The 72,089-nt window shown below is 48.6% G+C and overlaps 1 protein-coding gene and 1 long non-coding RNA gene across 2 annotated transcripts; both read left to right on the top strand.

Moving 5' to 3' along the window:
- The first annotated feature begins 22,068 nt into the window (after positions 1-22,068).
- On the top strand, positions 22,069-49,649 carry LOC119960608 (gastrula zinc finger protein XlCGF26.1-like). Its single transcript, XM_038788253.1, has 3 exons — positions 22,069-24,143; positions 47,677-48,379; positions 49,490-49,649. Exons 1-3 carry the CDS (start codon positions 23,134-23,136, stop codon positions 49,502-49,504), a joined length of 1,728 nt encoding a protein of 575 aa, XP_038644181.1. The 5' UTR covers positions 22,069-23,133; the 3' UTR covers positions 49,505-49,649.
- LOC119960609 lies at positions 35,034-36,979 on the top strand. The gene is made up of 2 exons (XR_005459462.1): positions 35,034-35,102; positions 36,744-36,979. It is a non-coding gene; the product is annotated as an uncharacterized LOC119960609 (long non-coding RNA).
- Positions 49,650-72,089: the final 22,440 nt, after the last annotated feature.

Consider the following 72,089-nt stretch of genomic DNA (forward strand, 5'->3'; position numbering starts at 1 on the left):
CAGAGAATCCTAGGATAAATCCCATCCGGCCCCGGGGACTTATCTATTTTCACCTTGTCCAGAATTGCCAACACTTCTTCCCTACGCACCTCAATGCCATCTATTCTAATAGCCTGGGTCTCAGCATTCTCCTCCACAATATTATCTTTTTCTTGAGTGAATACTGACGAAAAGTATTCATTTAGTATCTCGCTTATCTCCTCAGCCTCCACACACCAACTTCCCACCACTGTCCTTGACTGGCCCTACTCTTACCCTAGTCATTCTTTTATTCCTGACATACCTATAGAAAGCTTTTGGGTTTCCTTGATCCTACCTGCCAAAGACTTCTCATGTCCCCTCCTTGCTCGTCTCAGCTCTCTTTAGATCCTTCCTCGCTTCCTTGTAACTATCAAGCGCCCCAAACTGAAACTTCACGCCTCTCTTCACATAGGCCTCCTTCTTCCTCTTAACAAGAGATTCCACTTCTTGGTAAACTACGGTTCCCTCGCTCGACCCCTTCCTCCCTGCCTGACTGGTACGTACTTATCAAGAACATGCAATAGCTGTTCCTTGAACAAGCTCCACATATCCAGTGTTCCCAACCCTTGCAGCCTACTTCTCCACCAACACATCCTAAGTCATGTCTAATGGCATCATAATTGCCCTTCCCTCAGCTATAACTCTTGCCCTGCGGGGTATACTTTATCCCTTTCCATCACTAACGTAAAGTCACCGAATTGTGGTCACTGTTTCCAAAGTGCTCACCTACCTCCAGATCTACACCTGGCCTGGTTCATTACCCAAAACCAAATCCAATGTGGCCTCGCCTCTTGTTGGCCTGTCAACATATTGTGTCAGGAAAACCCTCCTGCACACATTGTACAAAGAATGACCCATCTAATGTAACTCGAAACTATATCTTTTCCAGTCAATATTTGGAAAGTTAAAGTCTCCCATAACACTACCCCTGTTACTTTCGCTCTTTTCCAGAATCATCTTCGCCATCCTTTCCTCTACATCCCTAGACTCAGCCTCTCCTCATAGCTCCAGTTATTTATCCATGGATTCATTCTTGTGAAGCTTCTTTGGACTCTGTACTCCATTGCCTTCACATCCTTCCTCAAGTTTTAATATAATTATCTCCTGGGATGTGGTGTCGCTGGCTGGGTATTTACTGCCCATCATTAATTGCCCTTGAACTGAGTGGTTTGCTCTGTCGTTTCAGAGGGCATTTTCAGAGTGAACCACTTTGCTGTGGGTCTGGTGTCACATGTGGGCCACACCAGGTAAGGGCAGGAGATTTCCTTGCCTAAAGGACATGAGGGAGCCAGATGGGTTTTTATGACAAACAACAATGGTTTCGTGGGCCATCATTAGACTTTTAAATCCAGATTTTAAAAAATTGAATTCACATTCCACCATTCCATATACTACTAAGTAAATTTCTGGACTAAAGAATTGTGAGTTCTTTGAAGATGTAACAAGCAAAGTGGATAATGGGGATCCTGGAGATGTAGTATATCTGGACCTCCGGAAGACATTTGATAAGTTGCCGCACAGAAGGTTAATTGACAAGGTGAAATCACATGGGATTAGGGGTAATTTATTAGTTAGATAGAAGACTGGCTGACAGACAGGGGACAGAGAGTCAGGATAATGGTTATTTTTCTGGATGGCAAGATGTAAACTAGTGGGCTGCCACAGAGTTCGGTCCTTGGGCCCCAGCTATTTACAATCTATATTAATGACTTTGATACAGGTATAGAAGGTTTCTATAACCAAATTCGCAGATTACACAAAAATAGGTGGGACAGGAAGCTGCAATGAGAAAATAAGAACCTTACAAATGGATATAGATAGGTTAGGAAAGAAAATGGAATGTTAGCAAAAGGAATTGAGTAATAAAGAGTTGTTGCAACTATACACGGCATTGGGAAGACCGCACCTGGATTATTGTGCACAGTTTTGACCCCTTTTTGAGGAAAGTTGTAGTGGAATTGGAGGCAGTTCAGAGGAGGTTCACTAGATTGATTCCAGAGATGAGGGGTTTGTCGTATGAGGAGAGATTGAACAGTTCAGGCCTATACTCTCTGGAGTTTAGAAGAATGAGGGGAGATCTAATTGAGGTAAAGAAGATGTTAAAAGGTATAGATAGTGGGTGGGCAAGGATAGCACAGTGGTTAGCATTGTTGCTTCACAGCCCAGGGTCCCAGGTTCTATTCCCGGCTTAGGTTACTGTCTGTGCGGAGTCCGCACATTCTCCCTGTGTCGGCGTGGCTTTTCTCTGGGCGTTTCGGTTTCCTCCCACAAGTCCCAAAAGCCATGCTGTTGGTTATTTGGGCATCCTGAATTATTCCCTCTGTGTACCTGAAAAGGTGTTGGAATGTGGCGACTTGGGGATTTCCACAGTAACTTCATTAGAGTGTAAGCCTACTTGTGACAATAATGAAGATCATAAAGTAGACGTGGAGCTGATGCTTCCTCTTGTGGGGCATTTTAAACGAGAGGTCATAATCTTAGAATAAGAGGTAGCAAATTTAAAACAGATTTGAAGAGAAACTACTTCTTCCAAAGGGTTGTGAATCTGTGGAATTCGCTACCCCAGAGGTGCGGTGGATGAAGGGACAGTGAATAAATTCAAGAGGAGTTAGACAGATTTTAATTGTAATGGATTGAAGGCTAATACAGAGTTGAGCTCAGGATGGGATCAGCCATGATCACATTGAACGTGTTTAGGCTTGGGAGGCTAAATTGCCTACTCCTGCTCCTCGGTCATGTGTTCTCGGGAGGAGATGCTCTGGCTGATTTTGCAATCCAGCTCTTGGTCTTTAGCATTGTGGGTAACAGATGAGGAACATATCAGCTATGATAGAATGGCGGAGTAAACACGTTGGGCCAAATGGCCTAATTCTGCTCCTGTATCTTATGAACTTATGACTACAGTCAGAAGTCTTACAACAACAGGTTCAATTCCCAACAGGTTGTTTCAAATGACTAGCTTTACGGAGCACTGCTCCTTCCTCTGAAAGCCTAAGTTATTTGAAACAAACCTGTTGGACTTTAACCTAGTGTTGGAAGACTTCTTACTGTGCTCACCCCAGTCCAACGCCGGCATCTCCACATCAGAACCTCTGACTGTACACAGAACAATACTTTTCACTTGTACCTCAGTACATGTGACAATGAAACAGATACAATACAAACAAGTCTTGTTTACCCATCCCTATGTGCTCACTTTCCTTTTAAGAGTACCAAAAGTTGAAATTTCCCATTCTTTGTTTCTTATAGTTGTGATCATCCTGATCACTATCATCTCCTCCACACCCCTTCAAGATCTCTGCACTAATTTAATTCCAGCCACTATGGCACTCCTAATTTATTCGGTCCACCATTACTGGCCTTTTCTCAGCTTTGACAAAGAGTCATCGGACTCGAAACGGTAGCTCTTTTCTCTTTCCTACAGATACTGCCAGACTTGCTGAGATTTTCCAGCATTTTCCCTTTCGTTGCTGGCCTTTTATCATTTGACTGGGCCACAAGCTCTGGAATTTCCTCCTTAAAACTCTGCGACTCTCTAACTCACTTTCCTCTGTCATAATATACATCTATGTATATAATGGAGTGCAGACAGGCAGTGATTGACACTTAAATCTGGTTAGGCTAGTATCAGGTCTCCAGTCAAGTCAGTATCGTGCCAATCCACAGTTGAACATGGAAAATAGTTTAGATGTAAAATAAAATCGTGTTGCATCTCATCAAGTGTTGGAAGTCTGTCTCTCGCTACACTGCATCAAGTGCAGTCCACATCGACCCAGTCTGCCAACACATCATCCTCTGTTAAGATTATCCTTAAAATCTAATATCTCCTCATGTTGCTCACTGTCAATTGTTATTTTATAACATTTCTCTGAGATGTGTTAAAAAGCTTGATTCTGTCAAGGCACAATAACTACGAATTGTTGTCACTACCCTGGACAGATATAATTGTTCGGTCTCATACATACGAATTTGTAACTCGGAGTTAAACACTCTGTCATGAAAAAACATTTGAAAAATATTGCCCTCAACAATGATGGCGACTGAGCCTGCTGCTGCCCCCAATAAAGATGGTGGATGCGCGTGCGCTTCGCTACTACCGCCCACAGCACAGGTGGTAGGTGCGCGCGCGCGCAGGCAGCGAGTGCCCCAATACAGTTGGCGAGTGCGCATGCGCAGCTACGGCTGGTGCGTGGAGAGATGGTGGACTCGCTGTCCTGTCTGTGAGAAAGCTCAGGGCCCCCGGTACCGGTAGGTTATTCTTCCGGGTTTTCGGTTTACATAACATGTTTAAGAAGTGTGTCCAACTGACGCGCCTAATCGAGCTCTCCCTCGCTTCCGCCATTCCCAACTTTCCGGATTTGGATCCCAGAAAGAACTTTCGTTGCGCCGCCATTAATCGCACTGCGCATGCTTCACTTGCCCCAGTCCCTCCCCCTCATTCACTCCGATTGGCTGGAGGACCAGCCACTCCCGACCAGTCATCTGAATCCGCCCCCTGAACCCTATTGGTCAGCAGCTGCCGTCAATCATTGCCCGTGCATTGTGAGGTGTCAGGTAAGAGGTCAGTGTCGGGGGGCGGGGTTTACTGACACCAGTGGGGCCCCAGAGCCGAATGTGAAACATTGAACAGTCTCCACTCTCTCAGTCCGTCACTTCCGGCTTCTCTCCACAAACAACCTCAGAGAGACCAGGGGGGCGTCACTGACCCAGTGACAATGTCACTGCATTAGTGGGCAAGTCTAATGTAACCCCTCCTGTTCAAAAAGGCAGAAAATAGGAAACTAGTTAGTTTAAAACCTCTTGTTGGGAGACTTGGAATCCATTATTGAGGAAGTAGTAACTGGACATTTGGAAAGTCAAACCGCAATCCATCAGTCAGCGTGGTTTTGTGAAGGGTAGATTGTGTTTGACTCATTTGTTTGGAGTTGTTTGAAGTAATAAGCCAGATATTTGGACTTTCAGAATACATTTGAGAAGATGGAAATTAACATGCATAAGTCTGAGGTTATCCATTTTGGTCAGAGGAATAAAAAGGCAACTTATTATTTAAATGGAGAGAAACTTCAGAGGACATTGGTTGGGTGATGAACAAATATTTCACATCTGTCTCCAGCCAAGAGAATGAGGAGGTAGATATGGAACTCGGGGAGAGAGATCGAGAGTTTCTTGAGCGAATTGACAGAAGGAGTGCCAAGGCATTGGAAGTGTTGGCAGGCTTAAAAGTGGACAAATCTCCAGGTCTGGACGAATTGTGTTGCAGGATGCTGTGGGAGGCGAGATTGCAGGGGCCCTGACCCAAATTTCTAATTCCTCTTTGGCTATGAGGTTGGTGCTAGAGGACTGGAGATCAGCTAATATGATCCCACTATTTAAGGAAGATTGTCGAGATAAGCCAGGGAACTGCAAAGCAGTGAGTCTCACGTCAGTGGTAGTGGAAACTATCGGAGAAAATTCTGAAGGAGAGAATCTATCTCCACTTGGAGAGGCAAGGTTTGATCAGAAATAGTCAGCATGGCTCAGCGGGAGGTCATGCCTCACAAATTTTGATTGATTGATTGACACAAGGTGTGTTGATGGTGGTAATGACGTAGTTTACACAGATTTCAGCCTTTGACAAGATCCCACATGGGAGACTTTATAAAGAAGACAAATACACATGTGACACAGAGTAACATGATAAGGTGGATTCAAAATTGGCTTAGCTGTAGGAGAGGGTGATGACAGATGGCTGCTTTAGTGTCTGGAAGCCAGTGTCCAGTAGGGTACCACAGGGATCTGCGCTGGGTCCCCTGTTGTTTGTCATTTAGATGACTTTGTGTGGGGTAGAATCATTACCTTTGTGGATGACACACAGCTTGGCCTGGTGATTAACAGTGAGGTTGAGTATCTTGGGTTACAGGAAGATATAGACAGGATGATCAAATGGGCAGAAACGGGGCAGATGGAATTTAACCCTGAAAAGTGTGAGGTGACACACTTTGGAAGGAGTAATTTGAAAAGGAAGCATTCAGTGAACGGCCTGACACTGTGAAGTCTGAGGAACAAAGGGACCTTGGCCTGTTTGTCCATAGATCTCTAAAGGTGGAAGGGCAGGTTAATAGGATGGTGAAAGAGGCATATGGGGCACTTGTCCTTTAGCAATTGAGGCATAGATGGGGTCACAGTGACGTCTCAGGAACAGTGACGTCAGCCCTCAGACCATCTTCATGTTGTATTTGGCGTCATCCCCGCTGCTGCCTCCGCCGCCCCCGCCAGCGTGCGGCACAAAGTCGACATGAATGTTGTGTTTGATGGGCCCGCTGACCCGGCTCCAGATGAAAGTAAAGTGAAGCAGAGCGACACCACGGTGAAGAAGGAGGTGAAGCCCATGGTGGTGGCCACCAGCAGCGTGTGGGTGTCGAAGGGGTATCCGGGCCGCAGGCCGGCCTTGGCCCGGGAGTCGGAGCGCCCGGCCAGTCCCAGCTCCTGCAGCGAGAGCGGCCGCACCTGTAGTGAGGCCGTGGCGTTGCCGCCGGCGTTGCGGGCCACACAGCGGTAGATGCCGGAGTCCATGCGGCGGACCGAGGTGATCTGCAGGCTGCCGTCCGGCAGGAGGCGGCTGCGGCCCACGGCGGGGCCAGAGAGGAGCGGGGGCGCGGGGGGCAGGCTGGGGTCCGGACGCCCGGGGAGGAGGCCGCGGTCCTCGGGTTTCAGGCCCTGGTCCTCGGCTATTAGGCAGGCAGCAGGCGGAGACGGGACAGGCCCTGGAAGGGGCGGCCGGGCAGGGCGGTGGCCTTGGGAAAGGCCAGCAGGCGGAGGGCGGTCAGGTTGAGGAGGGGGGAGAGGACAGGCCCAGGCGGCCAGGCCAGCGCGGCGCCGCGGACGGTGAGTTGGTTGAGGCCGCTGAGGCCGGCCCAGGCCCGCGGGCCGGCCCAGGCCAGCTCGGGGGAGCCCAGGCTGAGGGTGCGCAGGGCGGCCAGGCCGCGGAAGGTGTGATCGCTGAGCAGCAGCAGCGGGTTGCCGACCAGCTCCAGGCTGCGGAGGGCGGCCAGGCCGCGGAGGGCTCCGGGCTGCAGGTAGCGCAGGAGGTTGTGGCCTAGGCCCAGGCGCCATAGCCGCTCCAGGCCGCCCAGGGCGCCGGCTTCCAGCTCCCGCAGCCGGTTGTGGCCCAATTCCAGCTCCGACGGCTCAGGCCTCGCGCCGGGCCCCAGTCCAGCCGCTCCAGCCGGTTGCCGCTCAGGTCCAGCGCCCGTGTGCCAGCCGGGATCCCCCGTGGCAGCGCCTCCAGCCCCCGGGACGAGCAGCTCACCGTCCGGTTGGGGCTCCAGCAGAGGCAGTCGGAGGGGCAGCTGAGCCCCGGGCCCAGGAGGAGGAACAGGGGGAGGAGAGGAGGCCACACCACCGGCAAAAGCGTCCTGTCCCCCGGCCTGCAAAACAAACACAGCAGGGGGTCAGTGAGGGGAGCTGGACCCCCAGACACACACCCACACACACACCCACACACAGGGCACCTCTCCCACACACAGGGACACCACCCCCCCGACACACACCCCACACACAGGGCACCCTCTCCCACACACAGGACACCAGCCCCAGACACACAACCCACACACAGGACACCGCCCCCAGACACACAGGACACCGCCCCCAGACACACACCCACACACAGGCACCTCTTCCACACACAGGACACCACCCCCAGACACACACACACCCACACACAGGACACCGTCCCCTGACACACACAGGACACCGCCCCCAGACACACACCCACACACAGGACACCGTCCCCTGACACACACCCACACACAGGACACCGTCCCCTGACACACACCCACACACAGGACACCGTCCCCTGACACATACCCACACACAGGACACCGTCCCCTGACACACATCCACACACAGGACACGGCCCCCTGACACACACCCACATACAGGACACCGCCCCCGGACACACACCCACACACAGGCCACCGTCCCCTGACACACATCCACACACAGGACACTGCCCCCTGACACACACCCACATACAGGACACCGCCCCCTGACACACATCCACACACAGGACACCACACCCAGACACACACCACCTCCCCCAGACACGCACCCACTCACAGGACACCACCCCCAGACACACACCCACACACAGGCCACCTCCCCCACACATAGGACACCTCCCCGCAGACACACACAGAACACCACAGCCTATACACAGGACACCCACCCCCCACACACAGGACAGCACAGGATCCCACCTCCCCCCCCCAAACACAAACGCCCACGCGCACAGGAACCCCTTTCCCCAGACACCCACAGGAGCCCCCTCACACACAGGATCCCCGATGTCCCGAACACCACCAGCCCCTCTCCTTTGGACCACGTATTTGTCCCGGGTTTACGGGGCGGGGACAGGGGAGTGGGTCTAGATTCAGGTGCTCTTTCACAGGGTCGGCGCAGAACCGATAGGCTGAATGGTCTCCCTCTGCACTGTAGGGATTCTGCGGTTCGACTCTTTTCCCCCAGACCCCATCACTGGGGGGGGGGGGGGGGGGGGGGAATCTCCCCCAATCTTCAGTAACTTCCCCGGGGCCTCTAGGACCACCCGCCCCCCCTCCTCTGGACTGGATCCTCTCCAGAATCCCCACCCTGTCCCCATGACACAGCCTTGTCCACCTTCCCTCTCGGACCCTCTCCACTGCCCTCCACAACATCCCCCCCCCCACCCCCCACATCGTCATCCCCTCTTGTGGCTTCACCTCGCTCCCACAAACACCTTTGTGTCCTTCCCAAATTTCTGTGTAAGGGCGGGCTTCGGGGTACAGAGAGAGATGGGAGGGGTTGAATATATTTGACTGAAAATCGTGATTACCTCGTAAGCTTCATATTTATGGCGAAGAGTTTGAGGGTCTTCTTCGGTCCTGTATCTGCTGACGGTCCGGGAGCAGCTTTCGCTGTACAAGGAGCTACTGCCGCTTGTCAGCTTGTTTTAATCCTGCTGGGATCTGGTTACAGGTTACACACCAGCTGGAGCCTGTGGCTGAGGCTCCGGACGAGGGGCTTGATTGGGTTTCAACATAAACATTGTTCCTCCTGAATATTTAAACATTTGACATGGATAAACACGGGCAGAAAGAGAAAACACCGGCTCAAAGTGTGAAAAGCTGGAGTGTGACCCACATTCATCTACACAGAGCAACGTGCTAGACAGGGAGTAAAGCTCCCTCTACACTGTCCCCATCAAACACTCCCAGGACAGGTACAGCACGGGGTTAGATACAGAGTAAAGCTCCCTCTACACTGTCCCCATCAATCACTCCCAGGACAGGTATAGCACAGGGTTAGATGCAGAGTAAAGCTCCCTCTACACTGTCCCCATCAAACATTCCCAGGACAGGTACAGCACGGGGTTAGATGCAGAGTAAAACTCCCTCTACACTATTCCCATCAATCACTCCCAGGACAGGTACAGCACGAGGTTGGATACAGAGTAAAGCTCCCTCTACATTACATAAGGAGGCTTATGTAAAGATGAGACGTGAAGGTTCAATTAGGGCCCTCGAGAGTTACAAGTTAGTTAGGAAGGACCTAAAGAGAGAGTTAAGAAGAGCCAGGGGGGGACATGAGACGTCTTTGGCAGGTAGGATCAAGGATAACCCTAAAGCTTTCTATAGATATCATAGAATTTGCAGTGCAGAAGGAGGCCATTCGGCCCATCGAGTCTGCACCGGCTCTTGGAAAGAGCACCCTACCCAAGGTCAACACCTCCACCTTATCCCCATAACCCAGTAACCCCACCCAACACGAAGGGCAATTTTGGACACGAAGGGCAATTTAGCATGGCCAATCCACCTAACCTGCACATCTTTGGACTGTGGGAGGAAACCGGAGCACCCGGAGGAAACCCACGCACACACAGGGAGGATGTGCAGACTCCACACAGACAGTGACCCAAGCTGGAATCGAACCTGGGACCCTGGAGCTGTGAAGCAATTGTGCTATCCACAAGGCTACTATGTCAGGAATAAAAGAATGACGAGGGTAAGAGTAGGGCCAGTCAAATACAGTAGTGGGAAGTTGTGCGTGGAGTCCGAGGAGATAGGAGAGGTGCTAAATGGATATTTTTCGTCAGTATTCACACAGGAAAAAGACAATGTTGTCGAGGAGAACACCGAGATTCCGGCTACAAGACTAGAAGGGCTTGAGATTCATAAGGAGGAGGTGTTAGCAATTCTGGAAAGTGAAAATAGATAAGTCCCCTGGGCCGGATGGGATTTATCCTAGGATTCTCTGGGAAGCTAGGGAGGAGATTGCTGATCTTTAAGTCATCTTTGTCTACAGGAATAGTGCCAGAAGACTAGAGTATAGCAAATGTTGTACCGTTGTTCAAGAAGGGGAGTAGAGACATAGAACATAGAACATAGAACAGTACAGCACAGGACAGGCCCTTCGACCCTCGATGTTGTGCCGAGCCATGATCACCCTACTCAAACCCACGTATCCACCCTATACCCGTAACCCAACAACCCCCCCCCCTTAACCTTACTTTTAGGACACTACGGGCAATTTAGCATGGCCAATCCACCTAACCCGCACATCTTTGGACTGTGGGAGGAAACCGGAGCACCCGGAGGAAACCCACGCACACACGGGGAGGACGTGCAGACTCCGCACAGACAGTGACCCAGCCGGGAATCGAACCTGGGACCCTGGAGCTGTGAAGCATTTATGCTAACCACTATGCTACCGCGCTGCCCCTAACAACCCTGGTAACTATAGACCAGTGAGCCTTACTTCTGTTGTGGGCAAAGTCTTGGAAAGGTTTATAAGAGATAGGATTTATAACCATCTGGAAAGGAATAATTTGGTTAGAGATAGTCAACATGGTTTTGTGAAGGGTAGGTCGTGCCTCACAAACCTTATTGAGTTCTTTGAGAAGGTGACCAAACAGGTGGATGAGGGTAAAGCAGTTGATGTGATGTATATGGATTTCAGTAAAGTGTTTGATGAGGTTCCCCACGGTAGGCTATTGCAGAAAATACGGAGGCATGGGATTCGGGGTGATTTAGCAGTTTGGATCAGAAATTGGCTGGCTGATGGTTGGTGGGAAATGTTCAGACTGGAGTCCAGTTACTAGTGGTGTACCACAAGGATCTGTTTTGGGGCCACTGCTGTTTGTCATTTTTATTGTTTTTTTTTTAATTTAGATTACCCAATTATTTTTTCCAATTAAGGGGCAATTTAGCGTGGCCAATCCACCTACTCTGCACATTTTTGGGTTGTGGGGGTGAAACCCACGCAGACACGGGGAGAATGTGCAAACTCCACACGGACAGTGACCCAGAGCCGGGATCGAACCTGGGACCTCGGCGCCGTGAGGCGGTTGTGCTAACCACTAGGCCACTGTGCTGCCCCGTTTGTCATTTTTATAAATGACCTGGAGGGCGTAGAAGGATGGGTGAGTAAATTTGCAGATGACACGAAAGTCAGTGGAGTTGTGGACAGCGCAGAAGGATGTTACAAGTTTGGAGGGACATAGATAAGCTGCAGCACTGGGCTGAGGTGTGGCAAATGGAGTTCAATGCGGAAAAGTGAGGTGATTCATTTTGGAAGGAATAACAGGAAGACAGAGTATTGGGCTAATGGTAAGATTCTTGGTAGTGTGGATGAGCAGAGAGATCTCGGTGTCCATGTACGTAGATCCCTGAAAGCTGCCACCCAGGTTGAGAGGGTTGTTAAGAAGGCGTACAGTGTGTTAGCTTTTATTGGTAGAGGGATTGAGTTTAGGAGCCGTGAGGTCATGTTGCAGCTGTACAAAACTCTGGTGCGGCCGCATTTGGAGTATTGCGTGCAATTCTGGTCGCCGCATTATAGGATGGATGTGGAAGCATTGGAAAGGGTGCAGAGGAGATTTACCAGAATGTTGCCTGGTATGAAGGGAAGATCTTACGAGGGAAGGCTGAGGGACTTGAGGCTGTTTTCGTTAGAGAGAAGAAGGTTAAGAGGTGACTTAATTGAGGCATACAAGATGATCAGAGGGTTAGATAGGGTGGACATTGAGAGCCTTTTTCCTCAGATGGTGATATCCAGCATGAGGGGCCATAGCTTCAAATTGAGGGGAGATAGATATAGGACAGATGTCAGAGGTAGGTTCTTTACTCAGAGAGTGGTAAGGGCGTGGAATGTCCTGCCTGCAACAGTAGTGGACTCGCCAACACTAAACGCATTCAAATGGTCATTGGATAGACATATGGACGATAATCGAATAGTGTAGATGGGCTTTACAGGGGTTTCACGGTCGGCGCAACATCGAGGGCTGAAGGGCCTGTACTGTGCTGTAATGTTCTATCTGAGTGTGGAAGGTAAAAGGTTTGTCTGTTCTGTCTGTGAGGGAAGATATCAGGTCTCAGTGTGACTGGAAAAGCCCCGAGATTCACAAACCCTGGTTAGACCAAACCTGGAGAACTGTGTTCAGTTCCCGGCAACAAACCTGAGGAAGGATAGAATGGTCTCGGAGGGAGTGAGCACAGATTTATCTGAGTGATATCTGAACCCCCCGGGGTTGAATTACAAAACTAGATTACACAAAAGAGTCAGAGACATGATGACACAGAGAATGGCATTCGGCCCATTGAATCCATGCTAGCTCTCTGGAGCAATCCAGTCAGTCCCAATCTCCTGTTCCCTGTATCCTCACAGGTTTATTTCCCTCAAATCCAAATTCCTTTTGAAATCAAATCATTCATTGTGTCTATTTCCAAACTCCCTCATAGGCAGCACATTTCAGGTCATTGCCGCTCGCTGTGTAAAAACATAAATCTCATATCCCATCGTATCTCCTGTACCTTTTACATACAAACTAGGAGCAGGCCACTCGGCCCATCGAGCCTGCTCAGCATTCAATAAGATTGCGGCTGATCTCATTCTAACCTCCACTCTACATTCCTCCTTAGCCCTGATGACCCTTCACCCCCTTGCTCATCAAGAATCTATCCAGCTCTGCCTTAAAAATATTCAAGGACTCTGACCCACTGCCTTTTAAGGACGGGAGTTCCAAATTCTTACAACCCTCAAGAAAATCTAAAATCCTCATCTCCAGCTTAAATGTATGACCCCTCATTTTGCAACAGTGACCCCCTTGTTCCAGATTCTCCCACAAGAGGAAACATCCTCTCCACATTGACCCTGTCAAGACCCCTCGGGATCTGATATAGTTCAATCCAAGTTTTACCCAAAACTTTAAATCTGTGTCCCGGCTGCTTGTACGATCAGTGAATGGAAACAGAGTTTTTTAGTCCACCCGGTGGAAATCTGGCATAATCTTGTGTCCCTGAAACAAATCTCCCCTCAACCTCCTTTGCTGGAACCATTCTGGTAAATCTCCTCTGCACCTTCTCCAAGAACCTTCACATCCTTCCTGAAGAGTGGTGACTCTTTATAAAGCTTTATAAAGATTCCTAAGAATTCCTACAGTGCAGAATCATAGACTTTACAGTTCAGCGGGAGGCCATTCAGCCCAAGGAGTTTACACTGGCCCTTGGAAAGAGCACCCTACTTCAGTTTAAGCCCATGCCTCCACCTTCTCCCCGTAGCCCAGTAACCCCAATTAACCTTTGGGGCAATTTATCATGACCAATCCACCTAACCTCATCTTTGGACTGTGTGAGGAAACCAGAGCACCCGGAGGAAATCTACGCAGGCACGGGGAGAAAAGGCAAACTCCACAGAGGCAGTCACCCGAGACTGGAATTGAATCCGGAACCCTGGAGCTGTGAGGCAGTAGTGCTAACCACTGTGCCACACTATAGCCCCACCTAACATGCACATCCCTGGGCACTAAGGGGCAATTTATCAAGGCCAATCCTCCTAACTTGCCCGTCTTTGGATTGCGGGTGGAAATCCACGCAGACGGGGAGACAGTGCAATCTCCACTCACAGTCGCCAAGGTCGGAATTGAACCCGGGTCCCTGGCAATGTGAGGCAGCAGTGCTAATCACTGAGGCAGCAGTGCTAATCACTGTGAGGCAGCAGTGCTAATCACTGTGAGGCAGCAGTGCTAATCACTGTGAGGCAGCAGTGCTAATCACTGTGAGGCAGCAGTGCTAATCACTGTGAGGCAGCAGTGCTAATCACTGTGAGGCAGCAGTGCTAATCACTGTGAGGCAGCAGTGCTAATCACTGTGAGGCAGCAGTGCTAATCACTGTGAGGCAGCAGTGCTAATCACTGTGAGGCAGCAGTGCTAATCACTGTGCCACTGGAAGCATAGCTACCCTGTTTCGGTATCAATATTTCTAATTATGAAGCTCAAGAGCGAATTTGCTTTGCCAACTGCTCTCTTAATGTGCCTTGGAGATATACAAAATCCCTCTTCGCCTCTTTCACTCTCCTCTCAAAGAGGCAGTTTAGTTTTTGTGACAATCCAGCCGTTTTCATGGTTGCTTTTTCCCAGTGCCGTCCCCACAAATAACCAGATTCATTCAGCTCAATTTCACAACCTGCCTTTGTGTTTTTGTGGGTTCTCTCTCACTCCCTATTTTCTGTTTTCAATCAGTTTCACAGGGTGTTCGAAGGGGAGGCTTCAAAGTCCAGAAACTCAGACCAAGCATCACATCAGGATCTGACAGAGTCCTCAATTTATCATATCCTGAATATCATCAATCATGGAAGGAAAAAGCATCGTTCACAGTGCGGGGAAACCGTACACGTGTTGTGTGTGTGGACGAGGATTCACTCGATCAACAGGCCTCACAAGCCACAAATGCAGTCACACTGAGGAGAAACTGTGGAATTGTGCGGAGTGTGGGAAAGGATTCACTTACCCATCCCACCTGGAAACTCATCGACGCCGTCACACTGGGGAGAGACCATTCACCTGCTCCAAGTGTGGGAAGGGATTCACTGAGTCATCTAATCTGTCCGTACACCAGCGAGTTCACACTGGGGAGAGGCCATTTAACTGCTCCAAGTGTGGGAAGGGATTCACTCAGACATCGGCCCTGCTGAGACACCAGCGAGTTCATACTGGAGAGAGACCATTCACCTGCTCCGACTGTGGGAAGGGATTCACTGAGTCATCTAATCTGTCCACACACCAGCGAGTTCATACTGGGGAGAGACCATTCACCTGCTCCGACTGTGGGAAAGGATTTACTGTTTCAGCCAACCTGCTGAGACACCAGCGAGTTCACACAGATGAGAGACCGTTTCAATGCCCAGACTGCGGGGAATGCTATAAATGTTCTGGGGATCTGATGATCCATCAACGTGTTCACACTGACGAGAGACCGTTTAGGTGCTCTCACTGTGGGACTGGGTTCAGACGATCATATCAGCTCACTGTACATCAGCGAATTCACACTGGGGAGAGACCATTCATCTGCTCCGAGTGTGGGAAGGGATTCACTCAGTCATCCACCCTGCTGAGACACCAGCGCATTCACACTGGGGAGAGACCATTCATCTGCTCTGAATGTGGGAAGGGGTTCACACAGTCTGCCCAACTCGCCTCACACCAACGTGTTCACTCTGATACGAGACCTTTTTAAATGTTCCGCCTTTGAGAAGAGCTTTAAAGGCAAAATGGACCTGCTGATTCACCAGCGCAGTCACACTGGAGAGAGGCCGTTCACCTGCTCAATGTGTGGGAAGGGATTCACTCAGCATTCCCTCCAGCTGAAACACCAGCGCATTCACAGCAGGGAGACATTATTCATCTGCTCTGTGTGTGGGAAAGGATTCTAGCGTTCATTCACCCTGCAGAAACACCAGCGAGTTCACATGAGGTTGGATTCTGTTATTGCTGCTGTTAATCACATCCAGGACTGAGCCGTGTTCATTCTGACAGTTGGAGTTTGTTTCAGTTGATGTTAATCATTCCTGTGACTCGGCCGGAGTTTAATATTCTGGATATAGATTAATAAAAGTAGCCTTGTGTTAACGACAGTGTTCCAGTCCTTGATTTCTCTCAGATAGGGGCTGGTTTAGCACAGGGCTACATCCCTAGCTTTGAAAGCAGACCAAGGCAGGCCAGCAGCATGGTTCAATTCCTGTACCAGTCTCCCCGAACAGACGCCAGAATGTGGCGACTAGGGGCTTTTCACAGTAACTTCATTTGAAGCCTATTTGTGACAATAAGCGATTTTCATTTTCATTTTCAGATAAGAGGAGACTGATTGATGTCCTGTTACCGACTGTTCCATTGTTGGTTCTTTTCTGATTTGTTTTGAATGATGTAGTAAAGAGTAAGACCAGAGAGAAAGGTAAGAATATGGGAAATGATAAACAGACTGGCAGGAGGAGACGGAGAGAACACATTTAAAATTACATCAGATAAACGCTACAAAAATAATAAAAGAACAAAACCAAAGGCTCTGCAGCAAAACACAAGTAGCATTTGAAACAAAACTGATGAATTGGCAGCACCTATAGAAATAAGTAAGTACGATCTGATGGCCATTCAGAGAAATAGATTGGGGCCTGAATTGTTTTATATTCATTCGTGGCCAGTCCCAACATTTATTGCCCATCCCTCATTTCCCTTCAAAAGGTGGTGGTGAGCTGAATATTGTAGTGTATGTAAAATTTAGGAAGGACAGAAATCTCGGAAACGGTGGAAGAGCAGCTCTGTTAATTATTGATGCTGTTGGTACATTAGACAGGGATGACCTAAGTTCAGGAAAACAAGATGTAGGAGTGGTTTGGTTTGAGATGAAAAATGCTAAAGGCAAGAATTTACTTCTGGGAGTGATGTGCAGGCCTCCTAATTGTAACGACACAGTAGGACAGAGTGTAAAGGAAGAGATAATGGGAGTTTGTCGGAAAAGGTACAGCAATAACCAAGGGGGATTTTAGTCTACTTATAGACTGGAAACATCAGATTGTTGAAGGTAGCATAGATGAGGAGTTCACAGAATGTTCTTGCAATAGTTTCTACAATCAGCACATTTTGGAGCCAACCAGAGGGCAGGTTACACCAGGCTGGGTATTGTGCAACAAGGATTAATTGATAACCTCATGGTGAAGGCATCCCCAGGTAACAGTGATCATAATATGATTGAATTTGACATGCAGTTTGAGGGAAAGAAGATTGAGTCCAAGACGAGTAAGTTAAGCTTCAATAAGAGCAATTATGAGGGTATCAAAGCAGAGCTAGCTTAAAATGAACTTTCAAATGAGCTTGTGTGTCAGGTCAATAGAGATTCAGTAGCAGACATTGAAAGAGATATTTCAGTATAAACAGAATAGATACATTCTAGTGAGAATGGAAAATTCCAAGGGGAGGGCCCAGCATCTCTCTTTAACTAAAAAAGTTAAAGACATATCAATGTTTTTTACAAAGCATGTAACAGTGCAAAGGCAGATTTCGGGTCAGAACATTGGGCAGAATATAAAGCATAGAATATAAACACAAAAATATTAATAAGGAGGGGATAATTAGGCTGAACAGCTGGCTTATAAAGCAGAAAAAGCCAGCAGTGGGGGAGCAATTCACGTACCGGCCTCCCCGAACAGGCGCCGGAATGTGGCGACTAGGGGCTTTTCAAAGTAACTTCATTGAAGCCTACTCGTGATAATAAGCAATTATTATTATTAGAGTACCAGAGAAAGCTGGCTAGAAATATAAAGACAGAGTTTCTATAGATATTTGTGTAAGTAAATAATTCAAGTGTTGATTCTCCGGAAAGCTCATCTGGGAAATGAACAATGAAAAGTAAGGTTTTGGCAAATGAATTGATCAGGTATGGAGGAATCAAATGACATCCCGGAAATATCCGTAAATCAGGAAGGAATGGAAAGAAAATTGCAACCACCACGGAAGTGGTAATGAGCAATGTTTTGAGTCTGCAGGCTGACAAAATCCCGGGTTCGGACGGACTTCACCATAAGGTCTTGAAAGAAGCAGCTAATGAGAGAGTTGATGCACTCGTTTCATTGTCCAAAATTCACAAGATACAAGGAAGATCCTATTAAATTGGAAAATAATGTAACTCCTTTATTCACAAAGGGAGGGGGACAGATGGCTGGAAACTACAGGCCAGTTAGCCTGACATCAGTCATAGGGAACATGTTAGAAGCTATTATTAAAGATGCTATGTCAGATCTCTCAGAAAAATTCAAGGCAATCAGGCACTGTCAACATGGTTTTGTGAAAGGAAAACCACGTTTAACCAATTTATCAGAGTTACTTGATGGACCACATGACTGTAGATACAGGGGAACGGGTGACTATATTGTCCTTAGATTTCCAGAAAGCATTTGATAAGTTGTCATATCAAAGGTTATTGTAGAAAATAAAAACTCAGGATATAAGGGGTAACATACTAGCTTGGACTGAAGATTGGTGAACCAGTGGGAAACAAAGAGTGGACATAAATGGGTATTTTTCTGATTGGTGGGACGTGATGAGTGGTGTGTCACAGGGATCAGTACGGGAGACTCAACTTATTATCATTTATATAAATGACTTGGATAAAGTTACTGAAGGTTCTGTTGCTAAATTTGCAGATAACACAAAGAAAGGTGGGACACTAAATTGTGAGGAATGCAAGACAGCCACATAGGGACATAGATAGGCTAAGTGAGTGGGCAAAGGCCTGGCAAATGGAGTATAATGTGGGAAAATGTGAAAATGCCCATTTTGTGAGGAAGAATAAAATAGGCATATTGTCCAAATGGTGAGAGACTTTCAGAGTTCTGAGACACAGAGGGACCGAGGTGTTATTGTACATTAATCACAAAAGGCGAGCATGCAGCTACAGCAAGTAGTTAGGAAAGCTAATAGACTGTTATTGTGAGGGGAATTGAATACAAACTGGGGAGGTTATGCTTCAGTTATACAGGGCATTGGTGAGACTGCATGTGGAGCACAGGGTACAGTATTGGTCTTACTTTTTAAACAAATCCAATTGAGGGGCAATTTAGCATGGCCAATCCACATGCCCTTCACATCTTTGGGTTGTGGGGGCGACACCCATGCAGACACGGGGTTTCCCAAGATGGCTCCGGAGTATGGCGACTCTCTGTGAGCTCCTTCCCTCTGTCCCTTTCTTTTATCTCCGATCAGCGTTCTGACCTACTAAAACTATTTTCCTCTTATATAATTCCGCACTCTAACCAATCATTGTTTTGTCGATGTACCATTTGTCATTGTTTCCTGTTGATTATTCTTGTGTCTACTATGTACGTACTGTGTACGCTCCTCGGCCGCAGAAAAATACTTTTCACTGTACTTCAGTACAAGTGACAATAAATCACATCAAATCAAAATCATATATATATATATATGATGGAAATTTCAGGAGGGTCAATAATAAGGAATATTTATTCCAGCCATGAAATTTTTTTCCCCACTGTCCAGTGTAACCATTTTGGATGCGGATGGAAAACAGTTACATAGATGTTTGTCAGCACAAATTGTAAATGGATAAAGTCTATATCCGGACCAGTTGTGCAAAAGTCTGCACTGTACAAGATCAGTCTTTTTGAACATTGAACATTGAACAGTACAGCATAGAACAGGCCCTTCAGCCCTCGATGTCGTGCCGAGCAATGATCACCCTACTCAAACCCACGTATCCACCCTATACCCGTAACCCAACAAGCCCCCCCCCTTAACCTTACTTTTTAGGACACTACGGGCAATTTAGCATGGCCAATCCACCTAACCCGCACATCTTTGGACTGTGGGAGGAAACCGGAGCACCCGGAGGAAACCCACGCACACACGGGGAGGACGTGCAGACTCCACACAGACAGTGACCCAGCCGGGAATTGAACCTGGGACCCTGGAGCTGTGAAGCATTTATGCTAACCACTATGCTACCGTGTCTTATACTGCCTTATATTAGTATGAAATTCAAACATTTGATTAAGTTGTCAACATAACTGCTACTTTGTGACGGTTTCTTTCACTAATTCTCACAAATGGTTCAAACCACTAGTTTATTAACGCTAAAATTATGACATAAATGAAAGAGGGTGCAATAGGTCCATATTTACCTTATTTAGAGGCTTGAGATTTTACATATTTAAACAGTAATGGGAGTACTTGGATTCTGCTGGCCTGTAAGTTTTAACTAGTGTGGTATCAGTGTCGATCCTATACCTAAACTTCCTCAAGTAACAATATAAAAAGCTGACAAAAACCATCTGATGGCATCAAATCAATTGAAGGAGCATTTACGCATCCTGTGCTTGTAAAATTAAAAGAACATTCAGCATGGAATAGTTTCATTTCCATCTACTGAACTTCAATTTTACAAAACCAGAGAAGAACAACACCACCAAATGCATCACTTTCATCTTTTATTTTGAAATTGTATGAGCAAATTGTTCATCATGATCAAGGTGAGAAATGGTGATTTAATTGCTGGCTGTGCACTCTTCCATCTTTGGTTTTTGGCATAAACGATCGGCAAACATTCCCAAAGTCAGGTAGAGCAGATTTGATTCCGAGCACAGTTCCCCGCAATGGGCCATACTTCTCACTCCGAGCAACAATCTGCACCTTGTAAATACATGTTTAAGCACATGGTTGATGCATCACTTGCTGAACCAGGGTTGAAGCATAATTTTGGCTTCAAGATCTGACTTGCTGTTAGGTACGTTAAAGTAAACTTTAAAGTCTCCCGGCCAGCCAGCAAATACTATAATCAAATTCATGACGCATCTATTTATGTTACAATCACATCCTGTTAAATCACTTAACAAAAACGGCGCTGAATGTAATCACTGAAAGCTACATCCTGTTGTGCTATTGGCATTACTTTCACTATTGCATGCATTAGGTAGGTTAGTACCAACAATTCGCTTGTCTGTCAGCAGACTGGATAACGTGTGAATCTCTTCCCACTCTTGGGGCAGGTAAATGACCTCTCCCCAGTGTTAACCCGCTTGTGTAACAGCAGGCTGGATGACTGAGTGAATGTCTTCCCACACTGGGAGCACGTGAACAGCCTCTTCCCAGTGTGAATTTGCTGGTGTACAGTGAGGTCAGATGATGTCATGAACCCAGTCCCGACCGTAAGAGCACCTGCTCATAAAACCATCCCCTGCAGGTTCCACTCCAATACACGCACTGTCCGAACTTGTCTGAAATTCAGTACTGGAGGAGCAGAAATTTCCTCTTTAAATATTGAGAAGACTAAACCCTTCCGTCCTCTCTGCAAATTCCACTCCCTCACCAGCAACTCCATCCCTGTCCCTGCTAAATGTCTGAGGGAGAAGGAGCCTGTTCACAAACCTGGTGAAATATTTCCCCCCTGTTGAACTTCCGAACACATATCCACATAATCACCAAGATCACCTATTTCCACCTCAGCAACACAGCCTGACTCCGCCTTGGTGTCTTTTTATCTGCTGCAGAAACTATCACTCATTCTTTTGTTACCTCTCGACCAAATTATTTTAATGCATTCCCAGTCAGCCTCCAATGTTAAACAACCCCCTCCATCCCATCCAAAACTCTGCTACCCATGGGTTTACTCACAACAAGTCTTGTTTACCCATCCCCTTGCTCACTGATCTACAAATGATTCCCTTTCATAAGCACCGAAAGTTGAAATTTCTCATTCTTCTATTGCTATAGTTGTGATCATCCTGTTCTCTGTAATCTCTCCCCCCCCCCCCCCCCCCGCCCCCCAACCGCTTGGAGATCTCTGCCCTCATTTAATTCCGGCCGGCACAGCATTCCTTATTTTTCTGACGCTCCACCATTACTGGGCCACAAGCTCTGAAATTTCCTCCTTAAAACTCTGCGACTCTGTAACTCAATTTCCTCTGTTGAGATTCTCCTCAAAGCTAATATGTCCTCTGTGGCTCAGTGCTAATTGTTATTTTGTAACGTTTCTGGTCAAGGCACAATACAAATACGAATAATTGTCACTGCCCTGGACATATATAATTGTTCTGCCGTATAAATACTCAGAGAGAAACAGTTTGATGGACATTCTGACACGAAGAAACATTTAAAAAAAGTTGCCCCCATCAATGATGGAGACTGCGCTCTGCTGCTACTGCCCCAATAAAGATGGCGGGTGCGCATGCGCACTGCGGCGGCTAACCAATTTAAAGGGCGGGTGCGCATGCGCATTGCTGTCAGTACGCAACAAAGATGGCGGCCGCTTAGTCCTGTGGGAAAGCTGCAGCTTCTGCTCAGGTCACCGGCTGGTTTTCAAAGGATTAAATTGTTGCCTCCGTGAAGGAGGCATCTTGCTGAATGTTCAGGATTCTCTTCTCTGGATCATCGACCCTCTTCATGGTGTTTTACAGCTGGGCCTCATGAGCTCACAGATATTGAGTCAGCACACTCAGCCTCTGGTCAATAACACGGATAATGTTGACAGTCATCATTTTCACCGCCTCCCGGAGCCTTGGGGAGCGCGGGGTCGCAAGACCTCCCCAGGGTCAGGCCACCATGTGGAAAAAGCAGCTCCATCCCCGCTGAATCCACCTGCGCTGCTTTATCGATGATTTTTTGACTTTTTCCGGCATAATCCTACCAGACCAAACCTCCCATGCCTTCCAGAGACATCATAACAAATATTAATTCAAAGATTATGTAGATGAGTGCGAGGCAATCAGGGTAAGTGATGAATTATAGGTGTGTGGTGCCAGAACCTGCGGAAAAGCAGCTGCTTTCGTGTCACGTGGGTCCCCCGCCCAACAGATTTCGGATTAATGAGGATGTCCAGGGTTATGGGAAACTGGCAGATAAATGGAGAGAAAGCTGAGATGAGGTGTTTCTGTCCTGTACTGACAGGGATGAATTTTGTTAAATGTTTTCACAGGATACTCCATGAGGAGGAATTACAGACAGAAACCTCAAACGTCACGATCTGATAGTCACTGGATTCCCTGGAACCTGAAGATTATCGGCCTTTCAATGTCGGAGAAATGTTTGCCCGAACTGTCAGCTAAAGATTTAAAACATCAGTGTGACTGAAAAAGCACCGAGATACACACACACCCGAGTGAGTGTGTTCCAGTGAATTTACTGTGGAAAGAGCTTTAACCAGTTACACAGCCTCAAAATAAATCACAACATTCACAGCGGGGAGACACCATACCTGTGTTGTGTCTGTGGAGGAGGCTTCAACTGATTGTCCAATCTGAAGAGACACGAAACCCAAAACATGAAGAAACCGTGGAAATGTGGGGACTGTGGGAAGGGATTCCGAGCCCCATCAGAGCTGGAAACTCACCGACGCATTCACACTGGGGAGAGGCCGTTCTCCTGCTCCCAGTGTGGGAAAGGATTTACTGAAGTATACATCCTGCAGACACACCAGCGAGTTCACACTGGGGAGAAGCCATTCGCCTGCTCTCAGTGTGGGAAAGGATTTTGTGATTCGTCTCGCCTATTGAGACACCAGCGAATTCACACCGGGGAGAGGCCATTCACCTGCTCTCAGTGTGGGAAAGGATTTAATCAATTATCCACCCGACACAAACACCAGCAAGTTCACACTGGGGAGAGGCCGTTCTCCTGCCAGTGTGGGAAAGGATTCACTGAAGTATATAGCCTGCAGTCACACCAGCGAGTTCACACCGGGGAGAGGCCGTTCTCCTGCCAGTGTGGGAAAGGATTCACTGAAGTATACAGCCTGCAGTCACACCAGCGAGTTCACACTGGGGAGAGGCCATTCACCTGCTCTCAGTGTGGGAAAGGATTTTGTGATTCGTCCCGCCTATTGAGACACCAGCGAATTCACACAGGGGAGAGGCCATTTACCTGTTCTCAGTGTGGGAAAGGATTTACTCAATTATCCCACCTGCAGAAGCACCAGCGAGTTCACACTGGGGAGAGGCAGTTTACCTGCTCTCAGTGTGGGAAGGGATTCACTCAGTTATCTCACCTGCAGTCACACCAGCGAGTTCACACTAGGGAGAGGCCATTCACCTGTTCCCAGTGTGGGAAAGGATTTTGTGATTCATCTCGCCTATTGAGACACCAGTTAATTCACACCGGGGAGAGGCCGTTCATCTGCACGCAGTGTGGGAAAGGATTTACTGAACTGTGTAGTTTGGAGAAACACCAGCGAGTTCACACTGGCGAGAGGCCATTCACCTGCTCTCAGTGTGGGAAGGGATTCACTCGGTTATCTCACCTGCAGAGACACCAGCGAGTTCACACTGGGGAGAGGCTGCTCTCAGTGTGGGAAGGGATTCACTCGGTTATCCAACCTGCGGACACACCAGCGAGTTCACACTGGGGAGAGGTCGCTCACCTCTCACTGTGAGACGGGATTGCATGTTTCATCGGACCTGCTGTGACACCAACAATTTCACAATTGATTACAGAGGTTGGATTCGGCTGTGATTGTTTCTGCTCTACAGCCAGAACTGCATTTTGTTCATTCTGACAAGTGGTCAGTGGGGATGGTCGGAGGGTTTCTTTCTGCTGGACTGGCCGGTCTCACCACTTTGCCTCCAGTGGGCTGATTCTCTCTGAGCCTTGTTGCTAATACCTGGCTTCAAATTTCACAAGGATCACAGAGTGAAAGGGTGTTTGGAAGTTTGAAGATATTTAGTTTCCATTTCTGTTTCAAACCTCTCAAAGCCATGTTTCCATGGAGCTGGACCCTGGTGGTTACAAGGTTCTTTTGTTTAATTTATCTGGGCGTTCCTCACAGAAGACACCTATCAGGGTATGAGGGGCAAGTTGTCTGAGGTGGACTGGTAAACTGATTGGTACAGGGAATACCTAATATTTAAGGGGGTTGGTTTGCTCAGTTGGCTGGATGACTGTTTGTGATGCAGAGCAAAGCCAACAGTGAGGATTCAACTCTCATACTGGCTGACTTTATTCATGAAGGCTCCACCTTCTCAATCAGGCCCCTCGCCTGAGGTGTGCTGACCCTCGGGTTAAATCACCTCCAGTCAGTTCTCTCTCGGTCAAAGAGGAGAGCAGCCTATGGCCCTCTGTGATTTTTGCGACTTTTATTTCACATTATTATGGGCCAGGGTTGAGAGAACATCAAAGTTTGTTTTTCCTCTGGAAGGTAACTCAACAATGTATCCCAAATTTTAAGAACATCCTTGTTTTCCAATTTAATTTGAGGGATGACAAACCTTTCAAAGTACCTTTTAAGCATATTCACATGACACGCGGTGAGTTTTCCTTCTATCTGGCGTTCTTACCACATAATTCACCTCACTTAATTTCCTTTCAATCTGATAAGGTCCACAAAACCTTGCTTTTAAAGGTTCACCTACCACTGGTAACAATACCAAAACTTTATCTCCACTGGCAAAACTACAAACTTTTGCTTTCTTGTCCGCTACCCGTTTCATCACATTTTGTGCAACTTTGAAATGTTGTTTAGCCAATTCCCCTGCTCTATTTAATCATTCCCTAAAATTTGACACGTAATCCAATAATGTAAGTTCCGATTGCTCACTCACCAATTTTTCCTTAAATCAATTTAAGTGGTCCTCTTACCTCGTGATCAAAAATTAGTTCAAAAGGACTGAATTTGGTTGACTCATTAGGTGCAAATTGCAAACAGTACGAATGGAATTCCTTTGTCCCAATCCTCTGGATAATCGTGACAATAAGCCCTCAACATTGTCTCTAATGTCTGATGCCACCTTTCTAAGGCTCCCTGTGATTCTGGATGGTACGCAGTTGATTTAAATTGTTTTATTCCTAAGCAATCCATAACTTCTTTGAATAACCTTACGGTAAAATTTGATCTTTGATCCAATAGTATTTCTGTGGGTAGTCCATATCTAGTAAATAATTTAAGTAACTCCTCCACAATCTTTCTAGCTGTAATATTGTGTACTGGAATGGCCTCTGGGAACATAGTAGACACATCCATTATAGTCAAAAGATATTGATTCCCACTTTTTTCATTTTAGGAAGCGGTCCTACGCAATCAATTAAGACCCTTGTAAAATGTTCCTCAAATGCTGGAATGGGTATTAAGGGCGCTGGTTTTATCACTGCTTGAGGTTTCTCTATCACTTGGTATGTGTGATATGGTCGACAAAATTTAACTACATCTTTCTGCAGTCCAGGCGAATAAAAATGTTTTTGGATTTTAGCTTGAGTTTTCCTTACTCCCAAATGACCTCCCACTGGTTCCTCATGTGCTACTTGCAACATCTCCTTTCTATACCTATCTGCCCACTTTTCATCCGCCTGTATATGCAAAGGTCTCCATTTTCTCATCAAGACATCTTTTTTACGGTAATAACACTCTAGTATACACTCAGATTCCTCTTCCGTATATGCTTTCTGATACGTCCATTTTATTTCTATATCTTTCTGTTGTAACTCTGCCAATTTTTCTGAACTAAAAATATCCGCCTCATCCTCCACCTGTTCTTGTTCTTTTCCAACCATCTGATCAAAAATCGTTTCCGATAATTGAACTTGGACTTTATCTTCACTCTTTGATTTCTCCTCTTGTCTTAACCTGTGACTTTGCGACCTCGTTACTACACAATTCGGAAAAATCCCAGAATATTCGTCCTTCAACACTTCAGTTGTCTGATTTTCCACTGGCTTATCAATCACAGTTGGCTTATCAATCACTCCCACCTCCAATCCAGCTATATCATTACCCAAGATAAACTGTATTCCTGGACAAGATAGTTTCTCTTGCTCTTACTACCCCTTCACCACTCTTCACTGGACCTTACCTTATATAATGAAACACTACATTTAACACTCTGAATTCCACATATTACCAACTTTTCTGGCAATATTCTTTCCAAACTACATAACTCCTCATCTCTTACCATTAAAGATTGACTAGCTCCCGTATCTCTTAAAATTGTGACTTCTTTACCTGCTCCTCCTGATACACATGAGTAAACTTTACCCATACAAAGTAAATTCTTTAGAGATCTGGCACCTTCTTATCAATCACCTCTTGATCAGGCTGTATACTCTTTTGCACCTCCTTCGCTTCACTTGTTCTTTCCTTTCCCACTTGAACAAATCTCACTGTCTTGTCCTGTTTTACCACATCAGCTTTCCCCATGCTTTTCTTCAACCACCAACACTGTGACGTTACGTGGCCTAGTTTATTACAGTGAAAACATTTGAAACTTTTCATTTCTCTTCCACGTATCCTTTAATCTGAGGTACACTCTCCTTATTATCTCCCATCAGATCTCCTTTACCTCTACCACTTGACTATTTCTCTTTTCCCCAGTTTCTATCCTTCACCGGCTGAAAGTGATGTCGGAAACCAAGCTTTGACTTATGAACTAATTTATAATCATCTGCCATTTCTGCTGCTAACCTCGCAGTTTTAACCCTCTGCTCTTCCACATGAGTTCTCACTACATCAGGAATTGGATTTTTAAACTCTTCCAAAAGTATAATTTCTCTGAGAGCTTCATACATTTGGTCTATTTGCATCCACCTATAAAAAAGTACTCTGTTTGATCCTTTCAAACTCCATCTATGTTTGACCAGGTTCTTTCCTTAAATTTCTAAACCTTGTGTAGGCCTCAGGCACTAGTTCACATGCATCAAAGATGGATTTTTGAACCTGCTCATATGTCCCAGATACCTCCTCTAATAGTGATGCAAACAGTTCACTAGTCCTACCTACCAGCTTTGTTTGAATCAGTAATACCCACATGTCCTGTGGCCATTTAATTTGTTTAGCCACCTTCTCAAATGAAATGAAAAAGGTTTCTACCTCCTTCTCATCAAATCTTGGCAATGCTTGGATATATTTAAATAGACCCCCACCAAGCCTTCGACTAAGACTCTTTCTCTTTGTCCTCATCACCATCCTCCAACTGTATGTTTCCCTTTACACCTGCCAATTTTAACTGACTCATGTTTCATGACCATTTTCTTAAGTTCAAACTCCCTCTCTTCCCTTTCCTCTCTTTTTCTTTTTGTTCTGCTGGGGCTATTCTTTCTTTGTTTCTTTCTTCTCACTCCTTTTCCCCGATCTGTATCTCCCTTTCTCTCTATCTTTCTCTCAATTCGTATTCAAGCTGCTTTAATTCTTTTTCATGTTCAAGTTGCTTGATTTGTAACTGGATTGTTGCCATTTCTACGGAGTCAGACTGTATCTAAGGCAGTTTTAAATGCTCAGCTAGCGCCATAAGTATCTCTTCTTGTAGTATGCTGTCAGGTAACGCTAACTGCAATGTTTTTGCCAAATCTAAAAAGCCTTTTTTTAGTTTCTGTTCATAAGGTACTGCGTGACCTTCTCCACCCCCAAAAACGTCCGAGCCTCTGAAAGAGCCATTGTCCACAACACACTCCCTACTGAGTAGAATTCCACACCTGAAAAGCAAACACAAATATGCTCGTCCCTCACTGTCTTTGAATTCACTTTGCCAACCCAATCACAAAAGATAGACTTTTATCCGGACTAGCCCCCAATTTATTATGGGTCAAGGTTTAGAGAACACCAAAGTATATCATGGAGTTCATCTGACCCACAACTTTAAATAGATTTTGGTTATGGGGAGCATGAGGGCCCACTTTACAGGTGTGATGTAACAGAGAGCTAAAGTATGTTTAAACCAAAACAATGTTTATTCTATGAATTCAGTTAACATTTTATAAACACACAGTAAACAGTTTATCAACTACCAATGCTGACCCCCCACAAAAGATACAGTATTGTATAGATAACCCTTGATAAATTTCCAAACAACATCCACAAGTTAAAACCTTCTAAAATAAAGACAAATGATCTTTAGATTGCAGAGAGAGATCACAACAGCTTCTTGCTGTGAATGCAGCTCTTCACCTCTGAAACAAAACCAAAAACACAGTGCAGCTTCCAGCTCAAAAACAAAAGTGAAAGACAGACAGCCCAGCTCCACCCACACACTGACATCACTGCAGCTATTTGATAAACATTCATTTGTTAAAGGTACATCCACCTGACAACATGTATACAACAAATATAGATTCCTTCAAGGAATAAAAATCCAACAGGAAAAGTGATGTAATCGTGGCGTGGAGAACAAGAACAGTTAAAGATTCATGAGATCCATTAGAATTTAGCAAAGGAGGACCAAGAAACTGATGAGAGCAAACTGGCGGGAAACATAAAAACCGACTGGAAAAGTTTCTACAGGAATGTGAAATGGAAAAGATTAGCAAAGACCAATGTGGGTCCATTCCAGGCAGAGACAGGAGAGTTTATAATGGGGAGTAAGGAAATGCAGAGAAACTAAACAATGTGCGTCTGTCTTCACAGAGGAAGATACAGAAACTGTCCCCAAAATACCAGAGAACCGAGGGACTGGCAGAGATTAGTATTGGTGAAAAAGTCATACTGGAGAAATTAATGGGGTTGAAAGTTAATAAAACCCTAAAAGCTGATGATCTACATTCCAGAGTGTTGAACGAGGTGGCTGTAGAGATCTCTATCCCTCATTCTAAATTCTCCTGACTCCATCTGTAATGGACAAACCTTTGTCTGAGACAAACCTTTCCTTTTTATGTAGCCATAGAAACTTTTCCAATCCATTTTTATGTATTGTGCCAGTTCACATTCTATTCTGTGGCCAACTAAAATGGTGTCCAGCAAGGCATGCTGGGAAAGGTGGCCATGTTTTATGCACAGGCAGGCTGCAGAACAGATCAAACAAAGTTGCAGCAAAAGGGTTTGCAGACTTCAAAAGATTTTACAGGTTTATGCAAATAACATAAGCAAATGGCCATCTCCAGGCCATCCCAGGAACAATAGAATTGTCCTGTCATTCACGCTTCTTTACCAGACACAGCGGCACCTAAATTCCTTTGGAAAGCCTACCTGCCCCGAACACTTCCAGGCATGGTCACTGAGTGCCCACCCCAAAATTGGCGTGGCAGCCCCTGATTGGACTGGATCGATCAGGCTGATTGATCCCTCATCAATTGATTGACAAATGACCAAGAGACCACCCTCCAAAGGGGAGGAAATTCAAGCAGGTTTAAAAGGTTCTGCACAACTTTAGAATCTCTCTGCAGCAATAACCAACAACGGTGACTTCCACTGGTCGGCGAAGTAGACCATCACCCGACCAACTGAAGGAGGACCAGAGCCAGGGACAGACCAGACCAAGGACTGAACATTGAGGACCACAAGATTCGGGATCCAGATAAAGGCCAATATCTGGGACTTGCTAGTCACTTTGAAGTTAAGGTCTTGTGCATAACAGTTTGTAGTTTGACTCAAGTGTTTGTGTGTGTGTGTGTGTGTGATCAATTACCAGTAACAATTTTGTGATAGTGAATAAATATTGAATCATTGTATGAAACAGTTTCATAGTCATTTGTCCGCCGTATATCGGTTAAGACACACTGTGGTTTAGACAGGCACAACATTGGCATCACCAGAAGGGACGCGATTAGAAGTAACAATTGTTTCTCTAAAAATCCCGCAAACCTAATTAAAAATCAGAAACCACAGTATTCTGTATTGGACAAATCGCTCATTTCGGGTTGTACTAACTGCATGCATTATTAACAGGGAGAACAGGGTACATTCTGTTACTTTGTACTCAAACTCAGAGGGATTGGGACAGGAAAATAGCCCATAAGCCGTACCCCTAGTCCAATCGACTCCCGACACCTTCCCTGTGGCCAGAGATGAGCGACCGGAGTTCGCAGGTAGCAAAGTATCCCATATAGGAGGAGAAAATTTGAGAATATATAAAGAGGAAAGGATGGCCCCAATGGGCAGAATTTTGTGAGAATACAGAGACAGGCCCCGGAGCAATAGGACAAACCTGTTGGGAGGATCTGAATAAAGCATCCGGAAAGCGTGCGCTCAAGTATGAGAAAGCGATAGCGGTAGTGTGCTGCTTGGCGCAACTAGTAGGAACCGAGGAGGTCCAAAAGACCGTCCGCGGACAGCTCGCGGAGAGTCAGGAGGAGATGAAGACATTAAAAAAAGGAAAGTCGGGAGGAGATAAAACATTAAAAGAGGAGAGTCCAGAGGAATTTTTTTTAAAAAAGCAATTGGCAGGAGGAAGTAAAGAAATTGAAAGGCGACAGGCAGAAAGAGTTCACAAAATTAAAGGCACAGTAAGAAGTCTTACAACACCAGGTTAAAGACCAACAGGTTTGATTCAAACACGAGCTTTCGGAACGCAGCTCCTTCCTCGGGTGAATGGCGAGGTATGTTCCAGAAACATTTATATAGACAAAGTCAGAGATGCTGGACAATGCTTGGAATGCGAGCATTTGCAGGTAATCAAATCATTACAGATCCAGGGAGAGGGATAATCACAGGTTAAAGAGGTGTAAATTGTCTCAAGCCCGAACAGTTGGTAGGATTTTGCAAGCCCAGGCCAGATGGTGGGGGGTGGATGTAATGCGACATGAATCCAAGATCCCTGTTGAGGCTGCACTCATGCGTGCGGAACATAGCTATAAGTTTTTGCTCGGCAATTCTGCGTTGTCGCGTGTCCTGAACACCGCCTTGGAGAACGCTTACCCGGAGATGTTGGTCCGACTCCAGCAGAAGGGCCTGAGCTCCTCTGGGAGGGAGTCCATTTGCCATGGACCGACCAGCAGTCCGGAACATTTAGCCCAGTTGATCCGAGCAGAAGACGCGGCGGAGTAGACAGGAACTCTCGCATCCTCCGTAGGTCACCAGGGTCAGTGAACATGAGGAGCACGTCATCAGCGTAAGCCGAAAGGACCACTGCCATGCCCGGTTCCTGCAGAACCAGCCCCAACAACCTCCTCCGCAGGAGGCGCAGGAAAGGCTCCATGCATAGAGAATAAAGTTGGCCGGACAGGGGTCAGCCCTGACGCACTCATCTCCCAAAGCGAAAGGGCGCCGTCAGAGACCCGTTAACCTTAATCAGACATTCCGAGGCAGCGTACAGTAATCGGATCCGGGTGACAGAATGCGACCCGAACCCGAAAGCTCGCAGAGTCCCGAGCAAATACTCGTGCCCCACCCTGTTGAACACCTTCTCCTGGTCAAGAGACAGGAATGCACTCAACATACCAGATCTCTGCTTTGGACTCGAGGAGCAGCCCCAGATTTCCCCAGCTCTCCAGTTCCAGCCGCACACAATCCCGGTAACCATGATGCTTTTGAAAAATGCCCGGAGCTCCCCTGAGGGGATGAGGGGAGACTCTGTGCTGGTCATGAGGGCGCCGTCTGCCTCACTGCGGAGAGCATCTAAATCCTCCTCCTCGCCCGCCACTGAACAGCCTTCCTCCTGCGAGCAGTCACTGTCTGAGCCCGAGCCCCCCGCCACGTGGAGTGTGGCCGGCGCTGTGGGCCCACTGTCTAGCCCTTGGCCCGAGTTGATCCAGGGCTGTTTTAGCACAGGGCTAAATAGCTGGCTTTTAAATCAGACAAAGGCAGGTCAGCAGCACGACTGAATTCTCGTACCAGTCTCCCCGAACAGGCGCCAGAATGTGGCGATTCGGAGCGTTCCACAGTAACTTCATTTGAAGCCTACTTGTGACAATAAGCGATTTTCATTTCATCCCACCCCCAGGATCATCCTCAGGCGGGTTCCCTGCAGCTCCCCCCATGATTCAGGGTCCACGGATGGCGGCAGCTCGGACCCCGCCTTCGCCGTCGATGCCAGACCCCAGGAACAGCTCCGGGATGGAACATGGCATCATCTGCTTGGGTGTTGTGAGCGGGGAGCCTTCCTCGCCGTTGCCCGCCCATGACCCGAATATACAAGGACACTGGTGGCTGCCGCCAGTCCCAGGCGATGAACAAAAGGAGGTGACCGAGGAGTAAAACTGGACCGGGCGGAACGAGCCCTCGGGGGTCACGTCTCTGCCCGGCCCCGGGGCTGCCTGATCAGTAGACGATGGCAGCTCAGGCGCTTTGGCGGCCTAGGAGACGCCTTGACCTTTTTAATGGAGCTGGGCGTCAGGGTGACGGGAATAAACACAGGAGACACCCAACCCCGCTCACCTGGGGAGGGGGTAGCGAAATCCACCACCTCCTCCAGCCCGGACAGGCGGCAGGCTGATCTCGCTGCAGGGTCTCCACTGCTGGAGGGCCCTCGGCAGCGTCGCCCCCCCCCCCCCCCTCCCTCCCCGCATCGGCCAGCCCCTGGGATTGTGGCGAGGTTGGAACAGCCTCCAGCCCGGGGACATACACTGGCTCCCCACCGCCCTCCGGAGCCAGTGTGGAGGTCTCTCCAGGCACCTCAGGTTGGGGTTTCCTCCGGGTGCTCCGGTTTCCTCCCACAGTCCAAAGATGTGCGGGTTAGGTGGATTGGCCATGCTAAATTGCCCGTAGTGTAAGGTTAATGGGGGGATTGTTGGGTTACGGGTATACGGGTTACGTGGGTTCAAGTAGGGTGATCATTGCTCGGCACAACATCGAGGGCCGAAGGGCCTGTTCTGTGCTGTACTGTTCTATGTTCTATGTTACAAGGAGGAGGCGGTGTCCCGTGGTGAGGCTGCGGCCTCTGAGTTGGTTGGGACAGACATGGGGTCAGTACCCATGATGGGACCAAGGTGTGGATGGGCCTGGTCTGACTGCCGTGCCATCTTCCGTTTGGCCTTTTTAGGCCGCCACAGGTCTAGCCGAGGCTCCCTCTCCCCCCGCCAGCAGCCGCGGTGTTGTCAGGGGCCGGCTGCTGGGCAGACGAAGAGGTGGCAGAGGAGAGGGGAGGTAGTGCCAGCTGCGGCTGCACTGGGGTGGCGTTGGTGGCAGCCGTTAGGGTGGGGCAATTCCGGCGAATATGCCCCAGCCCTCTGCAGGCATGGCACCGGAGGTCATCCGCAGACCAGAACACTTTACGGTCCTCCCGGGTCAGGCAGACAACAATCTGATGCTGGAAGGAGTAGACATGGCGGAGGGTGGGGTCCCGCAGGCCGAGCGACAGCGGCGCCACCCTGGTCCTGACCTCCCCCAGTAGGTTGAGATGGGAGAGGAGCTCGATGGGAGGTAGGGCGGGACGTTTGAAAGAACCACACGTTCGGTGGTGGCCACCAGTGGGTCCACCACCATGCGTGTCCCGCTCACCGTGAGCCCCCTTTCCAAGATATGGTGGACCGTCTGCTTGGCCCGCAGGAAAAACACCTTGCCGTACATCCTAGAGGTGGCTACGATGGTTGAGGGACCGAAGACCCCGGTAATCGCACGGGTGCCGCTTCAATGGTCATAGTGGGGTTGGGCATAACATTTGACCCTAAGTTGCCGTGTTCGTAGGCGGAAAGGCGAGGGGGCCGCGGAGGGTCGAGGGGCTGCCGTCCCTGCATAGGTTCTTGGCCGCCCTGCCCCGGCAGAGTGGAGGATGCCCCTGGGGTACTGGCCATGCCCACCCCTGGTACGATCCGGCTGTGTATCTAAGACCAGGGTATTAGGGAAAGGGTGGGAGGATGGGTGATGGACGTGGCACCACAACAGCAGGTGCCACAAGGGAAGGTGCTGCAGGGCAACAGCAGAGCGGGGCAGCGTTCTTCAGCCCTAGAGGGGCCTAAAACAATATCCCAGGCTGCCCCACACCCGCCACAGACAGTGAAAGGCAGGCGTATGGCGCTCTTCAGCCCTGTGGGGCACAAAACAAAGCCCTTGGTCTTCACAACAGCCCCAGGTGGTCCCACCTCAGGCAGAGGGGTGGGAGGACAGACGGCAGGGTCTGCAGTCCCAGGTGGTCCCACCTCAGGCAGAGGGGCAGGAGGACAGACGGCAGGTCTGCTGTCCCAGGTGGTCCCACCTCAGGCAGAGGGGCGGGAGGATAGAGGGCAGGGTCTGCAGTCCCAGGTGGTCCCACCTCAGGCAGAGGGGCGGGAGGACAGGGTCTGCAGTCCCAGGTGGTCCCACTCCCAGCTCAGGCAGAGGGGCGGGAGGACAGAGGGCAGGGTCTGCATTCCCAGGTGGTCCCACCTCGGGCAGAGGGGTTGGAGGACAGAGGGCAGCAGGGAGGGGGAGGGGCTGAGACAGGAACAATGAGCGAGTCAGCCTGAGCCTGTGGCCGCTCTCACCATCTGTCACCGTCACAATGCCCGGGTGATTGACGGCAGCTCCGGACCAATAGGAGGAGGTGGTGGGACGAGACGACTGATGAGGGCGGCTGGTCCTCCAACCAATCGGAGTGAATGAGGGGCGGGGCCAGGCTGTGATTGAAGCATGCGCAGTGTGGGTAATGGCGAAGGAGAAGGGTGTGTTTTTCAGATCGGAAATTGGTGAGACATGATTAACAATATGGACAGTAAGAAGTCTTACAACACCAGGTTAAAGTCCAACAGGTTTGTTTCAAACACGAGCTTTCGGAGCACGGCTCCTTCTTCAGGTGAAGGAGCCGTGCTCCGAAAGCTCGTGTTTGAAACAAACCTGTTGGACTTTAACCTGGTGTTGTAAGACTTCTTACTGTGCTCACCCCAGTCCAACGCCGGCATCTCCACATCATAACAATATGGAGGGAGCGAGAGATCGTGGGGGTGAGCGGAAACGTTGTGTAAAGCTGTTGTGAGCCACAAACCGCGGAAAATAGTTTCGGGACCCAGTTTATATCGAGCGGAGCTCCAGCTACTCATTGTGCTCGGGTTAACGGCCGCCATCTTTATTGGATGTGCATCAGGGCGCATGCGCGTTTCTCATCTTTGTCGGGGCGATGTTTCAATGAGTGGGAGGAGCTTGTTCCCCATTGTTCAGAATGGAGACAACTTGGAAATGGAAATCGCTTATTGTCACCAGTAGGCTTCAATGAAGTTACTGTGAAAAGCCCCTAGTCGCCACATTCTCGGGATTTCACTGCCTCTTTGGACATCCTGCCCCATGTGTCCAAAGCTCTGCGGCTCTGTTCAGCCACATGAAGACCCAGGGAAGAAACTCACAATCCTGAGTCAACATCACCCTCAAATCAGGTGACTGCTGATGATGAGGGACAGTGTGCAGCTGGGGGTGATGTGTCGGGCAAGCTGGGTCTGCGAGGACTGCGTTTACTGTAGCAGTGAGAGAGACAGGCTTCCAACACTTGAAGAAATGCAACTCTATTTTATTGAACATAATTTAACTGTGGGTTGACACTATGCTGAGTTGACTGGAGACCTGAGGCAAACCTGACCAAACTATCTTACTACCACATGGTGGATGTTTTAGTTGTTGCTCACAGGCTCTGACTGTCTCAGAGGCTGCATCCCAAGAGAGCGGGAAAACTAGTGCCCTCTGGCTTTATCGTGGCCGTGTCCTGTCAGGCTGCTGTGTTCTGTGTGTTAGAACATAGAACAGTACAGCACAGAACAGGCCCTTCGGCCCTCGATGTTGTGCCGAGCAATGATCACCCTACTTAAACCCACGTAACCCGTATACCCGTAACCCAACAATCCCCCCATTAACCTTGCACTACGGGCAATTTAGCACGGCCAATCCACCTAACCCGCACATCTTTGGACTGTGGGAGGAAACCGGAGCACCCGGAGGAAACCCACGCACACACGGGGAGGACGTGCAGACTCCACACAGACAGTGACCCAGCCGGGAATCGAACCTGGGACCCTGGGGCTGTGAAGCATTGATGCTAACCACCATGCTACCGTGAGGCATTGGTCATCCTGTGTCAATCAATGCCTGTCTGTGCACCATCATATACTTGTGTGTATACTATGACAGGGGGCATGACCGGTCATCCTGGATCAGGGAGCAGGAGGGGAGAATGTTGTAAATTTCTATCCAGGACTGACAGTGATTAATTTTGGAAACTCCTATATAGGGGATTAGTAGGGGAGGATTTACACACAGCAAATTTAAACCAGGAGAAATGTTTATCTTTCCTGAATTACATTTCTGGACTGACGGTGATGCCTTTTTGTAAACTTCTTTCACAGGGGCTTAGAAAGGGATTTGCAGACAGGAAACTCACAACCAATCCTCACATCAAATTCTGACAGCACTGTTTGAGTTATCAGGACCTGGAGATTATAGACCTTTGTGTGTAAGCATTGAGTTACATATCATTATTACTCACTGTATAAAATGACTACCTCCTATCTCCCCTGTAGATCTTGTTCACAATCTTAAATCTGTGTCCCTTTTACTTTTTATTAAAATTATTTTTATTCAAGTTTTTCAATAACAAATTTTCTCCCCACAATTTAAAACAAACAAGGCATGTTTCCACACCAACACAAGAAAAGAACTCACCACCCCCAAAATAAATAATAACAAAAAACCAACAGCAATACAAGAAAGAAGAAAATAGCAACATAGCAAACCCACCGCCGCAAAAACAAACCCCCTAACCATCCCCAAACCCCCCCCCAAGTTGCTGCTGAGACCGACCACTCTCTACCCCTTTGCCAGGAAGTCGAGAAAGGACTGCCACCGCCGAAAGAACCCCTGTACCGACCCCCTCAGGGCAAACTTCACCCCCTCCAACTTGATGAACCCAGCCATGTCGTTGACCCAGGCCTCCGAACTCAGGGCCGCATATCCCTCCACTGGAACAGAATCCTGCGCCGGGCTACTAGAGACGCAAAGGCCAGAATGCCGGCCTCTCTCGCCTCCTGCACTCCCGGCTCCGAAGCTACCCCAAAGATCGCGAGCCCCCAGCCTGGCTTGACCCTCGACCCGACCACTTCCGACAAAGTCCCCGCCACCCCCTTCCAAAACCACTCCAAGGCTGGACAAGCCCAGAACGTATGGGTGGGGTTCGCCGGGCCTCCCGAACCTGTCTTCTCCTCCGAAGAACCGGCTCATCCTTGCCCCGTCATGTGAGCCCTGTGCAGCACCATGAGCTGAATTAGGCTGAGCCGTGCGCAAGAGGAGGAAGAATTCACCCTCTCCAGGGCGTCCGACCACGTTCTATCTTCAATCTCTTCCCCTAGCTCTTCCTACCACTTCACTTTGAGCTCTTCTACTGAGGCCTCCTCCTCCTCCTGTATCAGCTGGTAAATACCCGAGATCTTCCCTTCCCTGACCCACGTCCCCGAAAGCACCCTGTCCTGCACCCCCCTTGGCAGCAGCCTGCCTCTTAACAAATGCCCTGACCTGCATATACCTAAAAGCGTTCCCAGGGGGGAGGTTCCACTACCCCACCAGCTCATCCAGAGTTGCGAACTTCCCATCCAGGAAGAGGTCCCCAAACTGCCTGATGCCTGCCCTGTGCCAACTCTCAAATCCCCCACCCGTTCTCCCTGGCGCAAAACGGTGATTACCCCGTATCGGGGCCCAAACTGAGGCCTTCACTTCCCCGCTATGCCGCCTCCACTGTCCCCAGATTTTAAGGGACGCAACCACCACCGGACTCGTAGAGTACTTTGCTGGGGGGAGTGGAAGTGGGGCCGTCACCAAAGCCCTGTGTCCCTTTTACAATCTACTAATGGGAACAGGTTTTAAAAATCTTTTGCTGGGTTTGCCGTTGTCGTTTCTGATGCCTGGATCGATGGCGGGTGGTCCGTCTGGTTTCATTCCTTTTTCATGTTTTTGTTGTGGTTGAATCAGCTTGGACCAGTCCATTTAGGGTCCAGAACACAATTGAAGTCTCCTCCAAGAATCAATTGATCTGTATCTAGGTCCGGCATGGATTGCAACAATTCTTTTACAAATGTTTCTGTGAGATCCCCTCATTGAAAAAAAAAGATAGAGAAGCAGAATTAGGCCATTCAGCCCATCGAGTGTTTGAGTTTGCTCTGCCATTCGATCATGGCTGATATGTTTCTCAACCCCATTCATCTTGTATTGTAGCTCTCTTGAAATGAGTGCAAACATTGCATTTGCCTTTCTAGCTGCCAACTTTCCTTTATGTGTTTTGGGATGTGGGTGTCGGGGGCTGAGCCGGCATTTGTTGCCCATCCCTAATTGCCCTGGAACTGAGTGGCTTGCTGGGCCATTTCAGAGGGGGGCAGTTTGTGAGGATGGAAGGCTGAAGTGATTAAATGACAAAGGGGATAATGGTGCAAGACAAAACTGGGTGACAATGAGATAAGTAAATAATAAAAAAAAGAGAAGAAATAAAAGACAGGTCCAGGTGAGGTATAAATGGCAGCAGCAGAACCGTTACCAGCACCAACTATCTAAAAATATCAGAGAGATGATTATAATCTGAAATTACTGAAATGGATGTTGTGTCTGGAAGGTCAGAAATTGCCTGATAAAGGATGAGGTTCTGTTCCTCGAGTTTCCTTTTTAAAAAAATAATTTTTATTGAAATTTTTACAAAATACAAAATATAAACATCTTAGCTCTATTAACATGCAACCGCGGTAACACCCCATGAACAATACCCCCCCAGCTTCAAGAGCAACTTCAAACAAAAGAAAGAACAACAACAAAGAAAAAAAAAACAAACAAGAGAGAGATAGCACCCTCCACAAACCCATGTGCACAGTTCTCCATCCCCCCAATCCTTCCCCCCCCCCCCCCCCCCCCCCCCCGGGTTGCTGCTGCTGTCGGCCTATTTCCCTACCGTTCCGCCAGGAAGTCCAGAAACGGCTGCTGCCACCGCCTGAAAAACCCTTGTACTGATCCCCTCGGGGCAAATTTCACACTCTCCAATTTAATGAACCCCGTCATATCCGAGATCCAGGCCTCCACGCTTGGGGGCCTCACATCCTTCCATTGGAGCAAGATCCTCCGCCGGGCTACTAGGGATGCAAAGGCCAGAACACCGGCCTCTTTCGCCTCCTGCACTCCCGGCTCCACTGCAACCCCAAAAATTGCGAGTCCCCAGCCTGGCTCGACCCTGGACCCCACCACCCTCGACACCGTCTTTGCTACCCCCTTCCAAAACTCCCCTAACGCTGGGCACGCCCAAAACATATGGGCGTGGTTCGCTGGGCTCCCCGAGCACCTAGCACACCTGTCCTCGCCCCCGAAAAACCTACTCATCCTCGTCCCAGTCATGTGGGCCCTATGCAGCACCTTGAACTGTACGAGGCTAAGCCTCGCACAGGAAGAGGAGGAATTCACTCTCTCCAGGGCATCCGCTCACGTCCCCTCCTCAATCTCCTCCCCCAGCTCGTCTTCCCCCTTCCCCTTCAGTTCCTCCACCGAGGCCTCGTCTACCTCCTGCATTACCCGGTATATGTCCGAGATCCTCCCTCCTCCGACCCACACCCCCGAGAGCACCCTATCCCGCACCCCTCGTGGGGGCAGCAAGGGGAACCCCTCCACCTGCTGCCTGGCAAACGCCGTCATCTGGATGTACTAAACATGTTCCCCGGGGGGAGCCCAAACTTCCCCTCCAACTCCCCCAAGCTCGCAAACCTCCCCTCCACAAACAGGTCCCTCAACCTCCTAACCCCTGCCCTGTGCCAGCCCAGAAATCCGCCATCAATCCTCCCTGGGACAAACCGATGGTTCCCCCGTATCGGGGCCTCCATCGAGCCCCCCATTTCTCCCCTGTGCCGTCTCCATTGCCCCCAAACTTTGAGGGTAGCCGCCACTACCGGGCTCGTGGTATACCTCGTTGGAGGGAGCGGCAACGGCGCCGTTACTAGCGCTTCCAGGCTCGTGCCCACACAAGACGCCGCCTCCATCCTCTTCCACGCTGCCCCCTCCTCGCCCATTACCCATTTAGGCACCATCGCTGCGTTGGCCGCCCAGTAGTATACACAGAGATTGGGCAACGCCAGCCCCCCCCCCATCCCTGCCTCGCTCCAGGAACACTCTTCGAACCCTCGGAGTCCCATGCGGCCACACAAATCCCGTGATACTGCTGTTGACCCTCCTGAAAAAGGCCTTTGGGATAAGGATGGGGAGGCACTGGAACAAGAACAAAAACCTCGGGAGCACCGTCATCTTGATGGACTGCACCCTCCCCGCCAGTGACAGCGGTAACATGTCCCATCTTTTAAACTCCTCCTCCATCTGCTCCACCAATCTTGCCATCGGGGCCTCGTAGAGCAGCCTCACCCACCGGATAAACCCATCCCCAAACCCAAACCTCTCCAACACCTCCCACAAGTACTCCCACTCAACCCTATCGAAGGCCTTCTCCGCGTCCAACGCCACCACTATCTCCGCCTCCCCTTCCACCGCCGGCATCATAATGACATTGAGGAGTCTTCGCACTTTGTGTTCAGCTGCCTTCCCTTCACAAACCCCGTCTGGTCCTCATGTATGACCCCCGGCAGACAATCCTCTATTCTAGTGGCCAGGATCTTGGCCAGCAGCTTAGCATCGGCGTTCAGCAGCGAAATCCGCCTATATGGTCCACACTGCAGAGGGTCCTTGTCCCGCTTCAGGATCAAGGAAATCAGCGCCCGTGACATAGTTGGGGGCAAAGCCCCCCCCCCCTCCCTTGCCTCGTTAAAGGTCTGGACCAACAGGGGGCCCAACAGGTCCAAATACTTTTTATAGAATTCAGCCGGAAACCCGTCCGGCCCCGGCGCCTTCCCCGACTGCATGCTCCCTATCCCTTTGACAACCTCCTCCAACTCGATCGGCGCCCCTAGTCCCTCCACCTGCTCCTCTTCCACCCTCGGGAATCGCAACTTGTTCAGGAAGCGCCCCATTCCACCCTCCTCCACCGGGGGTTCAGACCGGTACAGTTCCCCATAGAAGTCCCTGAAGACCCCATTGACCTCTACCCCCGTCCGCACCACCTTCCCAGCTCTATCCGTCACTCCCCCAATCTCCTTGGCTGCGTCTCGCTTCCGGAGCTGGTGCGCCAGCATCCTGCTCGCCTTCTCCCCGTGTTCATACACCGCCCCCTGTGCTTTCCTCCACTGGGCTTCCGCCTTTCTGGTCATCAGTAGGTCAAATCTGGCCTGAAGGCTACGCCTCTCCCCCAGCAATCCCTCCTCTGGGGCCTCCGCATATCTCCTATCCACGTGCACCATCTACCCTATCAGTCTCCCCCTCTCCCTCTGCTCCCCCCTCTCCCTATGGGTTCGGATGGAGATCAATTCCCCCCTCATCACCGCCTTCAATGCCTCCCTGACCGTTCCCCCCCCCCGAACCTCCCCGTTATCATTGGCCTCGAGGTATCTCTCAATACATCCCCGGACCCTCCCGGCCACCTCCTCCTCTGCCATCAGCCCCACCTCCAAGCGCCAGAGCGGAAGTTGGTCCCTCTCCTCCCCCAGCCTGAGGTCCATCCAGTGCAGGGCATGATCTGAAATGGCAATGGCAGAGTATTCCACATCCTCCACCCTCAAAACCAACCCCCTGCTCAGGACAAAAAAATCAATCCTTGAGTTGGCCTTATGCACATGGGAGAAAAACGAGTATTCCCTGGCCCTTGGCCTCGCAAACCTCCTAGGGTCCCCCCTCCCCTCAGCACCTAAATCCCCTCAGCACCTTAGCCGCCGCCGACCTCCTGCCCGTCCGGGACTTGGATCGATCCAATGGGGGATCCAGTACTGTGTTAAAGTCTCCCCCCATGATCAGGCCCCCCGCCTCCAGGTCCGGAATGCGGCCCAACATACACCTCATGAACCCCGCATCGTCCCAATTTGGGGCATAAACATTCACCAACACTACCCGCTCCCCCTGCAGCTTGCCACTCACCATCACATACCTCCCGCCACTGTCAGCCACCACCTTCAACGCCTCAAACGACACCTTCTTCCCCACCAGGATCGCCACCCCCTTACTCCTCTCATCCAGCCCTGAGTGGAATATTTGGCTCACCCACCCCTTTCTCAGCCGGACCTGGTCCACCACTCTCAGGTGTGTCTCCTGGAGCATGGCCACATCCGCCTTCAGTCCCTTTAGGTGCGCAACTACTCGGGCCCTTTTGACAGGCCCATTCAGCCCCCTCACAGTCCAGGTTATCAGCCGGATCCGAGGGCTCCCTGCCCCCTTCCCCTGCCGATTAGCCATACCCCATCCCTTGCCCACCCCCGGCCAGCGTCCCACGCACTGCCAGTTCCCCACGGCGGCAACTCCCCCCCCCCCCCCCCCCCCCCAGCACCCCCTGCGTCCTCCAGCTCCTTCCTGACCGTTTCAGCAGCAACTTGGTATCCCCCCCCCCCAGGCTAGGGCCCCTCCTAACCGCGCCCCCCCCCCCTCTACAGCACTCCCGTGAGCCAGCTATCTTCTGCTGACCCCGGCGGCTCCCGCCCTACTTTCGGCTCCTCCCAACGTGGGACTGCCCCTCCTCCATTGTGCCCGTCAACCAGTCCACCCTCCCCCGCTCCTGCGCGGGAAAAGAAAAACCCCCTCCCTCCCAGCGCGGGAACCCCGCAGAAAGCCCGCGCTTTTGCCCTGCCGGGCCCCGCCTCCTCCAGGGCCACTCCCATTGTCAGTCCCCCACACCAGCTCCCCGAACACCCCGTTTACCCCTCAGTCCGAACCCGTCCACCCAACTCCTGCTTGAAAACCCATTAAAAAAAACACCCGTACGACATCATCCCACCCACCCTAAGGCCACCCCACATCTTACCCTAAACCCCGCAAATACACATACAGTATAAATAAATACAGTATTCTACAGCATCCCCCATCCTAGACCCTCAGTTTGAGTCCAATTCCTCGGCCTGCACAAAGGCCCACGCCTCCTCCGGGGACTCAAAGTAGTGGTGTCGATCCTTATAGGTGACCCAAAGACGCGCCAGCTGCAACATTCCAAACTTCACCTTCCGTCTGTGGAGCACCGCCTTCGTCCGGTTAAACCCGGCCCTCCGTCTCGCCACTTCCGCACTCCAGTCCTGGAAGATCCGCACCTCCGTGTTCTCCCATTTGCTGCTCCGCTCCTTCTTGGCCCACTGGAGCACACACGATCCACGAACCGGTGGAACCTCACCAACACCGCCCGCGGCGGCTCGTTCGGCTTGGGCCTCCTACCCAGAATTCTGTTGGCCCCCTCCAACTCCAGGGGCCCCTGGAAGGCCCCAGCCCCCATCAACGTGTTCAGCATCATCACCACATAGGCCGCTAGGTCCGACCCATCCAGCCCCTCCGTGAGGCCCAGGATCCGTAAATTCTTCCTCCTCGACCGGTTGTCCAACTCCTCGAACCACTCCTGCCATCTTTTATGGAGCGCCTCGTGCACCTACACCTTCCCCACCACGGCCACGACCTCGTCCTCCCTTTCGGCGGCCTGCTGCTGCAGCTCCCGGATCGCAGCCCCCTGGGCTGTCTGGGTCTCCATCAGTTCCCTGTTGGTTACCTTGATGGACTCCAGCAGCTCCACTTTCAAATCCTGGAAGCAGCGCAGCAGAGTCGTCTTCTGCTCTTGGACCCACTTCTTCAGCTCCTCGAAACTTTCGCCGGCCGCCATTTGGTTTTTCGGGTCCCGATTTTTTCCAAGTGTTTTTTCTCCCGAATCCCTCCCTGCCCCGCTCCTGGTCTGCACCATGGGACCACTGGGGTGACTCGTGGCCACTACCCCCGTCGGGATTTGCCTCCTCAGCTCCGTTGGGGGCCTTTAAAAAAAACCCCGAAGTCCGTTGATCTCGGGAGCCGCCGAACGTGCGGCTCAGCTGTTCTTTGCCGCCACCGGAAGTCTTCCTCGAGTTTCCTTTGAGCTTTATTATTAATAACCTTTTATTGTCACAAGTATGAAGTTACTGTGAAAAGCCCCTAGTCGCCACATTCCGGCGCCTGTTTGGGGAACAGGGTTAATTGGAGCAATGCAGGAGGCTGTGGACAGAGTGGGAGTTGGGCAGGGAATTAAAATATAAAATGATCAGAAACTCAGGATTATGCTTGCAGACTGATTGGTGATGTTCCACAGTCACCTAATCCAGATTTAATCTCCTCAGTGTGGGGAGACCAAATCGGGAGCAGTGAATACACAATAGTGGATAGCAAGAAGTACAAGTAAATCACTGTCACCTGGAAAGTGTGTTTGGAATCCTGGAATATGGGAAGGAAGGTGATGTGGTTGCTGCACCTGTTGTGTCTGCACAGAAATGGTTTACAGTGATGTTCATAAGAACACAAGAAATGGAAGTGGGGGGGGGGGGGGGTGGGGAGACCATATGGCTCATTGAGCCTCTGTAACCTGCTCGTTCAGGCATCATTCTCGTATACTTTCCCGTATCTTCCCCAGTCCTTCTAGATCCATTTTATGATATGGATACATTAGCTCAACAATCCTGTGAAATAATTTAGTCTGGCTCAGTGTCACCGAGCTGAAATCCAGTCTTTCTCTGACACATTATTCTTAATGCCATAGCTGACATGTTAAGAGTAAAAAAGTCAACTGTTTAGCAGTAAGGGGAAGAGGAAAGTTTGTAGATGCCCTGCAGTGTTACAGACTCGTTGGAACTGCTTATTCTGTCCCATCTTACATTCAGCTGACAGTAAAATGACTAAAATGCTGCAACATACAGGCATTTGGGGACAACGGTGAGATTGCTGCTCAGATTAGTTAAAGTCTCCATATTGTAAAATGGATCTTGAAGGACTGGAGAAGATGCAGGAAAAGATATTTGAATTATGCCTGAACTGGCAGGTTACATCCAGTAAGAAAGATTGGACAGGGCATCACCTTTTCTCTGGAAAAGGGAATGAAGGATGACCTGATCCTGTAAGATTATGAAAAGGTTTGATATGATAGACAAGTGCAAGATGTTTCCACTAGATGAGAATAAATATGAGTTAGTCATTAATTAATCTAATGTGCAGTTCAGGAGCATTTCAGAGGGAGATCACACACACACACACACTTCATGTGTGCAAAGGGAGTTCCTCAGTTTTCCCACTAGTTAACACTCCAACTTTAAAAGCCCCAAACTATTTGATCCAATATCAGCACATTGTTATGGACGAAGGGCAGTTTAACTGTTCTGTCCAGGAAGACAAAAATCACTGTTCACCTGAACCTGCTCAGACCCCAACACGTTAACAACTCACTGTCCGTGTTTGGTCTGTTGTCAATCACACCCCGGACAGAACTGTAGTGGATGGGCCTGTACTATTTAGGTGCCCTATTAATTTATTTAATACATTTGTTACCTTGGCACAATGGTACCAATCTGAATCGGTTCGCAAAGCATAATTTCTATCAGCAATATCGATTTCAATGGCGGAGTTATTACCCATCCTGCGTTGCGGCTGGGAATGTGCTCTATCCACATTACATAAGTTCCTTGCACATGCGCAGAGTCCAGCTATGACTGGAGCATGCGTCAATCGGGCTGTGACTGGCGCATGCACAGTTCAGGTTGTTGCTGACGGTGCGAGGAGCGGGGAAGGAGCAATGGAGCGACTTTCACGATTGGAGCCTGTGGGTGGCCAGGGAGCAATAGAAGCTTTGGAGTGAGCCGGGAGGCTTCATAAATACCCTGTGGAGGCTTCAACTCCTGAGTAAAATGTTAACGGTCCCGTCTTAAACAGCACCAAACAGAGTGAGAGCTGAGCGGTGACAGGCCCGGGTTACCGGCCGCCATCTTTACAGAGGACAAGGTGCCGCAGGGCGCATGCGCTGTGAGCCTGGACCGGATACCAACTCTCCCGGATTGACTGACTGGAGTCTCCAGGATTTTATTTTAATCATTTGTGGGAGTCACTGGCTGGGCCAACATTTATTGCCCATCCCTAATTCCCCTCAAACCGAGTGGCTGGCTCGGCCATCTTGGAGGGCATTTAAAGAATCAACCACATTGCTGTGGTTTGGAATCGTGTCGGCCAGACCAGGTAAGGATGGCAGATTTTCTTTTCTATTCATTCACGGGATGTGGGTGACACTGGCTGGGCCAGCATTCACTGCCCAGCCCTAATTGCCCTTGAACTGAGTGCATCTCAGACAGCATTTTAAGATGGATTGCCCATGATAAATTGCCCTTCGTGACCAAAAAAGGTTATAGAACATAGAACAATACAGCACAGAACAGGCCCTTCGGCCCTCAATGTTGTGCCGAGCCATGATCACCCTACTCAAACCCACGTATCCACCCTATACCTGTAACCCAACAACCTCCCCCTTAACCTTACTTTTATTAGGGCACTATGGGCAATTTAGCATAGCCAATCCACCTAACCCGCACATCTTTGGACTGTGGGAGGAAACCGGAGCACCCGGAGGAAACCCACGCACACAGGGGGAGGACGTGCAGACTCCACACAGACAGTGACCCAGCCAGGAATAGAACCTGGGACCTTGGAGCTGTGAAACATTTATGCTAACCACCATGCTACCCTGCTGCCCCAAATTTATGAGGGATTATTGGGTTACGGGTATAGGGTGGAGAGGACTTAAGTAGGTCAGTGCAGACTCGATGGGCCGAATGGCCTCCTTCTGCGCTGTATGTTCTATGTGCCACCAGAAGCATTGTTACATTATCAATATTACTATTTGTGAAGCTCAAGATCTAATTTGCTTTATCAACTACTGTCTTAATATGTCTTGTAGATATACAAAGTCCCTCTTCACCTTTCTCTGTCCTCCCAAAGAGGCCAGTTGGGTTTTTGTGACAATCCAGCAGTTTTCATGATCACTTTTTCCCAGTGCCGGCCCCACAATTGACCAGATTCATTCAGCTCAATTTCACAACCTGCCTTTGTGTTTTTGTGGGTTCTCTCTCACTCCCTGTTTTCTGTTTTCAATCAGTTTCACAGGGTGTTCGAAGGGGACGCTTCAAAGTCCGGAAACTCAAACCAAGCATCACATCAGGATCTGACAGACCTCAATTTATCATATCCTGAATATCAACTTGCTTTGAACATGGAAGGAAAAAGCATTGTTCACAGTGGGGAGAAACCGTACACGTGTTGTGTGTGTGGACGAGGGTTCACTCGATCATCAGGCCTCACAAGCCACAAATGCAGTCACACTGAGGAGAAACCGTGGAAATGTGCGGACTGTGGGAAAGGATTCACTTCCCCATCCAATCTGGAAACTCATCGACGCAGTCACACTGGGGAGAGACCATTTACCTGCTCCAAGTGTGGGAAGGGATTCACTGAGTCATCTGCTCTGTCCACACACCAGCGAGTTCACACTGGGGAGAGACCATTCACCTGCTCAGAATGTGGGATGGGATTTACTATTTCAGCCAACCTGCTGAGACACCAGCGAGTTCACACTGGGGAGAGACCATTCACCTGCTCCAAGTGTGGGAAAGGATTCAGTGATTCATCCACTCTGCAGAAGCACCAGCGAGTTCACACTGGGGAGAGGCCATTCACCTGCTCAGAATGTGGGAAGGGATTTACTATTTCAGCCCACCTCTTGAGTCACCAGCGACTTCACACTGGGGAGAGGCCGTTCCAATGTCCAGACTGTGGGAAGTGCTATAAAAGTTCTGGGGAACTGATGAGCCATCAACGTGTTCACACTGAGGAGAGACCGTTCAGATGCTCTCACTGCGGACCTGGTTTCAGTCGATCATCTAACCTCACTGTACATCAGCGAATTCACACTGGGGAGAAGCCATTTGCCTGTGCCAAGTGTGGGAAGGGATTAACTCAGCTATCCGCCCTGCAGAAGCACCAGCGAACCCACACTGGGGAGAGGCCATTTGCCTGCTCCATGTGTGGGAAGGGATTCATCTCTTCATCCCACCTGCTGAGACACCAACGAGGCCACAAACAACTACAGTGTTTAGATTTTGCTGTTCGTCACATTCAGGTCTGAACCATGTTCATTTGGGTCTCTTTGTGCTGATAAACTCTAGACCATTTACAGAGGCTAATATTCTGTGTAACAGTCAAATAAATTAGACTTGTGTTAAATACGCGGTGTGTTGAATCATTTTAATATCTCTGACACAAGTTAGTTCCTTTTGAAATACTCTCGCTCTCCCCTGTCTCTTCCATCCTCACCTCCAACAAGAAGTGTGAGGAGCTTGTGGAGCTTCTTTGTGGCTGAGATTGAGTCAATCCGATCAGCTGCCTCTGCTGCTTCCCTCCCTTCCACGAGCCCACCGGACCAAACTGTCTCGAAATGTCATCCTTTCCCGAGCCCGGAACCCACATCTTTCTCTAGTTTCTCTCCCATCTCCCCTCTCAGAGCTCACCTTGTCCATGAGACCCAGCTCCTGCTCCATCAACCCTATTCCCACTGAGCTACTGATCAGCCAACTACCCTGTGTCCATGGATATTGTCAACATTTCTCTTTCTTCAGGCACTGTCCCTCTGTCCTTCAAATCTGCCATCATCACCCCCTCCTCAATAAAACAAACCCTTGACCCTGCCATCCTTACAAATTACTGCCCCATCTTCAACCTCCCTCTCCTCTCCAAACTCTTTGAACATGTTGTCACCTCCCAAATCCTTGCCTGTCTTTCCCAGAACTCCCATGTTTGAATCCCTTCAATCAGGTCTCTGTCCTGTCACAGTAGTAAAATACAAGAGACAAACATAATCTCAATGAGAGTTTGGCTCAAGTTAGAATCAGATTTTGATGGGAAATGGAATGTCAAGTTTGTGTAATATGTGTACGTACCTTGTGAAATGAATTGCTTCTGTGTTCGGCTTGGGATGGCCTTATCGCGGCCTTGGCCGTCTGAGAGCCTGTGAACTGTCCGTGGGAACGAAACGCAGTAGTGGGATGAGTTACTCCTTCCTTGATAAAGAATTGCTATGCTATGCAACTAATGAGCTAACTGTGTGACTAATGATTGACAGAAATAATTATATGAAGGAGGGGTTTGGGGGGGTTTTGTAAAATTTATAGTTAACTGTAACTAAGAAAAAATTGTCTTCACTTGCTGTAATTCTGAAGTTACATTTGTGTAGCCCCACAGTAAATAAAAGGTTCTTTGAAGTCATCTGGTGTTCGACTGATGATTACCTCAGGACTGAAAATTTAGAATTATCATACGATGGCCCGTACGGGGATCTCTGGTGCGTCGACAGAAGCAGACAGTGTAAGCGGCAGATCGCCTCCGGACGCGTGGGGAAAATAGGGTCCCCAAATGTGAGTATTTTTATCACTTTGGTTTTTCCCCTTCGCTGTCGATATTCAGGTCAGTCCGGCGAACCCCAGAATTTCAAAGAGCTTGGGTTAGAGTCCCTGAGGTTCGAGTCCTCTAAAGAGCTTGGGTTAGAGTCCCTGAGGTTAAAATCTCTAAAGAGCTTGGGTTAGAGTCCCTGAGGTTCGAGTCCTCTAAAGAGTTTGGGTTAGAGTCCCTGAGGTTCGAGTCCTCTAAAGAGCTTGGGTTAGAGTCCCTGAGGTTAGAGTCCTCTAAAGAACAAGGGTTGGAGTCCCTAAGAAATAGTTAAAAGAGGTAAAGAGATATCGATGCCAACATGATCCTTGTTATTACCTGAAACCTTCGCGATAAAAGGTTCCTATTAACTTTGTAAGGCGGGTGATGTAGAATCTTTACGGGCTATACGTCACCTTCGAGCTGTTAATTGGCTTGTACAGAACGCGATTACTCCGTGATTTAAATTATAATCCCCTGCAGATGCGGATAACTCTGCTTAATAACACATAAAACATGGCAAAAACGTTGCGGACCCTGGCATAAAACATACACGTAATTTCCTTAATTGAAAAACAGGGCAGGATAACCCTGTAATAAATTCAAAATTGGATTAGTGATCTAGGATCACTATTAAATTGTAATCGGAAGGACCGTCTGGCATCAGACAAAGGGTACAATGGGTAATACTTTAGATACAACTTTTGAAAGTGGCAGCACACTGCAAACACTGTGAACAATATCCATCTGAGCAGTTGAGACAATTATGGGGGGTATTGCACAAAAATGTAGGAGAATGAAAAATTTGGAAATTTAAATAGAAAAATGGCCACTGGGGGGGGGGAACAGGAATAGTTAAAACAGCCAAGGTCTTGAAAACGGAATGCACATATGGGAAAAGAACCAAGTCATTAGGCTATCCGCCTTGAATCTGTATATTAATCCATGTGAGTTTAGGCTTAAGTGGGATAAGGTGCTGTCAGGGACTGTGGAGTCCCTAGATCTTGTCTCCCAGAATTCTGACATAAACTGCTTTTTTACTGATAATCAGGCCCGCGTGTGAATATTTTCACCCCTAACATTTGGTGTAGTCTGGAAGGATGTTGCTGAGCCGGACGCTGCTTGAGCCAGTGGACAAGGCGAGTAGTCAAACCTTTGACTGCGAAAAATGAGTCACTCAGCAAGGCAGACGGACGGTGAGATAACATCCAACGAATCTGGTAACAAGGCTAAATGAGTAAAAGAGTCAGTTTAAAATTCCTCTTTTTTTTGTTTTTTGAAAAGCAAAATATTCTGGTTAAAAAAAAACAATGATCAAAAATGGGTGTGATCTCTGTGGAACAGAGAAAAATGGTGAGATACACAGGAGTGAGATAAGACAAATAAGCAGGAATCATCTTAGTTCACCGGTTAGAAGCACAAATGACTGAAATTAAGCCTTCACACCATTTGGAAAACAGGCTAGTTTAAAGGAATTGAGCTCTGACTCCTTTAAGCATAACAATAAAGCGGGTAAAGATAGCGGCAGTACAGATTGTGCAAACTGGCAAGGACATCACAAAACTGCCAACAATTACGGCTAACGACTGTCCTGGAATGTCTCAAGGAGAAAAAAAAAATCAAATAAAGTAGAGTCCAAAAGATCAGAAAGGGGCTGAAACGCTCAATTAGTTTTTGTTCAGGAATATTCGAGGATGACAAATCCCCTTCCCAAAACAAAAAATGGGGAGTAAAGTCAATACAAGATTAAGGTTAGGAACTTCACAATGGATACTTGTCGAGAATAACTTCAGATTGTTTCAAGCCATCCAAATAAATTCGGCAGTAATTCAATTAATTTGAAATAAAAGAAAAATAAACATCCAGTAATGTCTCTTTCCAAAAACCAGTTAAATAACGAACATTGAAAATTTAATTCAGTTTAAAGAACAAAAAAGAAATTTGAGTAACATTGAAGGAAAGGATAAATAGTCACGTAGCGGATGGAGATGGCATCATGCCAAATTCTCCACCACTTTCGATTCTGTACAAAAAGTTAACCATTTCAGCAAGCAGGTCATCTGCACAAAGAAATATGCGTCTCTAAGAATAGCTAATGCCTCTAAAATTAATCAGTGGAAATTGATTTAAATGGAATAACACCGATAAAGTTTTCGAAGGAGAATAGAAGATTTTGTTCAGTATTTTAACTGAGCTATTGTGAAATTTCTGTATCTTTACTCTGATATTTACGACCTGTGAGAATGTGTATGCTTGGTCTGTGAATGTTAATATCTCTATGCTACGATTTATCTTCTGAGAAAGTAACCTTGGGTTTATAATCTGGAATTTTAAAATAGGCTCCAGAAGGATTTTTAACTAACTGTCGAAGCCAGGTATTTCTACCATAGATGATTTTGCCGCCATTTTAGTGAAAGAGAGAGAGAGAGAGAAAGAGTTTTAGGCAACTATACTTTGATCTGAACTATTCACTGTCTCTGTATTCATATTTCATTTTCAGACTTTGACTTTTAAAAGTTATGTTTTGAGCTGTTTGTCTAAGGAGATAATTCCTGTGATTATTTGAAAGCTTCTACACAGTGCCTTTTAAATGACTTTCAAGTTGTAATCAATAGAAGACAAATAATACAATTCTTATTTGCACCTGACAATTTTTAACATAAATTTCTACTGAGTTCCAATAATCGCAAGAGCAACTGGTAACCTTGAATTGATGGTTTCAAATCCCTCAACTGATACAGTCTAAAATCCTTCACTAACTTATTGTGGTGTGTCGTCTGACATTATGATTTAAAGATCATAGTTTGAGTACAGTTAACAATTTTTTCCTTTCAAAGGCTATCATTGACATTTCCCGGGTAATTTTGATACACAAGGAATTTCAATCAGGGTGCAAAATCACGTGTGTAAGAATAGGAAAATATTAGTTTTATGGTGTTCAGTGGAAGTTAGGATAGTTGAAATACATATGACAAGTTGCAATGCATTTGACATATGATCAAGCCGGTGTTTCATTAGTTCAGGGTTAAAACTTCCCTGACACAAATACTTTGTAATCATCAGTGGGGTAAAACTAACCTGTCTCACAGCACAGATGTTTTAATTATGAGATTGCAGAATTAAGTATAAAGAACAGATGGGTAAATTAAATATGTCCATGATCATGTTTCTAATTTAAACAAAAGTAGGGTGATGACAACATGACGTCTGGGAAAGAACCACGATACAGCACAAAATTGGTTCAGTCAGAGATTCAATAACATATTATGTTTGATATTTTAAAATAATTGTTCAAAATTAGCTTGGAAATTAAAACTTCAGACAATGTGTGAAGCTGTTTTTTTTTTAAAAAGGAAAATCACACAACTCTGGTTGAAGCAAATCTATATTCCAAAAGACAGATCGTTCTCAGACACCTGATAACAGGAACTTGGCAGCAATCCAACGCTCCCATGCTGGGTTTGCCTGTCCACACTCTGAGCTCTGGCCTTGTAATTCTGATAGAGTAATGAAAAGTCAAAACAGCTGAAGATGCATTTTAATTGGAACTTACAAATCTCAAGTTTTGAATTTTCAGATATATTCGGATTATTTAACCCACTCTGTCCCATGCAGAATGGATTTTTGGTGTTAGAATATAGGACGTACAGTGCAGAACTTTACAAGTAACTATAGGTGCCACGATATTTGCAGAAGCTTCAGGAATTTGAGACAGTTGAGTTATTATAAACTGGCTAATTAACCAGGCAAATGCACGTCAAGGTTGGGTTCAAATGCAACATAACTAGGAAAATGGATGTGAAAGGTTTGAAATATATAAATATATATATATATATATATATATATATCATATATATATATATATATAATAACAACTAACCCCTGCATAATACAAGTGTTCGGCCCAGACAGGAAAAGTTTCATATGGACAACATCTAACACCTGGTGATGACCAGGACACTTTTCCTTTAAATTTTTAGGTTAAACATTCAGGAAAGGCTGACATGACAGCAGCACCTGTGGAAACTTGTGATGACTCTTGAGATCTCAGAACAACTACAAGCACTTCAAGGCGCTTGGATATCATTCACAACGTACACAGGATACTTGTAGCTATATGAACTATGGGGCTTTATATAATTTTATTGATGGGATATGCATCCCAGCAGTCAGAGACTCGACCAAGGATATAGCTTATTTTAATGCTCGACTACAGCTACATTCGGGGACAGACATCGGATGCGTAAACAACTTGTGTCTGCTCCTCACATGTTCCAGTATTGTTTATAATATGAATTAAATATGTCCAGTGTTTTAAGTAAGGTTGTTATGAAGCAGGCTGCCAATGACACGGGTACCACTAGAGTTACACAGAGTTAGAAGAAGTATAATCAATAATGTAGTGACTTGATTTAAGACAGAAACTTCTATGGTAAATTCGCTAGACATGCAAAGGTTGAATGCGAAGGTAGAATAACTTAGATATTAATGACACAAAATGGCTGAACAAGCCACATTCCCTGTAAACTGTCTTATGAGACCCAGCATGGGTATGTACAGGCAGTATCCGCTAAAACAACAAGCTATTCCCAGCCTGGGCTCTCATTCAGTCACGGCATTACTAGGCCAGCTCCAAACTCAGCATCTCACCATGGCTCGACAGAACAAGTATAAGGTTTATCTCTTGAGCAATCCAAAGCTCCAATTCCACCATTGCACCACTATTAATCCTGCAAATTTTCTCACCAGTCCACTGCTTGAGCAAGATCACCCTGGACACGATTGCATGTGACTTATAAAGGACGATTCATCTGTCAGGGAGGACCTATCGGATGCCCTTCTTAATGACCCATACCTAACCATGTTCACAGATGGAAGTGCTTCCATCGGTGAAAGGGGGGAGCGGTTATCAGGGTATGCGATAGTAAATCATGGCGGGAAAACCTTGGAGGCAGCAGCCTTTGAAACCCTGTTCTCAGCCCAACAAGCCGAGTTATTTGCCCTAATTCGCGCCTGTGTCCCCGGAAGGGATTTAAGGGTGACTATAGGGGGCCTCACGGTAGCATGGTGGTTAGCATCAATGCTTCACAGCTCCAGGGTCCCAGGTTCGATTCCCGGCTGGGTCACTGTCTGTGTGGAGTCTGCACGTCCTCCCCGTGTGTGCGTGGGTTTCCTCCGGGTGCTCCGGTTTCCTCCCACAGTCCAAAGATGTGCGGGTTAGGTGGATTGGCCATGCTAAATTGCCCGTAGTGTAAGGTTAATGGGGGGATTGTTGGGTTACGGGTATACGGGTTACGTGGGTTTAAGTAGGGTGATCATTGCTCGGCACAACATCGAGGGCTGAAGGGCCTGTTCTGTGCTGTACTGTTCTATGTTCTATGTTCTATTTATACAGACTCTAGATATGCCTTTGGAGTCACGCATGACTTTGGCTAATTATGGAAAAATAGAGAAATTTTGACATCCGCCGGCAAACAAATTTCACACAAGGCATTAGTTTCTCACTTGCTACAGGCCCTGATGCTGCCCAAACAAATGGCGGTTATAAAATCCACTGCCCATACATCGGGTAAAACCCCCAACAGATATAGGAAATAGACAGGCAGACCACCAAGCCAAAGAAGCTTCCCAATGGAAGGAGATGGTGGTTCCAAAAAATTATGAGTCAGACTAAAAACATCACCAAGCCAGTCTCCCTCGGAAAAGCCAAAGCCAACTATTACCGACGTTGTTAAGTTGCAGGACGCTCCTAAAAGTATGAAAGAGTTGTGGAAAGAATTGGGGTGTCATTATGATCACGTGACTAAGTTGTGGGTCACCCCGGCAGGACAAACTTGTATGACCAACGCCTTGGCAGCCTGTGTCACGGAATGTGTTCACTTTGCAACTCATTGTGGTGCACGAGCTACGGGTGATATATTGCTGAAGACTTGGTGGCATCCAAGCTGCAGGAAATAGCACAAAACATTAGCAGTCGTTGCCTGGTATGTCAGCGATATAACCCTGGGAAAGCAATACCCTGTGAAATGGGTAAAACCCCGTTACCGGAAGGTCCCTTTGAGACACTCCAGATGGATTACATTGAGTTGGAAAGATGCCAATGTTATAAACATGTATTGGTTATTGTTGATGTATTTAGTAAGTGGATAGAAGCTTACCCCACTGTAGATAACAAAGCTTCCACAGTAGTAAAAGTTTTGATGAGAGAAATTGTTCCTGGATTTGGGATTCCACATCGATTAAGCTCTGATAATGGACCTCATTTTGTGGGACAGATCAATAAGGAATTTTGTACTCAGCTGGGAATAAAACAACAATTACATTGCGCGTACCGACCCCAGGCAGCAAGAATGGAAGAAAGAGCTAATCAGACATTAAAAACGAAACTGGCAAAACTACAGGCAGAAACTAGAGACTGTAGCCACTTGGCTCAAATTATTGCCGATTGCCCTCTTCCAGATACGTGCAACCCCAGCCGGAAAGCCACGACTGAGTCCCGCCAAAATTCTATACGTCAGACCCTCTCGCACTCCCTGGGATCAAGAAAACAATGACTACTGAAATGGCCAACTATGTGATAACCTTAATTAAGGTGTTGAAAGGCCTCCATTCACGGGTGTGAGCTGCTTATGAGGAAATACCTCCCTTCTGTCACTATTAATCCGGGAGAGTATCTCCTGATTCGTAATTGGATTAGGAAAGGACTGGGGAAAAATGCCTGAACCCACATCCATCATTGTAAGGCTTTGAAGTAACATGAAAAGTAACCTTTTTGTTTCCAAGCCCTAGGTTACTGTTCCACCCAGCCTGCAGGGTGAAGTACCTACTTATCACCGTAGTCCTGCTGGGACTCTTGGAGACAAATAGGGAGGCCAAGCAAAGAACCTGTGGAGGTAGCGGAAAATGAGTCCATCACGTGTCAAGACGACCCTTTACGCTGCATGAACAACGGCCCTGAGGAAGGAGGAATGTGACCCCAGTGGACGGATGTTCGACCTACGTGTGACAACCTCACCAAACCCTGACCTCCTTGATGGAAGAACTGAAGGAAGATTGCCCTGCCATCGGATCGGATGTAGATGGGACTATAGCTGCAAAAACAGGCATAGTACCGCCAGGACAAAAGTATAAGGGAGAGATGTGTTAGTGAAGTATAACCCTTCAAAGGACAAGGCAGAAAAGGGAATTACATATAAACACATATCTGGGCGGATCATGGGGGTCTTATCTGGTGCATTGATTAGTGATCCTGGGAGTGGTAACACTTATAATAATCATGCTTAGCTTCCTAATGAAATGCTTGTGCAAAAGTGTCAGTACAGCAGTAATTCCACAACAGTTAATACAGCAACGTGAAGTGAGCCTAATGGATGAGAAAGAAGATGCAGAGGGAAGGAGGAAAATGATAGAAGTGCAGGTAGAATGGGACAGACTGAGACAAGTGGCTATGGATTAGAAGTTATCATGAAATGATAAAAGGGGAATGAGAGTTTGGCTCAAGTTAGAATCAGAGCTTAATGGGAAATGGAATGAGAGATTGGTCAAGTTAAAAATCAGAGCTTGATGGGTAATGGGATGTCAAGCTTATATACGTGCATTGTGAAATGAATAGCTTCTGCGAGAAAGCGTTATCACGGCCTTGGCTGTCTGGAAAGCCTGTGAACCATCCGTGGGAGACTGTAACTGTTTGTGAGAACTACACTCCTCAGGACTGTCGATAAAAACTTGCTATACTATGAAACATACAAACTAATTATTATTAATGATGGCAAAAAATAATTACTTAAAGGAGGGGCGTAATGAGCTAATTGTATCACTAATGATTGAAAGGCTTGATGGGTTTTGTAAGAATATAGTCAACTGTAACTAAGAGAAATGTGCTTTTCACTTGAGTTACAGCTGTGTTGCAGCCCCGCGGTAAATAAAAGGTTCTTTTAAGTTACCTGGTGTTCGACTGCTGATTACCCCTGGACTGCAAAAATTTAATATTTTCATTTTCATGGCAAAAAACAAGAAATAAATTCATGATTATTCAGTAGTTAACATTGATTATCATTAGTGAATTGGTGTATTAGGTAATTATATTGCAAAGACTAGATCTTTATTTTTTTAAAATAACACAATCAACCAAAATGTTTCCAGAAACTGCAGAGCTATCAGAATTTGTTTGAAAAATAAATTACTTTTATAATTTTGAGAAGTTACAAGACATCATACTCTGCCAAGACTATGTGGGCTGGGCATTGGAGTAATGGAATTGTTACTGGGCTAGTAATCCAGAGACCCAGGTTAATGCTCTGGGGATCTGGGATCGAATCTGCCGATGACATATTGAATTTGAATAAAATCTCAAATTTAAAGTCGAATGATGACATTGTTGATTGTTTTAAAAACCCATCTGGTTCATGAATGTTCTTCAGGAAATCTGCTCTCCTTATGTGGCCTGTCCTACATGTGACTCCAGAACCACAGCAATGTTGTGGTTGATTTGTAAGTGCCCTCTAAAATAGCCTCACAAGACATGCAGTTCAAGGGCAATTGGAATGAGCAGTAAATGCTGGTCCAGCCAGTAACCCCCACCTCCCATGAATGAATAATTTTTAAGGCGGCTCATTGTTCAATCTGAAGATTAGTCAGAAACTGTCTGTTTGATTGGATTTGATTTATTGTCACGTGTACCGAGGTAGTGAAAGGTTTTGTTCTGCGTACAGTCCAGAAAGATCATTCCATACTTGAAAAAACTCAGACATACGATAAATACACAATGTAAATACATAGACACAGATCCCAGGTGAAGCGTAGAGAACTAGTGTATCTTGTATCAAATGTATCAATTACAAATTACTGTATTAATTAGCTACCAATCTGTAACAGATGATTAAATAAGCAGTGATCTTTAATTGATTTACAATTAAACAATAATGAATCAGTAGTTATAGTAAAAGTCTGAGTTTTATTTGTTGTAAAAATGTAAAAGCTTCATTGTTGTGTATATAAAGAATGTGCAATGAGGATAAATATAGCAGCAAGAGAGACCTTCCAACTCTGATTCGCCTCAACATTTAGAACTATGTAAGGAATTGTGCAGAATAAGGTAAAGGGCTGTTATGAAACTGTTCGATTGTATTCCTGTCAAAAGTAATGAGAGAAGGTGGTGTCAGTAATTAAAGATCCAATTCAATTAAACTAGCGCCTAATTGACCAATGGTTATGTTACAACAGGCCCAACTCTGACATGAGGTAATGGTCACTTTGGGGGTAAAAGTCGAGATTCTGAAGGTCTTCCCTGATGGCCAAGTACTGAAAACTCTCGAGGCCGACTTCCAAGGAAATTACGGAGGAGCCAGGGAGGGTTACGCTTCTACAGACTGGTCACCACCTTGAAGTAAACGTCAATGTCTTCAAGTCAGTCAGTAAAGCTTCTCTTTAAAAGACCAGAAACGGTCGTCCAAGAAGAATTAGTTGAGCAGCGAAGCTGACTGTAGAACCTGCAGCACGGGAAAGCATGGCGGAGGCGCAGGATCCTGTTTTGGTGGCAGTGGTCAATTTTACTGCGGGGTGGGCAGCACGGTGGCCTAGTGGTTAGCACAACCGCCTCACGGCGCTGAGGTCCCAGGTTCGATCCCGGCTCTGGGTCACTGTCCGTGTGGAGTTTGCACGTTCTCCCCGTGTCTGCGTGGGTTTCGCCCCCACAACCCAAAAATGTGCAGAGTAGGTGGATTGGCCATGCTACATTGCCCCTTAATTGTAAAAAATAATTGGCTAATCTAAATTTTTTTTTTAAATTTAAAATTTTTTTTACTGCGGGTGGAGTTCATTCAGGAGAGCTTCGCCAAGCAAATGAAGGCACCAGAAGTTAAAAGGATGAAATTTAGAGACAGTTTGGTCCGGTGGGCTCGTGGAAGGGAGGGAAGCAGCAGAGGCAGCTGATCGGATTGACTCAATCTCAGTCACAAAGAAGCTCCACAAGCTCCTCACACTTCTTGTTGGAGGTGTGGATGGAAGATACAGGGGAGATCGAGAGTACTTCAAAAGGAGCTAACTTGTGTCAGAGATATTCAAAAATTTCAACACTGCGTATTTAACATAATTCTAATTTATTTAACTTTCAGCCAGAATATTAGCCCCTGTAAATGGGCTGGAGTTTATTATCCGGAGAAAGAGACCCAAATGAACATGGTTCAGTCCTGAGTGTGAGTAACAGCAAAATCCAATCACTGTGGTTACTTATGGCCACGTTGGTGTCTCAGCAGGTGGGATAACTGAGTGAATCCCTTCCCACACTTGGGGCAGGTGAATGGCCTCTCCCCGGTGTGAATTCGTTGATGTGCAGTGAGGTAAGATGATTGTCTGAACCCAATCCCACAGTGAGAGCACCTGAACGGTTTCTCGTCAGTGTGAACACGTTGATGGCACATCAATTCCCCAGAACTTTTATAGCTCTTCCCACATTCTGGACATTGAAACGGTCTCTCATCAGTGTGAACCCGCTGGTGTCTCAGCAGGTGGGATGACCGAGTGAATCCCTTCCCACACTCGGTGCAGCTGAACGGTCTCTCCCCAGTGTGAACACGCTGGTGTTTCCGCAGTGTGGATGACTCAGTGAATCCCTTCCCACACGTGGAGCAGGTGAACGGTCTCTCCCCAGTGTGAACTCGCTGGTGACTGAGCAGGTTGGATGACTGAGTGAATCCCTTCCCACACGTGGAGCATGTGAACGGTCTCTCCCCAGTGTGAACTCGCTGGTGACTCAGCAGGTTGGATGACTGAGTGAATCCCTTCCCACACATGGAGCAGGTGAATGGTCTCTCCCCAGTATGAACACGCTGGTGTTTCGGCAGTGTGGATGCCCGAGTGAATCCCTTCCCACACTCGATGCAGGTGAACGGTCTCTCCCCAGTGTGAATTAGCTGGTGTTTCCGCAGTGTGGATGACTCAGTAAATCCCTTCCCACACTTGGTGCAGCTGAATGGTCTCTCCCCAGTGTGAACTCGCTGGTGACTCAACAGGTTGGATGACTTAGCAAATCCCTTCCCACACGTGGAGCAGGTGAACGGTCTCTCCCCAGTGTGAACACGCTGGTGACTGAGCAGGGCGGATGACTGAGCGAATCCCTTCCCACACGTGGAGCAGGTGAATGGTCTCTCCCCAGTGTGACTGCGTCGATGAGTTTCCAGGTTGGATGGGTAAGTGAATCCTTTCCCACAGTCCACACATTTCCACGGTTTCTCCTCAGTGTGACTGCATTTCTGTCTCATGGGGCCTGATGACGTGTACGGTTTCTCCCCACTGTGAACGATGCTTTTTCCTTCCATGTTCAAAATCCGGTGATATTCAGAATATGATAAATTGAGGGCTCTGTCAGATCCTGATGTGATGCTTGGTTTGAGTTTCCGGACTTTGAAGACTCCCCTTTGAACACCCTGTGAAACTGATTGAAAAGAGAAAATAGGGAGTGAGAGAACCCACAAAACACAAAGGCAGGTTGTGAAATTGAGCTGAATGAATCTGGTCATTTGTGGGGCCGGCACTGGAAAAAAGTGACCATGAAAACTGCTAGATTGTCACAAAAACTGGCCTCTTTGGGAGGAGTGAGAAAGAGGTGACGAGAGATTTTGGTCTACAAGTCATATTAAAGAGAATAGATGGCAAAGCAAATTCGATCTTCAGTTTCATAAACAGTAACCGAAGAGATAATGCTGGAACATCTCAGCACGTCTGGCAGCATCTGTAGGGAGAGAAAAGATCTCATGTTGAGTCCAGATGGTCCTTTGTTAGCTCTTTTCTCTCCCTACAGATGCCGCCAGACCTGCTGAGATGTTCCAGCATTTTCTCTTTGGCTTCAGATTCCAGCATCCGCAGTAATTTGCTTTTATTCATAAACAGTAATATTGATCCAAAACTATGCTTCTGGTGGCACGGTGATTAGCACTGCTGCCTCACGGCGCCAGGGACCCGGGTTCAATTCCGGCCTTGGTGACTGTGTGTGGACTTTGCACTTTCTCCCCGTGTCTGCGTGGGTTTCCACCCGGTGCTCAGGTTCCCTCCAACAGTCCAAAGAAGGGAAAGTTAGGTGGATTGGCCTTGATAAATTACCCCTTAGTGTCCAGGGATGTGTAGGTTAGGTGGAGCTATGGGGTTACAGGGACAGGGTAGGGGTGTGGGCCTGGGCAGGGTGCCCTTTCAGAGAATCAGTGCAGACTCGATGGGCCGAATGGCCTCCTTCTGCACTGTCGAAATTCTATGGTTCTAATTCTATCCTGTAAATCTTTATAAAGCTCTGGTGTAGAAGTCAACTATTTCCTAACACACCTAATAGGTAAAAGATAGCTATTTAGGATAAATATTAAGCCCCAGTTTTACCCATTTTAAATGAAGGATTTCAACACTCTCATAACCTCAGGTCATCTCAAAACATCCAGCTTATAAAACAGAATCCTTTTTACTGTCCTAATGATTTTCCATAGACCCAGAATTAATATTTTTACTGCCCGAATCATGTTCCAGAGTCACACAAATACTTTTTACTGTCCCAATGATTTTCTAGACACCCAGGTATGAATCTCAACATGGCAGAAGGTAAAATTTGAATTCATTGAAAGTTTACTGATGACCATGAAACCATTGTCGATTGTTGCAAAGACCCATCTGGTTCACTCCTGTCCTTCAGTGAACGAAATCTTCCATCCTTACCTGGTCTGGCCGACATGTGACTCCAATCCAGAGACAGCTTGTTGACTCTTAAAATGCTCTCTGAGATACACTCAGTTCAAGGGCAATTAGGGCTGGGCAGTGAATGCTGGCCCAGCCAGCGACACCCACATCCCGTGAATGAATAGAAAAGAAAATCTGCCATCCTTACCTGGTCTGGCCGACACGATTCCAAACCACAGCAATGTGGTTGACTCTTTAAATGCCCTCTGAGATGGCCGAGCCAGCCACTCGGTTTGAGGGAAATTAGGGATGGGCAATAAATGTTGGCCCAGCCAGTGACTCCCACAAATGATTAAAATAAAATCCTGGAGACTCCAGTCAGTCAATCTGGGAGAGTTGGCAACCGGTCCAGGCTGGCAGCGCATGCGCCCTGTGGCACCTTGTCCTCTGTAAAGATGGCAGCCAGTAACCCGTACCAGCCTCCCCGGACAGGCGCCGGAATGTGGCGACTAGGGGCTTTTCACAGTAACTTCATTGAAGCCTACTTGTGACAATAAAGCGATTTTCATTTTTCATTTCACCGCTCAGCTCTCACTCTGTTCGATGCTGTTTAAGACGGGACCGTGAACATTTTCCTCGGGAGTTGAAGCCTCCACAGGGTATTTATGAAGCCTCCCGGCTCACTCGGCAGCTTCTATTGCTCCCCGGCCACCCACCGGCTCCAATCCTGAAAGTCGCTCCATTGTTTCTTTCCCGCTCCTTGCACCATCAGCAACAACAGAACCGCGCATGCGCCAATCACAGCCTGAACCATCACAATGCCCGGGGAGTGATTGGCGACGGCTCTGGAACAATAGGAACAGAGGGGGTGGGTCTGGAAGACCGGACATGAGCGGCTGGTCTCCAGCCAATGGGAGTGAATGAGGGGCGGGGCTGGACCGTGAGTGAAGCATGCGCAGTGCGGGTGATGGGCAGATGGGTCCACAATGGGTAAAGGGGGGGATGGCGGGGCGCAGGGTCCGATGGGTGGACAGAGAGGCTCCGGAAACCCCGGGAATAAACTGAGTGGATCCCTCCCTCCCCCCGTTTACACCGAGCGGGGCCGCAGCCCCCAGATCAATGACGAGCTGCTTTGTATCAGGTTGGCCATTGGTTCCAGAGGTTGTTCCCTGGTCTCCAACGTCGCTTCTTTATCAGTGAATCATTGAATGGTCACAATACAGACTGAGGCCATTCAGCCCGTCCTGTCTGTGCTGGCTCTCTGTGCCAGAGCCAATCAGCTCCTCCCACTCCCTTGTCCTTTCACCAACAAGACCAGCAGCAAATATTCCCCATCCCCAGTTACCTGTGGAGAAGATGATGTTTGACCTTCTTGACCCGCTGCTGTCTGTGTGGTGAAGGGACTCCCACAATGCTGGAGTTACAGGTTATTCACCCAGTGATGATGAACGAACAGTGATACATGTTCAAATCAATAACAATGTGTATTTATATAGCGCCCTTCAACTAATGGACCATTCTGAGGTGCTCCATGGGTGGGTTAAAAAGCAATATTTGACACAGAGTCATATAAGGAGATAAGAGGCAGATGGTCAGAGTTGGATTTACCGAGTATCTTAAAGGAGGACAGGAAGATAGAGAAGTAAAGAGGTTTGGGGCAGAAATTCCAGAATTTATGGCCTCAGCTCGAGGCATGGATACCAAACATGGAGTGATTAAAATCAGGAATGGTCAGGAAGCTGGAATGAGAGGAGTGCAGAGACCTTGGAGGTTGTGAGGCTGGAGCAGATTGCAGAGACTGGGAGAGATAAGAGCGTGGAGGAGATTACAGAGAGAGAGAGACCAGAGCATGGGGGAGATTATAGAGAGATAGAGAATGACATGGAGGAGATTACAGAGAGATAGAGAATGACATGGAGGAGATTATAGAGAGATAGAGAATGACATGGAGGAGATTACAGAGAGATAGAGAATGGCATGGAGGAGATTATAGAGAGATAGAGAATGGCATGGAGGAGATTATAGAGAGATAGAGAGTGACATGGAGGAGATTATAGAGAGTGGAAGGGGGTGAGGGGGGAACAAGAGCATGGGGTATTTTTTAATGTATCTGCTTCTTAACTGGGAGCCTTTGTAGGTCTGTGAGCATGACTGAAACTTGGTGTGATTAAGCAATAAAGATCTTGGGTTCATAGGGAGGTTTAATGTGGGGGACCAGCTGGGACTGCATTAGAACTGTTAAATCTACAGAGAACAAAGGAATGGGTGAAAATTTCATCATCATCCAAATGCTGATGGATTTTGAACATGGAAGGGAAACAACACCGTTCACAGTGGAAACTGTGCTCAGGTTCTGTGTGGCTGAGATTTCAGCCGATCAGCTGTCCTGTTGAGACAAACGCAGTTACAGCAGAGAGAGAACATAGAAACGTGCGGACTGTGGGAAGGGATACAATTACCCATTGAAGTGGAAATTCACAGTGACACACACAGGGAGAGATCACTCACTTGCTCCTAGTGTGGGAAGACATTCACTACCTCATCCCACCTATTGACCCCAATGAGTCCACACTGGGAAGAGACCGTTCAGCTGCTCCGAGTGTGGGAAGGGATTAGCTCACTCAGCCAACCCGCTGAGACACCAGCGAGTTCACACCCACGAGATACCTTTTAAATACCCAGACTGCGGGAAGCACTGTAGAGGTTATGGGGAACTGATGTTCCATCAACGTGTTCACACTGACATGACAACGTTCAAGTGCTCTGACTGTGGGACTGGGTTCAGGCGATCATCTGATCTGACTGTACATCATTGCAGTCACTCCAGAGAGAGGCCGTTCACCTGCTCTGAGTGTGGGAAAGGATTCATTACCTCATCCTACCTGCTGACACACCAGTACATTCACACTGGGGAGAGACCATTCACCTGCTCCAAGTGTGGGAAGCGATTTAGTCACTCACACAACCTCCAGCGACACCAGTACATTCACACTGAGGAGAGGCCGTTCACCTGCTCAGACTGTGGGAAGAGATTCACTCAGAGATGTAGTCTTCTGGAACACCAGCGAACTCACACTGGGGAGAGGCTGTTCCCCTGCAGTGAGTGTGGGAAGGGATTCAGTGCCACATCACAACTGCTGACCCACCAGTGCACTTATACTGGGGAGAGGCCATTCAGCTGCTCCTGGTGTGGGAAGGGATTTGCTCGATCATCCAACCTGCTGAGACACCAGTGGGTTCGCAGTGAGGACAGACCGTTTAAATGTCCAGACTGTGGGAAGTGTTATACAAGTTCTGAGGAACTGATGTCCCATCAACATGTTCACACTGACGAGAGACCGTTTAGGTGCTCTGATTGTAGGACTGGGTTCAGGCGATCATGTGATCTCACTGTACATCAGCGTATTTACACTGGGGAGAGACCATTCACCTGCCCTGTGTGTGGTAAAGGATTCACTACCTCATCCTACCTGCTGACACACCAGCGACTTCACACTGGGGAAAGGCCGTTCAGCTGCTCTCAGTGTGGGAAGGGATTCACTCAGTTATCCAACCTGCTGACACACCAGCGCACTCACAACGGGGAGGGGCTGTCTGATGCCCTGTGTGAGTAGAGAGTATATCAGACATACACCCTTCTGAGACACCAGTGAGTTCATACTGAGGAAAGGCTGAATACGTGCTCTGTGTGTGGAGGGATTCACTCAATCACACAGTCGCCTGTTGGACAGTCATTCACTCTCTCCATGTGTGGAAATGTTTCAACTGTCCTGATCAATCATCAACTTGTTCATACTGGGGAAAGGCTGGGCAGTGATATGACGCGAGATTGGATTCATTAATCATCCAATCTGTGGATACACCAGCAAGTTCCCACTGGGCTGAGACTGTTCACCTGCTCCGTGTGTGGGAAGCGATTCACTCAGTCATTTAAACTTCTGACTCGTCAGTGAGTTCACACTGCACAGAGGGTGTGTGTGTGTGTGTGTGTGTAAAAGGATTTGATCATCATCACAACTGTAAACTTGTCAATTACAAAGTGGAGAGAGGATATTCACCTGCTTCCTGTCTGCAAACACATGAATGGATATCGGATTGATCAGAGATCCTGGAATTCATTTCAAATTGTTGCAGACTTGCTCTCTGAAGGCTAAATATACTTTTCTGTTGCTTCACACCTCCACTCTATCCCAGTAACCCCACCTAACCTTTTTGGACACTAAGGGCAATTTATCATGGCCAATCCACCTGAGCTGCACATCTTTGGGCTGTGGGAGGAAACTGGAGCACCCGGAGGAAACCCACACAGACACAGGGAGAAAGTGCAGACTCCGCACAGACAGTGACCCAAGCCGGGAATTGAACCTGGGACCCCGGAGCTGTCAAGCAACAGTGCTAACCACCGTGCTACCGGAGACCAGGAAGAAGTGATGATGAAAGTTACTGGATTATTGTGAAAACTCAACTGATTCGCTAATATCCATCAGGGAGGGAACCTTCCACTTGGTCTGGACCTACACAGGACTCTGGCCTCTCAGAAAGGAGAGAGATAGAGGTGGCAAGTAAAGGAAAAGGATTTTGTATATCTGCAAGACATATTGAGAGATTAGTTAGTAAAGCCAATGGGGTGTTGAGCTTCATAAGTAGGAATACTGATACAAAACCCAGGAAGTTATGCTGAATCTTTCTAAAGCTCTGGTTAGGTCACATCTCCAGTATTGTGTCCAGATTTGGTCACCAGACTTTAGGAAAGATGTGAAGATTCTTGAGAAGTTACAGATTTACCAGAATAGTTGGAGCAAAAGAAGCTGAGGGGAGATTTGATTCAGGTTCTCAAGATTCTGACGGGTTTGGATCAGGTAGACAAAAAAAATCTGGGACAGAGATTTCCATTTTTGGATAAGAGATAGACGGGGATGTGAGGGAGAATATTTTTACACAGTGAGTGATAATGACCCAAAACCTGCTGCCCACGAGGGGGTGGAAATAGACACGATGAATGATTTTGAAGGACATTGGAGAGACACGAGGGAAATAAACCTGCAAGGACATGGGATAGAGCAGGAGAATGGGACTGACTGGATTGCTGTGGAGAGCTGGCACGGACTCAATGGGTGGAATGGCCTCCTCTGTACCATTATGACTCTATGGCTCTTTCCAAGAAATCCTTAAATCCTTACAGTACAGAAAGAGCCCATTCGGTCCATCGAGTCTGTACTGACCCTCTGAAAGAACACCCTACCGAGGCTTACTCCCACCCTATTCCCATAACACTACCTTTGTACACAAAGGGACAATTTAGCACGGCCAATCCACCTAACCTGCACATTTTTGTGGGAGGCAACTGGAGCACCCGGAGGAAACCTATGCAGACTGGGGAGAATGTGCACAGTCCACACAGTCTTTCCTTTGTTGCACCTTGTAATTTAACCCGGGGGAGAGGGGGGGGGGGGGTGGTTCAGATATCACGCAGGAAAATCTGTGCTACACTCCCTCCGAGGCCATTCTATCCTTCCTCAGGTTTGTTGCCCAGAACTGAACACAGTTCTCCAGGTTTGGTCTAACCAGGGTTTGTGAATCTCGGGGTTTTTCCAGTCACACTGAGACCTGAAATCTTCCCTCACAGACAGAACAGACAAACCTTTTACCTTCCACACCCAGATGCTGCTGAAATTCAGGTTCTGATGAATCAAGTGACTCTGTCAGATCGCCATGTGATGTCTGGTTTGAGTTTCCCGTCTGTTAAACCTCCTCTTCCAGTATCCTGTAAATGAACAGAAACCTCACTGTCAGTTGTCATCGTTCTCAAGCTGGCACCGTTAACTTCTCCGAACAAATGATTCACAGGAATATCCGAGCAGATTTACGAGATAGCTCAACAAGCATCTCACTGAACTGATTTTATTGTTCACACAAAGTGGCACATAGTTCTAACTTATTGAACACATGCACAGTCATTGTTTAAAGTTTCAATCTGGTATATATAAACACACACTTTCACCTACTCTTTGCAGGCACCGCTTATCTTGTTATTGTCCACTGTCCCTATCTGTTACTGAGACAGCCGTTACCTCCTGTTCCTTGTTATTGAAGTTCGCTGTCCTTGTGAGAACACAGCTGCAGATTCTGCTGACTTGTGCTTAAAGTTTTACAAAGGTCAATTTGAATTTTTGTAACAATCTGTAACCCCTTTTCTGGTGTTTTATTCCGACTGAAACCTCATTCTTAAATCATATCATAACCTTAACGTGTACTATTTATTTCCCCTTCACATAGTCCAGGGTAGAAACCCACAGCATTCTCTCTGCCTGCTCCCAGCTCCAGGATGACCCCTCCTGCTCCCTGCTCCAGGATGACCGCTCCTGCTCCCTGGTCCAGGACGACCGCTCCTGCTCCCTGGTCCAGGATGACCGCTCCTGCTCCCTGCTCCAGGATGACCGCTCCTGCTCCCTGCTCCAGGATGACCGCTCCTGCTCCCTGGTCCAGGATGACCGCTCCTGCTCCCTGGTCCAGGATGACCCCTCCTGCTCCCTGGTCCAGGATGACCCCTCCTGTTCCCTGGTCCAGGATGGCCGCTCCTGCTCCCTGGTCCAGGATGGCCGCTCCTGCTCCCTGGTCCAGGATGACCGCTCCTGTTCCCTGGTCCAGGATGACCTCTCCTGCCCCCTGGTCCAGGATGACCGCTCCTGCTCCCTGCTCCAGGATGACCGCTCCTGTTCCCTGGTCCAGGATGACCGCTCCTGCTCCCTGCTCCAGGATGACCGCTCCTGTTCCCTGGTCCAGGATGACCGCTCCTGCCCCCTGGTCCAGGATGACCGCTCCTGCTCCCTGCTCCAGGATGACCGCTCCTGCTCCCTGCTCCAGGATGACCGCTCCTGCCCCCTGGTCCAGGATGACCACTCCTTCTCCCTGGTCCAGGATGACCACTCCTGCTCCCTGCTCCAGGGTGGCCGCTCCTGTTCCCTGGTCCAGGATGACCACTCCTGTTCCCTGGTCCAGGATGACCGCTCCTGCTCCCTGGTCCAGGATGACCCCTCCTGCTCCCTGGTCCAGGATGACCGCTCCTGCTCCCTGGTCCAGGATGACCGCTCCTGCTCCCTGGTCCAGGATGACCGCTCCTGCTCCCTGGTCCCAGATGACTGCTCCTGCTCCCTGGTCCCAGATGACCCCTCCTGCTCCCTGGTCCAGGATGACCGCTCCTGTTCCCTGGTCCAGGATGACCGCTCCTGCTCCAGGATAACCGCTCCTGCTCCCTGGTCCAGGATGACCGCTCCTGTTCCCTGGTCCAGGATGACCGCTCTTGCTCCCTGCTCCAGGATGACCGCTCCTGTTCCCTGGTCCAGGATGACCGCTCTTGCTCCCTGCTCCAGGATGACCGCTCCTGCTCCCTGGTCCAGGATGACCGCTCCCTGCTCCAGGATGACCGCTCCTGCTCCCTGCTCCAGGATGACCGCTCCTGCTCCCTGGTCCAGGATGACCGCTCCTGCTCCCTGGTCCAGGATGACCACTCCTGCTCCCTGCTCCAGGATGACCACTCCTGTTCCCTGGTCCAGGATGACCCCTCCTGCTCCCTGGTCCAGGATGACCGCTCCTGCTCCCTGGTCCAGGATGACCCCTCCTGCTCCCTGGTCCAGGATGACCCCTCCTGCTCCCTGCTCCAGGATGACCCCTCCTGCTCCCTGCTCCAGGATGACCCCTCCTGCTTCCTGCTCCAGGATGACCCCTCCTGCTCCAGGATGACCCCTCCTGCTCCCTGCTCCAGGATGACCCCTCCTGCTCCCTGGTCCAGGATGACCCCTCCTGCTCCCTGGTCCCAGATGACTGCTCCTGCCCCCTGGTCCAGGATGACCTCTCCTGCTCCAGGATGACCCCTCCTGCGCCCTGGTCCAGGATCACCGCTCCTGCTCCAGGATGACCCCTCCTGCTCCCTGGTCCAGGATGAACGCTCCTGCTCCCTGGTCCAGGATGACCGCTCCTGCTCCCTGCTCCAGGATGACCCCTCCTGCTCCCTGCTCCAGGATGATCGCTCCTGCTTCCTGCTCCAGGATGACCCCTCCTGCTCCCTGATCCAGGATGACCCCTCCTGCTCCCTGCTCCAGGATGCCGCTCCTGCTCCCTGGTCCAGGATGACCCCTCCTGCTTCCTGCTCCAGGATGACCGCTCCTGCTCCCTGGTCCAGGATGACCCCTCCTGCTTCCTGCTCCAGGATGACTGCTCCTGCTTCCTGCTCCAGGATGGCCGCTCTTGCTTCCTGCTCCAGGATGACCCCTCCTGCTTCCTGGTCCAGGATGACCGCTCCTGCTCCCTGGTCCAGGATGACCGCTCCTGCTCCCTGGCCCAGGATGACCGCTCCTGCTCCCTGGTCCAGGATGACCGCTCCTGCTCCCTGCTCCAGGATGACCGCTCCAGCTCCCTGCTCCAGGATGACCCCTCCAGCTCCCTGCTCCAGGATGACCCCTCCTGCTCCCTGCTCCAGGATGACCGCTCCTGCTCCAGGATGACCCCTCCTGCTCCCTGCTCCAGGATGACCCCTCCTGCTCCCTGCTCCAGGATGACCGCTCCTGCTCCCTAGTCCAGGATGACCGCTCCTGCTCCCTGCTCCAGGATGACCCCTCCTGCTCCCTGCTCCAGGATGACCGCTCCTGCTCCCTGCTCCAGGATGACCGCTCCTGCTCCCTGGTCCAGGATGACCGCTCCTGCTCCAGGATGACCCCTCCTGCTCCCTGCTCCAGGATGACCCCTCCTGCTCCCTGCTCCAGGATGACCCCTCGTGCTCCCTGGTCCAGGATGACCGCTCCTGCTCCCTGCTCCAGGATGACCGCTCCTGTTCCCTGGTCCAGGATGACCGCTCCTGCCCCCTGGTCCAGGATGACCGCTCCTGCCCCCTGGTCCAGGATGACCGCTCCTGCTCCCTGCTCCAGGATGACCGCTCCTGTTCCCTGGTCCAGGATGACCGCTCCTGCTCCCTGCTCCAGGATGACCGCTCCTGTTCCCTGGTCCAGGATGACCGCTCCTGCTCCCTGGTCCAGGATGACCGCTCCTGCTCCCTGGTCCAGGATGACCGCTCCTGCTTCCTGGTCCAGGATGACCCCTCCTGCTCCCTGGTCCAGGATGACCGCTCCTGCTCCCTGGTCCAGGATGACCGCACCTGCTTCCTGGTCCAGGATGACCCCTCCTGCTCCCTGCTCCAGGATGACCCCTCCTGCTCCCTGGTCCAGGATGACCCCTCCTGCTCCCTGGTCCAGGATGACCCCTCCTGCTCCCTGGTCCCAGATGACTGCTCCTGCCCCCTGGTCCAGGATGACCTCTCCTGCTCCAGGATGACCCCTTCTGCTCCCCGGTCCAGGATCACCGCTCCTGCTCCAGGATGACCCCTCCTGCTCCCTGGTCCAGGATGACCGCTCCTGCTCCCTGCTCCAGGATGACCCCTCCTGCTCCCTGCTCCAGGATGACCCCTCCTGCTTCCTGCTCCAGGATGACTCCTCCTGCTCCCTGATCCAGGATGACCCCTCCTGCTCCCTGCTCCAGGATGACCGCTCCTGCTCCCTGGTCCAGGATGACCCCTCCTGCTTCCTGCTCCAAGATGACCGCTCCTGCTCCCTGGTCCAGGATGACCCCTCCTGCTTCCTGCTCCAGGATGACTGCTCCTGCTTCCTGCTCCAGGATGGCCGCTCCTGCTTCCTGCTCCAGGATGACCCCTCCTGCTTCCTGGTCCAGGATGACCGCTCCTGCTCCCTGGTCCAGGATGACCGCTC

Source organism: Scyliorhinus canicula, unplaced genomic scaffold (genome assembly GCF_902713615.1).
Source record: "Scyliorhinus canicula unplaced genomic scaffold, sScyCan1.1, whole genome shotgun sequence".
Classification (NCBI taxonomy): Eukaryota; Metazoa; Chordata; class Chondrichthyes; order Carcharhiniformes; family Scyliorhinidae; genus Scyliorhinus; species Scyliorhinus canicula.

Bases quoted from the DNA above. Each gene is read 5' to 3' on its own strand.
- LOC119960608 (XM_038788253.1), top strand. From the start codon at position 23,134: ATGAAGAAACCGTGGAAATGTGGGGACTGTGGGAAGGGATTCCGAGCC. The intron at 24,144-47,676 runs GCTGCTCTCAGT...CACTGGGGAGAG, and splicing joins CGAGTTCACACTGGGGAGAG to ACCATTTACCTGCTCCAAGT.